Genomic DNA, 72,089 nt, shown 5'->3' with positions numbered 1-72,089 from the left:
TTTACTAACTTCACATACTATGCCATTTCTTGGCATAACTTAACCTACTTGGCTAGTTCTCAACCCATACATATACAATCATATTCATAATACAATCTTAGTTCTTAAATTACTCATTTCATCATAATTTGTCCCTTGGCTTAAGATTCACTAATACAACCAATCATATCAACACAAACATACTTAAATCATAGCCTCTTTAGTCTCAAACAATATATATACACATAATCGGGCTTGATTTCAGAAAATCTCAATTCAATACATGCATGCAACCCTATAGAAACTCATATACACTTATATGTCCAATCTTTCAGTTTAGTTCATTACACAACCTCAGAGTATATGACTTCACATATAAGCCAGTCAAGACTCTCTTCCCTTGCCCTAATCACTTCTCGATCTTGTAAACATGTAACCACGAGGGTGAGATAAAAATCTCAATAACAGAATAACTCACTCCTATTGACTATCACATGCAATAATATGAAAGTAAACATAATATATCATCAAAACCTCATAAAATAGTATTTATATTACATATCTCATTTTATTTCTCAACTTTCCTTCAATCATAAAGGATTCCATATTATCTCAACATATTTCATCATATCACATAACATACTAGCATGATCTCTACCAACCGAACCTCCGAATCAGTCCGACACAAAACCATAAGCTCCTCTTAGGCAATATATACTCTCATTAGTCTTGAGCTCACCTGCAGTGGTAGAATCACCCAGTTAAAGATGTTCTAACGCAAAATATAGACTATGGTTTCCCCTAATATATACAATGGGGCGTCATTGACTCATACACTGTATCACAAGGATACTAAGGAGTCTCTTATCTCCAACACCGTACCTTAATTGGCACTAAAGAGATCTTCTCTAACACCGTACCTTTCAAGGCATTGAAGAGAATTGTTTCCAACACCACACCCTAGCAGGTACTAAGGAAACCTTGCAATATGGTCTTTATCATCTCCTACATTTGGGTGAACTCCCATCCCTATGATCATGCTTTCTAGAACCATTTAAGGTTCTCATTTACCATTTCACACTTTCTTACATTATAGATATACAAATAATACTTTATATTGCAAAACACATAATTCCATACTTATTTCAACCAAAAGTCATTTCACACACAACAATCACTAAATGCTATAAAACATACTTAGTTCGAAACCATTTCATGTACTACATAGCATACTAACATACAGTTACACTAAACAGTCAAACAAAAGAAGTTATTTAGTTACCTCAACCCTTCTGTCACTAGAAAGGTTACTCGTGGATTTCAACTATTACACAAGCTTATCTCAAGCTTCCTTTCTCTATTCACATGTCCAATATGCCAATCTAAACATATTTGGCACATTTTAGTCATTTGGTCCATTTTGACTAAAAACTCATTTTTACTACTTAAGGCTATATTCATCCATATACTCTTTTTCATTTATCCATTCTAAATCCATGACTACCCAATTACTACTTTACATCACCTCAACTGGTCTTATTTCACTCAAATTAGATTTTTGCCCTAACTTTCTCTCTCTAAAGGCTAAAATTGAGCCTACGGGTTCAAAGCTCTACCATTCAGCTATAAACTAGTCGCAAAGCTCTAATTTAACTTTCAAGAACCTTTTTATTACTATTAGGTAAGAATCAAATCCCTTAAATTTCATCGATTCAATTTCTTTATAACTCATTTTTAGAGAAATTTGTGTTGAATGAAAGGTAAGAGTTATACGTAGCTTACCTGGAAAGTTATCGATTCAAATACCTTCCACTGCTCCAAAATAACTTGTTTTAGCTTCTTAGCCCTTCTCCTCTTGCTATCTTGTGTGTTTCTAAATTTCTCTCCTTTGAAATTTATAAAATTTCATAACTTATGAAGGCAATTTTTGGTCCATGTGCCATGACACATGCAGCACAAGCCATGGCATATGGCACAGTAAGATTTATTCTCACCACGTGCACTTACTTCAACTTAAAACACACTCCTATCACCTATATCTATTCATACAACATACAAACAAGTAAAAATATGAATTAGTCATATGAATCTCTAATCCTATACTAACTTCACTTTACCTTCGATTAACCTCTAAATTTAGGATTAAGAAATTCAGGATGTTACACTAGGGCCAATCATTGTATTATGCACATTGTTATTTAATGAATTTCTCTTTTGTTATCATATCAATTGCTTGTTCAAACTATATCCTTGGACAAACTATTGTGATTGTCCTAAATGTCCCTAGTAAGTTATCTTCGAGGGATCATAGATGAAACAAGACTGGTATGACTTTGATTAATTATAGAGATACAATTACAGTCATAAGCACTTGAAAGATGACAAGGTGTTGGACTGACCTAACATGAGAAAGCTGCATAGTACAAGTCATAAGCTTATCTCATATGTAACTATATCACTAAGCGCTTTGACCTAAGATCATCATAGATTCCTAAATGATGACCACTGAAGTTTGACCTAGTCAAAAGTCACCTTTGACCGAGTGATCATAAAGGCTATAATTGAGTTTAGTGATATTCATACAGAGGAATATGAGTGGTCAAGATTGAATTTGTCCCTCATATTAAGTGAGAGATATTACTGGGCTCCTCAATGAGTAAGACTGAGAAAATGTATGGCCATATTACAATTGAAAAGATTTTTTCCATTGCTATAGTTAGTCCACTCAAAGATCGAGAAAGTAACGGCTAGGTAAAAGAGAATGACAATTCCATGTCTCACACTTGATAGAAATATCACATGACAAAAGGGATGTGATATGATTGCATGATAGTTACATCAGATCATCGATCCCCATATAGTAGTTGCAATGTCTTGCTAGAGGCCACTTGTAACTTGGAGGCTAATAGCGTAATTAGCCTACTGTCAATTTCATATGGGCCTATAGGATCGCACACAAGAATAGCCCAACTCAAGCTATAATGTCCAAGTTTATTGAATTTGAAATATGTCTAGATTCAATAAATGTAATATTGGGTGAATGGATTTTTTATATATATTTGAATATTTATTTGAAATATATATATATCTATATGAAATACAAAACTCAAAATATAATTATATATATATTGATATATATATATATATATATATATTTATGTGTGTGTGTGTGTGTGTGTGAGATATATAAAATTAAAGTTTTATGAATAAAGTTGGAAAACTTGTGAAGTCTAAAAAACAAGAAAAATATGCATGTGTAGTATTAGAAAAGAAGCATCCAATGGAATCAATATTAACAAAAGGAGTATTAAGAATACCATTAATAAGTAAAGCTTTAATAGATACTGAAATTAATAAATTATCGTTTAAAGATGAAGTAACAGAAATATATATTGATGGAGTACAATTATTAGTAAAAACTTATTTTCAAGAAGGAAGAAATTCACCTATATAATTATTAATAACTGATGGAAGAATAATTAGTAGTGTTGAAGATAGTATTTTAGGAATATTAACTGGAAACTTGATATATCAAAAATTAAAATTTACAGTAAATACTAATTTTTGTATTTCAAGAGCTGATAAAAATTTGAATAAAACCTTGTTAATATATCATAAACTAGGGGGAATAAAATTATTACTAGGATCAAGAACAATAAGTATAACTGCTATGATAGGATTAGTATTTACAAATGAGCATAAAATTTATAAAAGAAATAAAGGTAAACTAACAATTGACAAACATTTTATGCATGTATTACAAGAAATAGAGTTAGATCTAACTAGAATAACAATACCTGAACAATTAAGATTAGAATTAGATAATACAATAGGATATTATGAAAATGAAAATAATTCAAGAAGATTGATAACCAATGACAATATAGGACAAAGAACATTAAGAATAAGTACACCAACATTAAATATTAATATAAATCAACCTAATATAAGAAGAAGTTTTAGTTTTGAAGAACCAAGACCCAGTACAAGTAGAGGAATATCTAGACAAGAGAGATTATTATTAAGATCTAGAACTGAGACACCTATTAATTCAAATTTAGAATCAATAAAACCTATAACACCAATACAAAACAATAATTTTATAATTATACAAATGAAACAAGATGCTAATTGGATAGATGTAATGGCATTAGTAGACCCAAGAGAGAAAAAAAGTACAATACAATTAGGATTAACAAATAATAATCTTGAAATAACAAATGAAGGAGATAGAACAATATCTATAATAAGAATAAATCAAAGGGATGTGTTAACTGTAAAATTTTGGGTAATAAAAGATAATAATAATCAATGTAAAGTAATCCTAAGAATAGATTTCTTAGAACAAGTAAAACCATGGAGAATACAACAAGATAGGATTATGATAAATATTAATCATCAAATAATAGATATCCAAAAGATAAAATTGATATGACAAAATTATATTACATATTGGTAAAATTTAATTATTAAAAATATAGATCTAGAAAATATCATGCTTTAGTTGATATAGGAGCAAATATTTCAGTAGCAAAAGCAAAAGCATTACCGGATGAATTATGGAAAAAGAAAAATAAAATATTAAGAATGCAAGGAGTAGGACAAGAAATAAATTGTATTGAATTAAAAGTAAGAGAAATTATGATACAAATAGGAGAATATGAATTAAAAATAAAGAAATTAAATCAATATAATGATAATTCATGTGATGTAATATTAAGAATAGATTTTATAGAACAATATTATCCTTTACATATGTTTGAAAAAGCAATATTTTAACAACACCTTGTAAACATCAAGCATGGGGAGTAAGAGTAACTAAACCTTACAGTAGAAGAGATGAAAAATTTCAAAAGAAAACATAAGATTATGAAGTACAATTTCTACCAAATAAAAAACCTTTGTACAATAATGAAGTCATAAATTCAATAAAAATGTTAAATACTGCAAAAGAAATTAAAACAATTGAACAAAGATTATTAGAAAATTATAGTGATAATCCTTTAATTCATTGGGAAAAATCTAAACCTTTAGCAAAAATAGAATTAAGAGATTATAGTAAAGAAATAAACTATAAACCTTATCCATGGATAGAAAATGATAAAAAACAATTTATAATGCATATAAATGAAATGAAACAATATGATTTAATAAGAGAAAGTAGATCTGAATATTCATCACCTGCAATGATTGTAGTAAAACATAGTGAAGAAAAAAGAGAAAGTCTAGATTAGTTATAAATTATAAAAAATTAAATGAATTAGCAATAAGAAATAGATACCCAATTCCAAAAATAGATTTATTATTTAACTTAATAAGAGGGAAAAACATATTTAGTAAATTTGATTGTAAATCTAGATTTTTTCAAATAAAATTAGAAGAAGAAAGTAAGAAATATACTGCTTTTAGTACATTGAAGGATTGTATGAATGGAATGTATTACCTATGGGATTTCATAATAGTCCTAGTATATTTCAAGAATATGTGACAAAATTATTATTGCCAATAAAAGATTTTGCTGTCATATATATAGATGATATTTTAATATTTTCAAGTATATATATATATATAATATACTATATATATGTGATATATAATATAATATATTATATTATGTTATGTTATTTTTAAATTTAATTTTATATGATCGATTAAATTTAATAACTAAGATGATATGAGAGAATATCATGTTAGTTTTATAATTCAAATTTATAAGATAAATTCAAATTAGATATGATATCATGGATTAAATTTATGAGATAAATTTAATTAAATTTTTGTGGGCCTTTAAATTGAAGACGAAAACCCTAATCCATATACTATATATAAATAGAGACGTCTTTTTTGAAGGAGGAGAGAGTTAGAAAAGTTTTAACAGCAAAAATACTTTGAGAACCGTGAAACACCTTGTAAAAAGAAAACTAACGTTCAAAGAAGAATGGACGCTGGAAGCGCTAGCACGCTGTTCGAGTTAGAGAGCTGTTCGTGTGGATACTAGAAGAGGGAGCAAATCTACATTGTCAACTCTTAAGATCCAAACTCTTGAAGAGAACGTGCACTAAGTTCAAAGAATTAAAAGATAACTCTTCTATCTACCTTGACTTAAACATGTTCATTCAGTCCATATCATGATAGGGACTTTAAAATTTTAATTTTCTGTTGCGCGTCCTTATCCAACATGGTACCAGAGCTGGGTTAAATTTTCATTCAAGTTAGGTTTTGGTTGATTACATTCTTAAATCTTCATGTGATGAACTTCTTTAGATGAACATTGCTTTGAAATTTTCAAAATTTATGTGATATTTTCAAAATCCATATATGCTTTTCATGTGATGTTTTTGAAACATATATATATATATATATATTAAAACTTATTTTATATATTTAGATTTATATAAATTTAAATAAATTAATATGATTAATATTTAGCGATATGATATGCGTTCTCAATATGACTAGTGTTCGTCCATATGATGTGCGTTCTCAATGTCATTATTATTTGTTCGCGTTCTCATATAGTTTATACTGAATTGTTAATATAATTGATGAATCCAAAGGGTTTGAGGCAGCAACTCATTTAAAGAGCATAAGTTGTTCGAAAGCTCCAGGGGGCACTGTCCCCTGCACCTCCCGCAAGGGTCACTGCCCCTTGACCCTGCTTAATAACTGGCTTGTGGGACCACCATGGCTAACTCTGCGTAGCGCAACATAATTCATAATTTATAGCCTTTCATTATGTATGAATTATTTATTTGTTGTGTTTTCTTTTCCTTAAAGTTATTTAGGTATGGTGACACATATGGCTCTAGTTTTACAAGGGTTGTAATCTTTAAATACGGCCTGTATGTTATGCATCTCTCTATAAACTTTAAATGTACATTCTCTTTTCATCTCAATCCCCTCACATGTATAAATGAGGTTTCTTGATGTAATTCATTTTCTTAGAGAGATCTTCTTATTAGCTTGGGAAGGATATAGGTTAGGTGAGCCATATTGTGTCACGTTTGATTATACTTTTGATTAGATCATAATATGCATGCTTTTGTATGAGATGTAATTGCTTTCACTTTACACAATTATTAAATTAATAAATCAAACCCTCTAATCAAAATCTTAAGTCATAATGCTGTTAATTAATGAATATTGTCAAAATCTAGATCACTCAAATTAGGATCCACCAAAGTGGATAGATTTGTGTTATCTTAGTGAGACAGGCATGAGTAATGGTGCTATTCATTATTGTTTGACTTAATCGAAATTATCAAAATGGTTTGGATCTTAAGACATTAGATGGGATTGAACATGTTGGATCATATGATGATTGAATCCCCTAAAGATTTAAGAGTTACATATGACATAATTAAGAAATGAGTTGCCTACCTAATTTTAGGTATCCTGCCAAAGTGAACTTAAATTTAAGTGAAATATAGGTCTTAGGCCACTAATTAAATTTGAGGGTTGTTAGTTTTAGTGGGAGATATAAAATTAACTTTGTGTATTTTTTGTAAAATCATGTTGACTAGTAACACTGCTACACTATCATTGTGATCAATCCTTGAGAAGGACAAACTCAATGGGACAAACTTTCTTGACTGGTTCAGGAACTTAAGAATTGTTCTCAAGTAGGAAAGAAAGGCTTATGTCCTGGATGAACCCATTCTTAAGGAGCCTGTAACTAATGCTCCAAGAGCTCAAAGGGATGCCTACATAAAGCACACTAATGACTCAGTGGATGTAGGATGCCTAATGCTAGCTACTATAGTTTTAGAACTTTGAAGAGGATTATGAGATAATTGTATATCTTAAGGAAATGTTCCAACAATAGACAAGGCAAGATAGGTATGAGACCACAAAGGCCTTACACTCCTACAAGATGGCTAAGGGTATATTAGTTAGCATTCATGTTTTAAAGATGAAGAGCTATATTGATCACCTTGAGAGGCTTGAATTTTTCCTAAGCCAAGAGTTAGTTACAAATTTGATCTTGAACTTACTCCCAAAAAGTTATGACCAGTTTGTTATGAACTATAACATGAATGACATGGAGAAATCCTTTTCTAAACTGCATGGGATGCTTAAAACTACTGAGCAATATATTAAGAAAAATCCTAGCATTGTTTTGATAGTTTAAAAAGGAAAGGGTATTAAAAAGAAAGGCAAAGGCAAAGGTAAGGGAAAGAGTAAATACTCAGATGGTAAGACCAAAGAGTCAAACAAGCCTGAAACTAAGCCTCCAGCCAAGAAGGCAAAGCCTCCAAAGGAAGGAGTTTGCTTCTTTTTCAATGAACTGGGTCATTGGAAAAGGAACTGCAAGCTCTACATAGAAGATCTAAAAAAGAAGAAGGATAGCGGGGCTACTCCTTTAGGTATTTATGTTATAGACATTTATCTTTCTACTTCTTCTACATGGGCATTAGATATTGCATGTGGTTCTCACATTGTACAAATATGCAACGTCTCAAAGATAGTAGAAAGTTAGTGAAGGCTGAAGTGGACCTACAAGGTTGAAACAGAGTAAGGGTTGCTGCTTTAGCCGTAGGCACTTGTGAATTACTTTTGCCCAGTGGGCTTTTGTTAGTTTTGAACAATTGCTATTATGTTTCTGCTTTGAATAGCAACATTGTTTCTCTTTCTTATTTGGATAAGGAAGGTTTTACTTCTATTACTGGGAATAGTAAATGTCATATTTATCAAAATGACATTTTTTATGCTAATGATGATTTGCATTTTGGTCATTATATTTTATATGTGGAACATCCTAGTAATGAAAACATCAATAACATAACTACTAAAAGGATCAAATAGAATGATTTGAATCCAACCTACCTATGACATTGTCATCTCAGCCATATAAATGGGAAATGCATTTCTAAACTCCATCAAAATAGACTTCTCAACTCATTTGATTTTGAATTTTATGACACTTGCGAATCTTGTTTATTAGGAAAGATGGTGAAAGAACTTTTACTGCATATAGTGAGAGGGCTAATGACTTACTAGGACTCATAAATACAGATGTATGTGGACCAATAAGTACAGCTACCAGAAAGGGTTATCTGTACTTCATTACCTTTATTGATGACTATAGTAGATATGGATATATCTATCTAATGAAACACAAATTTGAATCTTTTAAAATGTTCAAAATATTTCAAAATAAAGTACAAAACCAACTTGGCAAGACTATTAAAACTCTTCGATCTGATCGAGGAGGTGAATATTTGAGCCAAGAATTCATTGATCATCTCAGGAGTTATGGGATAGTCCCACAATTAACTCCTCCAGCAACACCACAATAGAATGGTGTTTCTAAGCAGAGAAATCGGACACTATTAGATATGGTTTGATTCATGATGAGTTAAGTAGATCTTCCACCATCCTTTTAGGGCCATGCACTAGACACAGTTGCACTCACACCGAACTATGTTCCATCTAAGGTAATTGAGAAGACACCATATGAGATATGGACTGGGAAGAAACCTAGTTTATCTTTTCTTAAGATTTGGGGAAGTGAGGTTTATGTTAAGAAACAGGCCTTAGATAATAAGTTAGCACCCAAATCCACAAAGTGCCTTTTTGTGGGGTATCCTAAAGAAATAAAGGGATACTATGTCTATAATCCCACCAATAACAAAGTATTTGTAATTCGAAATAGTATCTTTCTAGAAAGAGAATTTATCTCCAAAAGAATCAGTGGGAGCAAGATACATTTTGAAGAAATTCGAGAACCACAAAATAACACAGAGTCATAGGTGGAAAACTAAAAAGACTCACAAAAAGTAAATGAGCCCACTCAAATAACACAAGGCCCATGAAGGTTTGATAGGATATGGCATCATCATCAAAGATATAGATTTTTTATTAATGAATGTCATGATGTGTTGCTCATTGAACACAATAAACCAACCACCTACCAAGAAACCATAGTGGGATCAAATTAATGAATGTCGGTGTAGTATGTATTGGTAATAAAACTGTCTTCCTAGCACAGTCCAAGGTGGCATTATTTGTCATCAACCAATCCATATTGATAATCACGTCCAAGTCTTTCATAGGAATCTGAATCAAATCGAGAGTGGTCGAATGATTTTCAAACCTCACTTCTACATTTAAACATGCTTTACTAGTCATATTAGATGACCCAGATGGCGTAGATACTTTAATCACATAAGGTATTTATGTAAAGGAAGTCACAACCTTTCTACACATTCATACGAAATAAAATGAATGTGTAGCACTGGAATCAAACAATACTTCAATTTTTTGTAAAAGAAGTCACAACCTTTCTACACATTCATAGAAATAATACCTTTTATCAAGTTCGGCAACACTCTTGCCTCCTCTTAAGATAGTGTGTAGACTCATCTTGGAATAGTAGTTCTCTGCTCTGCCATCTCCACCCTTCCCTCGGGGCATTGTCTTATAAGATGGCCAGGTTTCCCATATTTAAAACATGCCCAGCACCTCCCAGGCTATGACCTCTCACACTTAGCACACGGTGGTGGTTGAGCTCTACTCAAGGTTAAGGCAGGCATATTAGAAGCCTGTCGGGATGGTTGTGGAACACCAAAACTCCTAAATCCACCCCTCTGAAATGTTCCTTGAGTCTATAATCCTCTAACAAAACTCTTCTTCCCTGGTGTTATAGAACTAGTCAAGCCATAACCCCTCTTCTTAGAGACTCCTTCAGAAGGGCCTAGGGAGGATGAGAACCACCCATGACTATCTCATCTCTTTTCTGCTTCTACTTCCCGACTCCTTCTTGTTGCAATTTGGAGCCGATTACACATGTCAGCATATGTGGTTACTCCTATCAAAGCAATTTGTTGTCTATATTCAAGCCTCATCTTTTCCAAAAGCCTATTGGCCTTCCACTCACTATCATTGGTCTCATTCAAATAAGTAGAAAATTTTAATAGCTGATTAAACTTCTGGATAAATGCTTACTTATCAAGATCTCCCTGCCAAAATGCATGAAACTTGGCCTCTTTCATATCTTAAATGCTGGAGGAAAATGATGATCAAAGAACACTTCCTTGAATTGATCCTATGTAAGCTAGCGTCCATTTACTGGTCTTGCGAAATTTCACTAGTGTTTATCATCTTCAACTAGATACATTATGGCTATGATCACCTTCTATTCCGTAGAGCACAGTACCACCTCAAAGATGGTTTCAACCCTCTCTATCTATTTCTCCGCTTCTCCTTCCTTCATAGTTCCATTAAAGTTGGAGGGTTAAACTGAGAGAAAGTCCTCCATGCTCAATAAATAGCCATCCCTTGAGCATCTTCATCCGCTTTTGTCCCAGGTTTACTACAAAAACCATGAGATGGTTCTAATCTGCTCTCATGAGCTTCCTCTTGCCTCCTTTATTCCTCTTGATGACCTTTATTATGGAGCAGAACATCTTGGTCTTGAACAGTTCTCTAGATGTTCCTCATCATATCCCATAATTCTTCAAGAATTGCATCATTACCCTGGGGCCTTTGTTGTTGTTCCACTTGTATCTCTAGCTATACCTCTAGTATAGGCTCATCATTTTGCGATAAATTACTGGCATTTCGAGTACTTCTTCTAGCCATTTTCTCCCCTTCTAAGGAAGAAACCAAGTAGAAAAGGGGAATTAGTAAGAAATAAAGGAAATGAGACAAAGGGAAAGAGTTGTACATAAAGTTGCCAACTAATGAAAAATGAATGTAATGGAGACATCACCACAACCAGATCTCATAACCTAAGAAACTGATACCAAAATGTAAAACCCACCTTGACATTACCAAAATTCACCACACAATTATAACAAACAATCATAATTAGGAGCAAGTATTTGCTCCTAATCTCACATTATATATATAAGGGTTAAAACTAATAATTTTTAAAAATAATTGTGGAATATTTAGGATCCCATAAAAACCCTTTAAATTGATAGTTTGAGCTCAAACTTAATGATTTATAAAGGTATTGGAAGCATGGAAAAGTTTTGGGAAGCAAAACATTTCAAAATAGGGCAAAAAATGTCATTTTTGAGTGTTTTGGTCCATGCGCCGTGGCATGTGGCACAGAAAGCCAAGTTTGCTTGTTGGACCATGTGCTGTAGCTTGCAAGAAATGCACCGCGGTGCACGTGTCCATGACAGCAATGCTGTCATAATAGCTTTTCTGGACAAACTTCAAACACACACCATTTTCACATCCGATGTCCGATTGGAGTGATTCAAGTGCCACGTGAAGCTTATTCAATAAGCTAACTAATGATACAAGTTTCGTTATGATCAAACACCATATGAGAATTTTAGATACTCAAATGCAAAAGTCAGTTTTTAAAGAAAATTTTCAACCATTTAAGTACCCAAAACTCATAACTTATACCATTAACTCATTGTGAGGCTTGAACCATGTCCAATGGATCAAAATACACTTGAGTGACTAATCAAACACACAAAAACATGCCAAACACAAAATTTGGCCACTCAATGGCCATTTCACTCAATATGGCCAAAACACACAATTAACACTACAAGTACTATTTGGCCTCTATTGCCATATAATACACTATAAATACATTATCACCACATAGATAAAACATTCCTTGCACTTGTATTAGTATTTTAGCCCATCACCATAAAAATTTTCACATATTTACACATATACAATATTAGGCTAAAATACAAAACAACATAGCATGAAATAAGTGCAACCAATCAAAATGACATGCATTCCTAGTTGGCAACATATCATATCATATAACAAGTTTATGTACATGACTCAAATCAAAATCAGGCTTTACAATGAGAATGTAGCAAGTATACTAGCCCTTGCCAGATTCCCTCCCTGGCTCAGTCTCATTGGTAGAACCTGTAAAATGATAATTCACGGGGTGAGATAGAAATCTCAGTAATTAAGATAATCTATATTATTGATTAACAAGCCAAGTTATAAACAAGCATAAAAGAAGTAACATAATCACATCATATAAGATCACCATAAATTGAATGTATGATCCCTAACCATTCGGTCCTCCAATACTCCTGACCAAACCCATAGGCTATTTCACATAACTAAACTACATGTATAGTCCCCAAGCTCACCACCCATGGTAGGACTACCCGGCTAAGGTATCCTAAACCATTTCTAGACTACTAGTTGCCCCTATTACAAGTAATTGGGGTGTCGTTACTCCAACACCACATCCTACAGATGCTAAAGAGTATAGTCTCTAACTCCGTACCCTTTTGGGTACTAAGGAGAGTAAGTCTCCAACATTTCACCCATTTTCGGACACTAAGGAGAGAAAGTACTGCACCTGGTGTCTCGAGCTGCCAGCAATGCCATATGGACTTAATCTTCACTATCTCCACTAGGGTGACCTCCCACCCTCTAATATGCCACATTTCACTATATATCTCCACTTGACCATGCATAAACAACTTTCCAAACAAACATAATAAATCTTACTATTTACTTCAAAAGTATAAAATTTCACAAACCAATACTTCACTCATTTTCTGAAATAGTTAACCTTTAAAGAATTTATACATATATACTCAACAAATCATTGAAAAGCAACTTGAGAATAACTTATACAAGGTAATAAATAATGTAAATTATCTAGTTACCTCAAAACAATTCCACACAAATACACTACCTTGATCGTCTAACCACCGAGCATCCAATGCTGCCTGACATGAAACCATAGGCTCTCTTGGATCAACCACTTGTTTACCCAAGCGTACTTTCGGTGGTATAAACACCTAGAAAAAGGTAATCGAACCCACCTATATACTATGGTTTTCCCTCTTCACATAGTTGTGATAGAGGCGTTGTTGACTCTTAACTACAGCTTATCAGGTATTAAGGAGTTGCTAGACTACTTGAATTTCCTATGGCAATAGTCCTATAATAGGCTGTACTGGATTACCCATTATACCAGTCCATATAATGCTACACCGAATGTCCCATGGTGCCATCCTAACCATATGGACTTTTTACTCACATATTTCCAAACATACACATCCCCACATATCCTGGGTGAACTCCCACCCCCTATGATCATGCTCTTTCAAAATTCCCACTACTTTTTCTTCACATTTCCATATCACAAACTTTTATACATAGTATATACATATCAATCAAAATCAATAGACTTTTATAAATTGATTTTCATGCTAAAATGATTTACAATATCAAATTTTACACAAAACTCTTCAAAACTACAACTTTATCATTTGTATTTACTTCTATGCAGTTATAATAGTTAATAAACACAATAAACTATATGGTTACCTTAACCCTTCTATTCGATAGAAAAGGTTACTCGTGTAACTTCAACCCTATTTAAGCTCCTTTCTCACAATTCATGCATCACACACTAGAATCTACATAGAATTGACATTCAGAGTCAATTCCTCTATTGACCAAAAGTGCCAATTATCATATTTAAATACTTAATTGCTATCAATTCCACATTTCACACTCAATTACACACATTACCACTGATTACCTATCATTTCAAGCTTTAACATTTTCTAGCAATTTTCTCTCAGTACTCTCTCTCTAGATTAGGGCAATTCTTGCCTACAGCTCTAAAGCTTTATCGTTTCAACTCTAACCAGTCACAAAGCACTAGTTTAGTTCCAAAGAACCATTTTATTACTATAGGGTAAGAAATCAACTCCTTAAAACTCCTGAATTCACTTTCTCACTGGTTAAAACTAAGAGAATAGATTCGGAGATTAAGGCAGTATGTGACTTACCAGATAAGTAATAAGTTGAAGACACCGTTTTTGCTCCTGATTTAGCTTGCCCTAGCATAGCCCTTACTCTTCTCCATGTTTGATCTCTCCTTCCACATTTCTCTCTTCTGGTTCATGAGCTAGACACGTCCCTATTAATCTAATTTCTACTCCATGCACTGCAGCACATCTATCACCCGCCGCGGCGTATGGCACAGTGAGGGAAATCCTCACTATGCTCACATCTCTGCTTTAGGACTTCGCTCTTCTACTTATTCTATACATATAACATCCTAATGAATCAAAATAACACTTTACTACTAAGAATCCTATTCCCACATTAAATCACTAATCTATTCTTAATCAGTCATACAAGATTAGAAAATTAGGATGTTATATTTAATGGTAGAATCACCCTACCAAAGGTGTTCTATCTTACTTTCTGACTATGGTTTTTCCCAATACACACAATAGGGTGTTGTTGACTCTAACACCATATCACACAAATACTAAGGAGTCCCAAATCTCTAACATCACATTTCAATAGGCACTAAAGAGATCTTCTCTAATATTGTACCTCGAAAGGTACTAAGGAGGTATAATTCTTCAACACCATACCCCGTCAAGCATTAAGGAGAACATGCCATTTAGTCTTATCATCACACTCTATACTCGGGTGAACTCTCACCCTATGATCATGCTTTTTAAACCATTCACAGGTTCCCAATCACCACTTTACAAGTTTTCTCATAGATAACTTATAGATATTACACACCACTTAAAATCACATATTTGAATGCTTTTATTCAATTAAAAGTTATTTCATGCAACATTCACAAAATTCCATAAATCATGTTTGTTTGAAAACTATTTCATACATCACATAGCAAACTCACACACAGTTACAACAAATAGTCAAATAAAAGAAGTTATTCAGTTATCTCAACCTTTCTATCAATAGAAAGGTTACTCGTGGATTTCAATCACTACTATAGCTTATCACAGCTTCCTTTCTCAACCTAGATGCTCAATATGCCAATCTGAACACATTTGGCACAATTTAATCATTTGGTCTAATTTAATCTAAAACACATATTTACTACTTATGGCTATATTAGCTATATATTCTTTTCCATTTATCCACTCTAGGTTCATCACTACTTAATTACTATTTTACATCACCTCAATAAGTCTTATTTCACTTAAACTATATTCTTACCCCTTTCTATCTCTAACTTAAGGCTAAATTAAGCCTACGAGTTTAAAGTCCTATCATTCAACTTTAAACCAGTCACAAAATTCTAATTTAACTTTTGAGAATCTTTTTATCACTATTGGGCAAGAATCAAACCACTAAAATTTCACCGATTCAATTTTTCTATAACTTATATTCAGAGAAATTTGTGTAGAATGGAAGGTAAGGATTATACGTAGCTTACCTGCTAAGTTATTAATTAGAAGCACCTTCCACCACTCTGAAATAGCTTTCCCTAGCACACCAACCTTTCTTCTCTTCTCCTTTCATGCATTTCTAATTTCTTCTATCTAAAAATGACTTAAAATTCACAACTTAAGGGGTCATTTTCTAGTTCGTGTGCCGTGGTGCATGCAACACAAGTCACTGCGTATGGTACAGTGAGAAAAATTCTCACCATGCGTACTTGGGTAAACCTGAAATGTAATCCTTCCACCTGCACCTATTCATTTAACATCCTAATGAGTCAAATAATTAACTAATAATCCAAATCTCTAATCTCACACCAATTACTACTTTACCCTCGATTAACCACTAATCACGAGATTAAGAAATTCAGGATATGACAAGAATATAGGCCATGCATCGCAATGTGCAATACATGTGCTGTGGCATGTGACATAAAGCCACACACCTGACTTTCTATGCCATGCTCTGTGGCATGATAAACCATGTGCTGCGATGCATCAATCTAAATTTTTTGCTGTCATTTGATAACAAAAATGATGAAATTCAAATGTACGTCGTTTTCACATATAACATCCAATCGAAGTAGTTCAAGTGCCCACACAAAGCTTATCTCATAAGCTAACAAATAAGATAGCTTTTGGCACAATATAATGATTTGATCAAAATTTGAATACTCAAGTGTAAAAAAGTACTTTTTAAAAAAATTTTACACCCCAAGCACTCAAATTGATCCATTTGTCTCATTAGACCACACAAAGCCTTGAACCAAGTCCAAAAGGACTTAATACACTTGATTAACTACAACATGACAATACACAATACTAAAATTTGACCCCTTAATGGCCAATTTTCACATTTATCAACTTTTCACAATTTATTACAATTTGGCTTGTTTAGCCTTTCATACCATATATTCATATATGACTTCATTCATTACATAATCACAACTCAATCTTGGCCTTAAATTACTCATTTCATCATAATTTCACACATAGGCTAAGATTTACCAAAATTCAGTACTTTTACCACAATTTTCTTACTTTCAACTACTCACAATCATTCAAAGTATGCATGCAATCCTACAGCAACTTATCTATGTTGGATAGGGAGGTGTACTGGAAGATTAAAATTTTAAAGTTTCTATCTTGATATGGATTGAACAAACTCATTTAAGTCAAGGTGGATAGAAAAGTTACCTTTTAATTTTTCGAACTTGGCGCGTGTTCTCTTTAAGAGTTTGGATCTTAGGACCTGACAATATAGATCTACTCCTTCTATGGGTATCCACACAAATAGCTCTCTAACTCGAACAGCATGCTAGAGCTCCAGCATTCATTCTTCTTTAAACATTAGTTTTCCTTTTATAGGGTGTTTTGTGACTCTCAAAGTGTTTTTATCATCAAAAATTTTCTCACCCATCCTTCATAAAGTACATCCCTATCTATATCTAATATATAGATTAGGGTTTTCCTCTTCCACTTAAGAGCCCATAAAATGTAATTAAATTTATCTCATAAATTTAATCCATGATATCATATCTAATTCAAATTTATCTTATAAATTTAAATTATAAAACTAATATAGTATTCTCTCATATCATGTTAATTATTAAATTTAATCTATCATATAAAATTAAATTTAAAACTAACACAATAATATAATATAATATAATATAACATATATCACATATATATATTATATTATATATATACATAAATATATATATATATATATTGAATATTTATATGTTAGATGTATTTAATTTCATATATCATATACATATATACATATATATCAGATATATATACACACACACATATGAATATATATTTCAAAAAAATATATAATTATATTTTATATTTTATATTTCATATAAATATAAATATATAAATATTTATCAAATAAATATTCAAATATATATATATATATATAATTCATTCATCCTATATTACATTTATTGAATCTAGACATATTCTAGATGCAATGAACTTGGACATTATAACTCAAGTTAGGCTGTTATTGTGTGCGACCATATAGGCCCATATAAAGTTGGTAGTAGGCTAATTACGCTATTAGCCCACAAGTCATAAGTGGCCTCTAGCAAAACATTGCAACTACCCAATTCACATGGGGATGAATGATCCGATGTAACCTATCATGCAACCATATCACATCATTTTTATCACGCAATATTTCACTCAAGTGTGAGATATAAAATTGTCATTCTCCTTTACCTGACAATTACTTTCTCGATCTCTGAGTGGACTGACTATAGCAATTGAAAAACCCTTTTCATTATAGTATGACCATACATTTTCTTAATCTTACTCATCGAAGGGCCCAGTAATATCACTCACTTAATGTGAGGGATAAATTTCATCTTGACTACTCATATTCCTCTGTATGAATATCCTTAAACTCAATCATAGCCTTTATGATAACCCAGTCTAAGGTAATTTTTGACTAGGTCACAGCCCAAATGTTTTACATATAATTCCCTCACATCACCATGATTGTGCTAATGTCCTTATTTCCCCCATGATGTCATCAGATAGCATAATGAAATCTGACATTTCTATTGAAGTATTAAAAGAATGGCTCATGTGCTCTGCTTGTGTGTAAACCTCCCAGAATTTTGGAATGGTTATATTTGCCAATTGAATCCAACTTTCAGCCTGATCCTTCTATTTTTCTACCTCTTTTACTTTTTCAAAATAAAGTATCCTCTAATCATCTAATACATCAGTTTGTTGGTGTATTTGCTCTATCAAATTTTAAATTATGCTAGATGTATCTCTTCTAACTGTTGCTAAGTCATTCGTCTTTGCCTCCAACTGCTTAGTAACCATCTCCACCTTTTGTGATAAACTCTTTAAAGGATGAAGGGCCTTGGACTTCATCATTGAGAGCGTCCCTCTCTTTAGTGACTTTTATCAACTTAATCTGGTTATCCTTCATCTTCTAATCATGCTCTTTAAGTTGTATATACATGTCACACATTGTGCATTTAAGCTTTAAATTCTCCTTTTTCAATTGATCTATCTTTGTACTCTCTTGCCACGCATCTTGCCTCTCCATCCTTTGTACATGCTCTTGTAAGGAAGCATACTCGTGTTGCAGGCGGGTTAAAGCTTCTTTGTTCTCTTGATTTGCTTTGGTCAATCTTTCTATCTCCTCACCCCTTCTTTCAAATTGCCTTGTTAATTCCTTCTGTACTTCTATTATGTCATTGCTAAGTAAGGGATCAAGGTGAGCAAATACTGGATTAGTTCCTTGAATCCTTTTTGTTAACCAAGTTAGATAATCTTCATCTGCCCTTATCAGATGCACCCCTAACTCCAACTTCCCTTTATATAGAACTTTACCCCATGCACTTGCCACCTTTTAGCTTAGATCCTTAGTTGTGGCATCTTCATGAAGGAATTGAATTCTCTGAACTACACCTCTTAAAGGAATTTTTTATTAGAAACCCAATTGTCTCAATAATAATGCAGGATTGTAGTTTATTCCTCCCCCCGAACCCATGAGTAGAACATTTAAGAAATCCCCACATTGATAAATTATTTTCTCATTTTTCCACCATATCAATTTCCAATAAACTCTTCCTTCTTGAAATTGATTAAAAACTTTGCTCCATCCTTTTCGATCTAATATGGTCTTGCCTTCTTTATTTTTGAATGTAGCAAGTGGATTATAAGAATCATGCCACTTTCCTTCTTGGAATTCTTTTCCGTACAAGTGATTCATGATCCACACATTTAATACGTGAAGGCAACACCTCGATCTTCCCTTTTTCTTGGTATGGCAATGGCTTAAAGTCATGTAGGTTTCTGCCAAAATTGCTAATACGAGGTTAATTTGGTGATATTCTATCATGTAAAATACACTAATTGTGTGTAAATCAATTACCCCTATAGCAAATGGGAACAGAATTATCCTGTAAATTACTATAGCAAAAACTCTATTGAAAACAATCCATCTTTTCTGCTCAGCCAATTTAACCAAGTATTTCTCCATAAATGCCCTTGAAATCCCTTCCTCATTTCCTAGACAAAACAATTTGACCTCCTCAATGTTTAAGTCAAGAAGCTTTGCAATTTGATTTTTTAATGGTAGATATCCTGGGTACTTATAAACTTCATCTCCTTCCTCAAGAGGCATTCCCCAAGAAAGCACCATATTCCTCTATTGTAGGAGTGAGTTGAAAGTCTGGGAATGCAAAACATCTTAATGTATCGTCCCAATACTGTCCCAAAATGACTATGGCATTAGTTTGAACTGGTACGTAAAGCAAGTCTAAAAGATCCCTATATTTCTTCATAAACTTAGTAATGAATTCCTTTTGATGTGTCGAGAAGGTTCTTTCAAATTGTCTAACATCTCAATTATTGCCTCCAACTTTATTTCCTTGCCTCTATACACTACTCCCATTGGAATTGCATCCATGGCATTCATTGTGATTTTCACTTGTATGCTAACCTTTCTTAACAATCCACTTTATTTCCTATTAAAATAAGAGAAAGAAAAGAAATGAAAAAGAAAAGAAATGAAAAGAAACTATGTCACAAATATAATTTTTAGAGGAGTAAACATGTTAAATTTAATCATAGCTTCTATCCCTCCAAATCCTTATTGAATTTGAGGGGAGTAAAAACTAGATTTTATTTTATAAGAGATGGAGTGTTTTCATAAGTATAGTCAAAATATTTTTTTTTGCAAGTCTAATTAATTAATACTAACTCATTAACAATTTTACTCACTCCTCTAATTCCTTATTGCTTCTTAAGGAAAATCCCATCAATTAAATGATATATATATATATATATTACTAATGGCTTTTATAGGATATTTATAATCCAAGTAGTATATTTTAACATTGATGACATTTAATACTCATAAAAGAAAAATTAATAAATTTGCTATATAATCTTTGTTTAAGGAAATGGCGTGGAATAAAGTTTTCTTTTTGTCCTACATCAATTATTATCAACATACTATAGGGATATTAGCACGCTTGACTTATGTGCAAAGTTCTTGGGTTGATCTAACAATCCTAATATGGGCCACCAAGCTGCTTCTACCATGAAGATAGAAATTCCATTTAATAAATTTATTCCTCCGAGAGCTTTTTAACCCTTCAGGGAGTAAACTTAATAAATAAATAACAACTCGGGTGAAGTTTTCATAGCAATCTCCAGAAACATGAACATTCCTCAGGAAAACCATTACCAACTTCTGCTAACTTAAGGCTCTCTTAGACCCGGATATAGGGCCCGTTATGTGTGTGAAGGTAAGTGTATGTGAATCTGATATTCCCCATCCCTCATCTACCAATTAGGTCAAACAAAGAGATAAATATATGTACAAATAAAAGTTATCTATTCTTAAGGTTTATTCCGTATGTTATCTATCCTGAGACATGTTAAAAAAAATGAAAGAGAGAGAAGAGAAAAAGAATGGAAAAACACACACAAAACTAAAAGGGATAAAAAAGAAAGAAAAAAATATTATATTTTGAGCACAACAAACTTATATAGGTTTGACTCTGTAACTATCTCGAATAGAGCCACCAACTATTGCACCTGAAAAATGTGAATCGAACGGCACGAGAGTGGAGGTTCTAGTCTTTGGAAGGAAGACCGGAGAAATGGGAGTTGCCACCAAGATTTTGAGGGAAATCTTGGAAAACCGTTTAATGATAGATAAGAATAGTCTGCGAAAATAGGAAATAGGTTCAAGAGTTGGTTGATTGTGGGGAAAGTGTTAGGCACCTCACAACTCTCGTTTATCAAAATGGTTACCTAAAGTTTGTTGTGCTCTATTAATATGGTTTTATAATTATTTTAATTATCCCTTTTCTATTCATGTATTTGATATAAAAATGATAATAATTAATTGAAAAATATTTATTTATTTATGAGGGAGGACTTGACTCAGAATCTAACTCTAAGGCCTACATACCCTGTGCTGGATATCAAAGTCCACGTAATTCGAGCTTATAAGTTTGTGGGTAAAAATATATATATTTTTTGAAGAGAAATTAATTAGAAATAATTCACCATTTTGCAAATAAAATAATTTTATGAAATTTTGATATGTGTGTTTTAAATTGCAAAAAGTGATTTAATTTTAATTATTTTCTTAATTTTTGAATTTTTGGAAAAGGAAACGGTTAAGGGCTTAAAAATTATTTTTATTTTTATTTTTATATTTTATGATGGAGAATTTAACTGTTATACCTGCAAAGCCTTATTGACTCATACGGTAATACAATTATTCTTTATATCTGTGGAGAATCTAGACTCTTACATGATAAAAGAATTTAGCAACTTAATTTATTTATTTATATTTTTATATATAATAATTTTTTTCAAAAGACTCTTAATCATCATACCTGCAAAGCCTTATTGACTTATACGGTAATATAATTATCCTAAATATTTATGGAGATTCTAAGTCTCTCACAATAAAAGGATTAAATAAGATCCACTTTAAATGTATTTTAATGTGTAATTATATAACGTATATTTTAAAATATAAAAATTTTAATTGTTATACTTGCGAAGTCTTATTAACTCTCACAGTAGTACGATTATCCTAAAGGTTTATAGAATTTCAAGAGTCTCATATGACCAAAAGATCTAATTAGACAACATGATTATAATTTAAATTTATTAATTTAATTAATTAATAGTATACAAAATGGTTATTATTTTTTATAAAATTTGTTTATTTATTTATCATATAAATTGTGAATCACGATATCTATGTGGATTTATTATCTTACATGATAAGGTGATTAATTTAAGTCTCTGTGAAGATTTTTAAAATTTCACACAAGACTTAAATATTTAGTATAAAGAGAGAATTAATTTTAGTAATGGGCTTTAGGAACCCATATAAATACCAAAAAAATTGATCTTCATACTTGCGAAATTTTATTGATTTACGTGGTATGAAATCATTCTAAATGCCTGTGGAGATTCTTAAAATCTCACACGAAAAATAGATAATCAAAATATTTATATTTGCAATCAGTGCATAATATTATGGTTGGCTAAACAATCCATGTAATAAAGGCAATAGAGAAATAAACTATTTTGACTTGAGGATATCAATCACTCCACAAATTATCAATAATATTATCACAGGCTCTCTTTTTATATTTTGTTAAATACCTCTCAGATATGTTCTAAATAAAAACATTCGATTCCTAAATTTTTATTGCCTAAACACATATCCAGATCAGTCCACACACTCTCTTCTTTTTTTATTTTAAAAAATGGCAATTATGTTGATTTTCATTTAAAAATTGAAAAAAGTGTGGGACAGATATTTAAATATGAAATTTATTTAGAAAAAATAAATCTAAATCAAACATGAGCATTTCAAATTCAGAAGCAAGAAAGCAAGGCAAATAATATGCATAATATCCTGTTCATTCAACAATAAAATAGCAATAATCATTAAGAGAAAGAAGAAAAATGACTATACCGAAGGACATCTTCTCATCTTTCAAACTTTGACTCAATCAGTCTTGTATTGCTTCCTCTGCTTCTAACCGGATCACTCTTAACCTTAAGGAGAAACCATTTTCCTCATCTCTTTCTTTCTATCTTCTTCTCCCGTCTATCAGAAAACTCCCTCTGATTAGTCTCCTCTGTCTCTTTTTTTAAAAAAAAAAAAAATTGTCTGTCGTGGTGCTCTCCTTCTCCTCTCTTCTTAGTTTTTTTTTTTAGAAAACACACTCAAGAAAGAAAGACCCCCTCCTCTCGGTTCTTCCTCCTCTCTGCTTCTCTATTTTGTTTTGCTTCTGAATGATAGTCTCTATTTCTTTTTCTCTCTCGGACTCTTGCTCCTGCTCTCCCACTCTTCTTTTTCCAGAAACAAGCCCGTCTCGGTCACTATTTTTTTTGCTGTTACTCTTATGCCTTTATCTACGTTCATTCCCTGTTTTCTTCCCCTCTCAATCTTTGTTTTTCTAGAAAAAGGAAAAGGCTCATCTTTATTACCTCTTCCTCCTCTCCTCTCATATTCTTTGCATTTTATACTCTCAGATTCTCCTCACTCTTTCTCAGCTTTTCTATATCTGTTTTTCTACCTTCTCGTGGTCTCTCTCCTCTTTCGCCTGTCATGTTCTTTTTTGCCCTATTTTCTGTGTTTCTGTCTCCATTTCTTCTCACTTTTTCTCTGATGTTCTGTCTGTTTTCTCTACTGTGCCGTCTGCTGCATGCATGCATGCATGCATCCCTGGTTCTATTTCTTTTCTCCTACTGGTTAAAAGTATATGTGTACGTGTTTCGGTTGCTTGCTGCTCCTTCTGCTCTGTTTTGCTTCTTCTGTGCCTAGCCAAAAGTATATGTGTGTGCCTATTCTCTTTTCCTGTCTTCTAACTCTCTTTCTTTTGCGTGTTAGTGCTGCATTTTGATGGCTGTGTTTGCGTGTGTCTGGCTCTATTTCTTTTATTTTGCATTTACTTTCTGGGTTTTTGTGTATTTGTTTCTGCATGCTTCTGCTCGTGTGTGCCTTCTATTTTTTCTGTGTGACTCTAACTGAATGTCTTTGGCTCTCTCTCTTTTGGGCTGTGGTGAAATGCTGTGCATGTCACCTAGCCTTATACAATATTTTTTTAATTTCTTTTCTTTTTTTTCTTTTTAGATTAACACACACACACACACACACATATGTATATATGTACATTTTTAAATAAGAAATTAGATTTAAGGAGAGAAATTTAACTCTCAAAATTTGACTCTCAATATTTTTGAATGATTGGGATAATTTGGAGAGAGATTTTAAAAGATTTAAATAAGATTTTTTTGATTTTTTTAAAATATAAATCCCAAAAAGGATTAAATTTTATTTTTGTATTTTTATATTTTTTTGGTTATTTATTATTATTTTTATTAAATTTAAAAAATGCCCAAATAAAATACAATGTTCACAGTTTCCATTTACCATTTCACACTTTCTTACAATAATACATACAATTAATACTTTACATTACAAAACACACATTTCCCTGCTTATTTCAACCAAAAGCCATTTCACACAACAATCACTCAATATTATAAAACATGCTCAATTTAAAATTGTTTCATTCACTACATAGCATACTAACAGTTACAATAAACAACCAAACAAAGAAACTTATTCGGTTGCCTTAACCCTTATATCACTAGAAAGGTTACCTATAGATTTCAACTATCATACAAGCTTTTCTCAAGCTTCCTTTCTCTACTCACACATCCAATATGCCAATCTAAAAACATTCGGCACATTTTAGTCATTTGGTCTATTTTGACCAAAAACTCATTTCTACTACTTAAGGCTATTTTTATCTATAAACACTTTTCCATTTATCCATTCTAAGTTCATAACTACCCAATTACTACTTTACATCATCTCAACTAGTCTTATTTCACTCAAATCAAATTTTTACCCTAACTTTCTCTCTCTAAGGGCTAAAATTAAGCCTCCGGGTTTAAACCTCTACTGTTCAGCTTTAAACCAATCACAAAGCTTTAATTTAACTCCCAAGAACTTTTTTATTATTATTTGTCAAGAATCAGACCCCTTAAATTCCATCGATTCAATTTCTCTATAACTCATTTTCAGAGAAATTTGTGTAGAATGGAAGGTAAGACTTATACGTAGCTTACCTGACAAGTCATTAATCCTAATCACCTTCTACTGCTCTAAAATGGCTTGACTTAGCTTCTCGGCCCTTTACCTCTCTCTATCTTGTGTGTTTCTCAATTTTACTTCTCTAAAATTTCTAAAATTTCACGACTTATGAAGGCAATTTCTAGTCTATGTGCCACGGCGCAAGTAGCACAAGCCGTGGCGCATAACACAGTGAGATTTATTCTCAGCACGTGTACTTGCTTTAACCCAAAACACACTCCTCTTGCTTGTATCTGCTCATACAACATACAACATACAACATGTCAACATATCAATTTATCAATTGAATCTCTAATCCCATACTAACTTCCACTTACCCTTGATTAACCTCTAAACTTATGATTAAGAAATTCAGGATATTATAGTTCTCTCCTCTTTTTAAGAATTTTGCCCTCAAAATTCATAAAAGACATAAATATATACCTATAGAAATAGGTAAGGATACTATTGCCTTATTCCATCCTCTATCTCTTAGGTAGCATCACTAGGAGTCATGCCTTGCCAGAAAACTTTAACTAATCATATCGTCTTATTCCTTAGCTGCTTCTCTTTCACATCTATGATTCACTTTGGCTCAGCCTTATAGGTTAAATTCTCCTGGAGTTTAATCTCCTCCACTTCAATCACATGTGAAGGATCATGTTGATATGTCTTAAGCTGTGATATGTGAAACACCTCATGCACACCTGATAACTATGGTAGCAAAGCGATCTTATAGGCAACTGGTCTAATTCTCTCTAGAATCTCAAAAGGACAATTGAATCTAGGAGTCAATTTCTTAGCTCTTATCGATCTCCCAATTCCCATCATTAGTGTAACCCTAAAAAACATATGTCTCCCACCAAGAACTCTAGCGGCCTTCTACACTTATCCACATAACTTTTCTGCCTACTCTGAGGTGTTAACAGCTTTTGCTTGATCAACTTAATCTTTTGAGTTGTCTGATCCATAATATCCGATCCTAACATACTCCTTTTGCTCAACTCCATCCAACAAAGAGGCAATCTGCATTTTCTCCCATACAAGGCCTCATACAGTGCCATTTGTATATTGAAGTAGTAACTATTACTATAAGCAAACTCAGCTAAAGGAAGATGGCTGTCCCAACTATCTTTCAACTCTAATACAAAGGCTCTTAACATATTCTCTAAGCTCTGTATGGTCCGTTCTGTCTACCCATCTGTTTATGGATGATATATCATACTGAATTTCAACTCAATACCCATAGCATGCTGTAAAGCTCCTCAAAACTTGGAAGTAAATCCTGGATCTCTATTAGAAAATTATATTCTTTGGCGCACCATGTAGTCTTACCACTTCTTGGACATAAATCTCTGCCAACTTTTCCAAAGAATTACTAATCTGAATTACTAAGAAATGAGCCAATTTAGTAAGTCTATCAACTATGACCCAATTGGCATCATGTCCAGATTAAGTTCTTGACAACCTAGTTATAAAATCCATGAAAATGCTCTTCCATTTCCATTTAGGAATATCTAATAGTTGCAACATTCCTGTTGGTCTTTGGTGCTCTATCTTAACCTTTTAACAGGTTAAACCCCGAGTCACAAACTTTGTTGTATCTTTCTTCATACCAGACCATCACCAATACCGCTTCACATCTTGGTACATTTTTGTAACTCCCAGATGAACCATGTATTTACTACAGTGAGCCTCATACAAGATAACTCTTCTTAGATCTACATGATCAAGTACACAAATCCTATCCCAGTAAACCATAAAACCATCATCACTGAATCCAAAATCATCAGCTTGATCTACTTCAATCTCTTCTTTAACCGTCAAGAGACTCTCATCTTTTAATTGTACCATTCTCAATTCCTTCTAGAAATCATTGCTAATCTCAATGGAATAGGCACCAACTAATGCCTTCAATAGTGCATCCTGCTATGACTCAACAAACAACTCCATCAACTTGTATTCCTTAACCATAAGACTGCCACATGCAAAGTCTTCCAGCTCAAGGCATCAGCAACTACATTAGCTTTACCTAAATGGTATTTCATTTCAAAGTTATAATCCTTAAAAAGCTCCTTCCACTTTCTTTGCCTTATATTCAGTTCTTTTTAATCCACTAGGTATTTCAAACTCTTATGGTCGCTAAACATAGTGAACACTACACCATACAGGTAATGGTGCCAAATCTTTAGAGCAAACACCATTGCTGCAAGCTCTTAATCATACGTAGGATAGTTTTCTTCATATGGTCTAAATTTTCATGAAGCATAGGCTATATCTCGACTATCTTGCATCAAGACACAACCAAGACCTCTCAAAGATGCATCCGTGTATACTTCATAAGGTAACCTTAGATTAGAGATAATCAACACTAGTGCTATGGTTAATTTCTCCTGAAATGCTACTTCATACCAGTCATCCCATATATAAGGCTGATCTTTTCAAGTTAGTTTAGTTAAAGAAAAATCTATCTGGGAAAATTCTTGGATAAATCATCAATAATACCCAACTAATCCAAGAAAACTATATATCTCTGTGATTGAACTACGACATTCCCATTTTAACACTGTATCAACCTTATGCGGATCCATTGAAATTCCATCTGCAAACACCACATGTCCCAAAAATCTCACTTCTCTTAATCAAAACTTACACTTACTGAGCTTGGCATATAACTTTCTATCTTTTAGAATCTACAGTACCGTTCTCAAATACCTCGCATGTTATTCCTCTTTCTTAGAATGGATCAAGATGTCATCTATAAAGACCACTACAAACTGATCCAAGTATAGCCTAAAGATTCAGTTCATATAGTCCATGAACACTGCTGGCGCATTGGTCAAATCAAATGCCATAACTAAGAATTCATAATGGCCATACTAAGTCCTAAACATTGTCTTGGGTAATCTATTGCACTAACTATCAACTGATGATACCCTGATCTCAAATCAATCTTAGAAAAGACTGAGGCTCTAGCTAATTGATCTAAAAGATCATCTATCCTTGGTAGAGGATACTTGTTCTTCATAGTTACCTTATTCAATTGTCGGTAATTGATGCAAAGTCACAAACTGCCATCTTTCTTTCTTACAAACAATACTGATGATCCCAAGGTGATACACTTGGTTTAATAAATCCTTCTCTAGTAAATCTTCAATTTACTTCTTTAACTCAACTAATTCTAACAGCGACATTCTATAAGAGGCCTTTGATATCGACTAGGAACTAAATTTATTGAGAACTCAACTTTCCTATCAAGAGGTAATCCAATCATCTCTTTTGAAAATACCTCTTAGAACTCACTTACTACCTTAATCTTCTCGATCCCACCATCATACACTGTCTGCCAAGAAAACCATATAGGCATTACAACCTTGCTAGATCAATATCTCAGCACTTACTACTGATAGGAACTTAGGTTGCTTCGAGGATTCCATAGCTGCACAAAACATTGGTAGTGAAACCACCCTTTTGGCACAATCAAACGTAGCATTATTTACTGCTAACCAATTATCACATCTATTCCTCTCATAAAAATACAAATCTAATTGATCTTAGAAACTCTGTCCTTAAATCAAATCTCCACATTTTGACAAGCTTGACTTGTAATACTAGACGATCTAGAAGGTGTCGTCACTTTGATGAGCACATGAAATTCTTGTAAAGACAATTTCAATCTATCCACACATTCCTTAGACACAAAAAAATAGGTGGCACCTAAATCAAATAATGCCTCTACTTTGTGACCATTAATAGAAATCATACCTCTAATCAAGTTTGAAGATGCTCTGGCCTATTCTTGTAGAACTATAAATACTCAGCTAGGACATCGATCTCTGCTCAGTTCCCTCAATTCTACCTTTTAGGTCTTGCCTCGCTGTATGACCCGACTTACCACACTTGTAACAAGCCCAACATCTTTCAGGATGAGATCTGCCGCATATGTTGCATTGGGGCATCCTTCCAGCACTTAGAGTTAGAGTTGGAACATTTGATGCTTGCCTTAAAGACTGTGGAGGTGCAATTCTCCCACCTCTACCCCTCTGTATTGACCCTCCATGCACAGGTCGAGACTGCGAACCTTGACTAAAACCTCTTCTTTTAGAAGAACTAGAACTACTTGCACTAAACCTAGGCCTCTTTAAGATTCCACTAGTTAGACCGACAGGAGATGAAAACCTCCCCATACTATCTTGCCTCCTTTCAACATCTGCCTCTCTGCCAGGCCTAGCTGCTACCCTCAGCTTATGGTACATCTCCTTATATGTTATCACATCAAGCAGTACTATCTATTGCTGGTACTCGAGTCTTATCTTTTTAAGTAATCTTTCAACTTTCCATTTTGAGTCATTACTGTGCTGAGATATATGGAAAAGCTAACAAGTCATTGAATCTTCTTATGAATTCTTCCTCATCTAGGTCTCCTTGCCTGAAAGCATGAAATTCCTCTTCTTTCTCGATTTCGAATGAGACTAGAAAGTGTTGATCAAAGAATATTCTCTTGAACTCATCCTAGCTCGATCGAATACCACCAGTGTTGATCAAAGAATATTCTCTTGAACTCATCCTAGCTCAACTGAATACCACCAGTTGGCCTCACAAATTCCCACTACCTCTTAGCAGCACTAACCAGCTGCACTATGGCTAAGATAACTTTCTACTCTAAAGTACAGATTACCACCTCAAAGATGGTTTCATTCACTCTATCCACAATTCTGCTTCACTTTCCCTCATACTTTTGTTAAATGTTAGTAGGTTGAATCGAACAAATATCTTCTAAGAACGATTAATCAATGGATTAGTGTTAGGAATCTCTGATCTACTACCCGAATTCTGAGACGGTCTAGGTTTACTATGTGCTTCCTGTACCAGGATATTCTGAGCTTCAACTCTCTCTTCTTGCTCTCTACCCCTTAGGATTATGTCATGATCCCTAACGGTTTGTCTTATGTTAACAACTATATCCCTGAGCTCTCTTAGTAGCTCATCACGTCTATCCCTTTATGGCTGAACGGTTGAACTTTTGGCTCCTGCTCTTCCTTAATAACCCGTCTAGATATTGCAGTTCTCGCATGAGTGCCCCTTATACTGTACTATTTTCTCCCTTACTAAGGACGAAGATATGAAACACAAAGGACATCAGGGAAAGAGTTGTGAAATGAACAAGATAAGTTACCATATTTCTAAATCAATGCATCGATAACAATCAGGGCTCAAGACTCGAGAAACTGATGCCAAAATGTAACCTTGTCTTATATCTACTCAATATAGGAGAAGATTACGATGTTACCATTACCTCACATCAATCATAAAAATCAAATTGTATTTCAAAAGCTTCAGATAAAGACTTATTGTGTAAAATCAATCAATTCACAATACAATTAGAGAAATATATAATGAAAGCAAATCATATACTCCTCTTATATGTAGTGGACATAACCCCCCAGTATTCCTATCCCAATGGCATGTATTTTGTCAAAATATAAAGTTGAGAATTGGCCTATGCACTGTTGTGTGTAGTCCATGCTCTATGGCATATAGTTTGTGCACTGCGGCATGTTGCATAGAGCCATATGCTCATCCTTTCTATGCAGTGCACTATAGCATGTGTCACCATGCGCCGTGACTTGCTTATTTGAATTTCTATTGTCATTTTAATAATAAACATGATGAACTTCCGACGTACATCGTTTTTACATACAACATCTGATTAGAGTGATTCCAGACCCCACATATAGCTTAACTCATAAGCTAACTAATAAGATAGGTTTAGATATGAACTAATGGTCCGATTAAAATTTAGACACTCATGTGCAAAAAGTTACTTTTTTAAAAAACATTTCACACCCAAGCGCTCAAATCGATCCCTTTCTCTCATTAAACCATAATAGGCCTTAAACTAAGTCTAAAAGGATCTAATATACCTAATTGACCACAATTAATCGCAATCATACTAATATACCAAAATTTGACCCTTCTACGGCTAATTTCCACAATTTTACTAACTTCACACACTTTGCCATTTCTTAGTATAACTTAGCCCACTTGGCTATTTCTCAACCCATACATATACAATTATATTCATAATAGAATCTCAGCCCTCAAATTACTCATTTCATCATAATTTGTTCCTTGGCTTAAGATTTACCAACACAAAATCATTTCAACACAATATACTCAAATCATAGTCCTTTTGTTTCAAACAACACATATACACATAATCGTGCTTGATTTTATAAAATCTCAATTCAATACCTGCATGTAACCCTATGAAAACTCATTTATACACATATATATAGTCTTAGTTTAGTTCATTATAGAAATTCAGAGTGCACGGCTTCACAACTCAAGCCGGACCAGACTCTCTTCCCTTGCTTTGGTTACTTCTTAGTCTTGAAAACATGTAACCATAAGGTGAGTTAAAAATATCAATAATAGAATAACTCACTCCTATTGACTATCACATGCAACAATATGAAAGTAAACATAGTATATCATTCAAACCTCATAAAATAGTATTTATATCACATATCTCATTTTCTTTCTCAACTTTTCTTCAATCACAAAGGATTCTATGTTATCTCAACATATTTCATCATATCAAATAAATGTTAGCATGATCTCTACCAACTGAACCTCCAAATCACCCCAACACAAAACTATAGGCTCATCTTAGACCAATGTACACTCTCATTAGTCTTAAGCTCACTTGTAATGGTAGAATCACCTAGCTAAAGATGTTCTAACACACAATATGGACTGTGGTTTTCCTTAATACACATAATGGGGCATCATTGACTCCAACACCATATCACAAAGACACTAAGGAGTCTCTCATCTCCAACACTATACCTCAATAGGCACTAAGGAGATCTTTCCAATACCGTACCTTTCAAGGTACTAAGGAGAATTGTTTCTAACATTGCACCCTAACAAGTACTAAGGAAACCTTACCATATGGTCTTTATCATCTCCTATACTTGGGTAAACTTTCACCCCTATGATTATGCTTTCTCGAAATATTTAAGGTTCCCATTTACCATTTCATACTTTCTTACATATAATATATACAATTAATACTTTACATTACAAAACACTCATTTTCATGCTTATTTCAACTAAAAGCCATTTCACACAACTATTACTTAATACTATAAAACATGCTCAATTTAAAATAATTTCATGCACTACATAGCATACTAACAGACAGTTATAATAAATAGCCAAACAAAGGAAGTTATTTGGTTTTCTCAACCCTTCTATCACTAAAAGGTTAACTGTGGATTTCAACTATCACATAAGCTTATCTCAAGCTTCCTTTTTGGTCCATTTTGACCAAAAACTCATTTCTATTACTTAAGGCTATTTTTATCCATAAACTCTTTTCCATTTATCCATTCTAAGTTCATAACTACCTAATTACTACTTTACATCAACTCAACCAGTCTTATTTTACTCACATCAGATTTTTGCCCTAACTTTCTCTCTCTAAGGGCTAAAATTGAGCTTGCGAGTCTAAAGCTCTATCGTTGAGCTTTAAACTAGTTACAAAGCTCTAATTTAACTCTCGAGAACCTTTTTATTACTATTGGGCAAAATCAAACCCCTCAAATTCCACCGATTCCATTTTCCCATAACTCATTTTTAGAGAAATTTGTATAGAATGAAAGGTAAGAGTTATATGTAGCTTACTTAATAAGTTATCGATCCTAATTAGCTTCCACCACTCAAAAATAGCTTGACTTAGCTTCTCAACCCTTCACCTCTCTTTATATTATTAAGAAAGATCAGGAAGGTAGTTAAGAAAGATTGAGAGTATAACAATTAAATTTTAGAACATTAGAACACATATGAAATGGAAGATCTGACATGAGGAATATATATAGGCATGACCCAGTCATAAGCGGTGAAGGGAGTGCTTCACGCATGATTTGTTAGTTCATCAGTTTATGTGGACTTTTTATGCTTGTGAAATAACATGTTTCATGTGTGATTTGTCCATATAGTGCAAGCTCAAAAATTGACATTTTAGCTCTAGTTGATTAACACATTGTTACTTATGAGTCTCACATGTGATCTGTATAGGACAAAAGATAAAGGTGCTCACAAGCACGTTTCACACAAGAAAAGCTTCAACCTTCATGCTTGATTTATCATGTCTTAGAGAGATACCTCTATAAGATGATTCAAGCTTGATACACGAGTGCACTCACGCGTGATTTGTCATGACTTAAGTGAGGAGCTTTTTGTGTGACATTTCACACAAGAAACCCATTGGGTCTCATGCATGATTTATCATGCATCATAAAAGCTATGATACAATAAAGCATTTCACCTGTGATTTAATATGTAATCATGCCTGAAATGTCCTAGAACATAGATAAGCAACTCTCATATAAATATAATACTTGATCTTTAGGCTTTCTTATCCAACAATCATCCCAATATAGTCCAGAAAGCCAAGATTCATTATGTAAATCCTACAAAACAAGTTATAACCACTTCAAAGCTTAAGTTCATAAAAGATTCAAAAATAAACAGATTAAACCTTAAAACTCATCATAACTTATTGGGATGTACCATTCCTAATTCTCTTATAGTAAATGTAAATTGTTCTTCAGCTAAAGGTTTAGTGAATATATTTGCTAATTGCTCGGGGGTTAGAAGAAACTCCAACATTTGGAAGAAACATTTGATTGAAACATTTGGAAGAAACTCCAACATAATGTCCTTCTTTTGCACATGATCTCTTAGAAAAAGATGCCTCATATTTATGTGCTTGGTTCTTGAATATTGGATAGGATTCTTAGCCAAATTGATAGTGCTCGTGTTATAACATTTGATTGAAATTTCTTTAAAATAAACTCCTAAATCTTCTAAATGTTTCTTTAGCCATAATATCTATGTAGAACAACTTCCTGCAGCTAAATATTTAGCTTTACATGAAGAAAGAGATATGATGTTTTGCCTCTTACTAAATCATGAGATGAGTAAGCCTCCAAAGAATTGGTATGTTCCATTTGTTCTCTTTCTATCAATTTTGTAGACAGCATGGTCAGCATCTGAATAGGTGATCAACTCAAGATCTCCTCCTTTAGGAAACTAAAGTCCCAGCCATGGTGTTCCATTTAGATATGTGAAAATACTCCTCACAACCTTTAGATGAGACTTTCTTGGATTTGATTAGAATCTTGCACACATATAGATACTTAACATTATATTAGGTCTATTAGCAGTGAGGTATATCAATGATCCAATCATTTTCCTAAATCTAGCTTGATCCACCTTCTTCCCTTTTTCATCCTTATCCACCTTGATTGAAGCACTCATAAGTGTAAAGTCTCATCTCAATCTAGGCTTTACCATTCCACATCACACAATCAATAATCAATAATCAATAATTAGAGTAATAGCCCTTTATTTATTTTCAAATCACAAGATACTAACTTCTTAAAACATATATTTAAATAAAAAGGCCAATAAAAGTGCAAATGTAGCTAAAATAACTCAACAAAACATAAATTCTTAACCCTAAAAAGGGCCATACGCAGCGGCGTGCAATACGTACGCCGCGGCATATGGCACAAAGCCACATGCTTGAGTTCTTTGTGTCATGTATTGCAGTGTGAGACGCCATGCTACAGCATACCAATCCAAAATTTCAGCTATTATTTATTAGCAAAAATGATGAACCTTCAACGTGAGCCATTTTTATACCCGACGTCTGATTGGAGTAATTCAATTGCCCATATGTAGCTTACTTTACATATTAGCTAATGGAACAAGTTTGAACTTGATTTAACAGTTTGATCTAAAATTGAACACTCAGGGTATAAAAAGTCACTTTTTCTTTTAAAACTTTCACCTTAGGTGCTCAATTCTCATTCCTTATCTCATTAGACCGCTCCGGGCCTTAAACCAAATCTAAAGGGACCACATATACCTAATTAGCATCATATATCACAAATATCATATCAATAGCCCATTTTGGCCTCTCAATGCCATATTACATAATTGTGGTCTTATACAAGGAAAACATATATACAAAGCATATTCACATATATGAATAGATTTGTTCTACTCTCAATCCTCTGACTCTCACGTGTGAGGCTTTGCCGCACCATATGGTCGGGAATTATAAATGTACTCGACTCTTCTAAATAAGGCTCCGCCTCACCATTTATGTTAATTTCTCACCGTTTGTGTTAAATTTGCACACAGCAACATAATTCGCAATCAACACATAATCATCACTATATACCAGTGGAACAAGTTACAACATAACATATACTTGTTTGATTCACATTTATACCTACTAATGTATCCTTGACTAGGGCACCCTCGGTATAATGCAACATCATATACATATATAGAAGCAAGGTTTACAACACAATCTACTTTTTCATATTCGTATATATCTATGCACCTTAGTTGGCAACTTAACTTTATAAACAACTTTATTCATTCATTTCATTCAAATGGTAGGCATACCACTACCAATCAAGGCTACTCTTTCCTCACTTGCTTTCTTGACCTTCTCTTGCTCTCTTTACCTGTGCTCAAAAGTAATAGAGTGAGACATATGCCCCAGTAACTTAGAGGTAACCCCAATTATTGGTTAGTAAGTAAAATCATAAACAAGTAATAAACTAGCATTTGTATCAATAAAATAATAACATATGTATATACAGGAATTCACTCTCATCAATCTCATTATGCTCATGCAATGCATTCTTTGTTCCCCCTGGTAGAGTAATCTCTATGCTTGGACTAGGACTTCCAGTCACAAGGAACAGGGCCTATCATACCACTTCTCAAACTAGGTAATCCTCTTTACGTATAAGCAGTCTCTTAGGTCTATCATAGTGGAGTCAAGCTCTATGCTCTAGATCATTTGGACTTCTTAGCCTTATACAGAGTAGGATCATAACACCTTACTCTAGTCTAGGGTAACCTCATAGATCATTCAATTTCCTAGGCAAGTCATAGTGGAGTTAAGCTCTATGCCTTGGATTATTAAGCTTTCTTTTCCTAAGTCCGTCCTAGTAGAGTCAAGCTCTATGTTCTAGATCATTAGGACTTCCTGGACCTCCTCATGGTAGAATTAAACTCCTTACTCTCTTCAGGTTTCGGTACTAGTGGGTCAAAGGGGAAGGACATTGGCTGAGTTGAGACCCTTCACTAAGCTTTGGTAAGGTTTTGGTATAATGAATTTGTTGTTATTAGCTAAGCATGTGTATAAGTTTCCCTAGGATTCAAATACATTTGCATAAATTGCATTTGAGGGATGTTTAGTGATTTTAGGTTCCCTAGACCTTGTATGCATGTGGTGAAATTACTAGATAGGCTAATGGATGAATGTATATGTGTGTGATTATGAGATATTTGAAAAGTATGTGGAAATCATTAGCCTTATATGAGATTAAAGAAATGAAAATGTGACTTTAGCCCAAAAGTGTGAAATAGGTAGTCTATAGGCAAAATGTATATATATGTATGTTATATTGTGCATGTATATGGTTACAGGTGTGTATTGTCCATTTGGATATGGTCAAAGTTCAAAAAGTAGCTAATAATGTTTGATTTTGAATTGGGATATTTGAATGGTAAAATTTTGAATTAAAATGATCAAAATGCACTTGGGTGTCCAATTTTTGATAGAAATATCAAATTGAAGTAAAACTAGTGTCATTATTTAGATTTTGAAATAAGCTTTGCATGGGTGCTTAAACCACCCCAATCAAACATCGAATGTGAAAATGACACACATCTAAATTTCATCTCAGAAAGCTGCATAATGATAGCAAGATTAAGTGTGTGCGCCGCAGTGCATATACCCATATGCTGCAACAGACGGCACAAAGTAAGCAACTGTGGTCTCTGTGGCATATTCCGTGGCATATGTGGCATGAACTATGGTACATGGTGCCAAATTTGACTTAATTTTACTAAAATGCACATGTTTTCTTGGTATCTGATGCTTGTATACTTATTGCTTTCGCTATGTGCGTGTGTGTTAGGGTTTTATAACCTGAATGAGTTATAAAATGATATCTAAACATTTTACTAGGATCCTAAGTTTTTTAAAGTTTTCAAAGTAAATGATTTTAGATTGATTAAGTTTGATTGTAGTAGAGCATACGGTAATGTTAGAGAAAGGCATTACAGCTTCCTCATACTCTCCTCCATCTCCCACATCGTATTACCAGGAGCCATTCCTCACCAAAACACTTTAACCAATCAAATAGTCTTATTATGCATTTGCTTTTCTTTAACATCCACTATCCATTTTGGTTCAGTTCAACATGTAAGATTCTCTTGAAGCTCTACTTCTTCTGTCTCAATCACACGTGATGAATCTGATTTATACTTCTTCAACTATGACACAAAATACGTCATATATTTTGGATAAAGGTGGAGGTATAGCAATCCTGTATGCTACAGGACCTATTCTACTCAGAATTTGATATGGTCCCATATAATGAGGTGTTAGTTTCTTGTCCCTTATAAACCTACCAATACCAATCAAAGGAGAAATTTAAAAAAATACATGATCTCCCACTTTAAATTCTAAGGGTCGACGTCGCTTATCAGCGTAACTCTTATGATGATTATAGGTAGTAAGAAGTTTTTGCTAAATAACCTTAATCTTCTCGGTGGTTTGATCTACTATATCAAGGCTAATCACACTTCTCTCACTCAATTCAACCCAACACAAGGGTGATCTGCACTTTCTCCTGTACAATGCCTTGTACAGTGTCATCTGAATACTCGAGTGAAAGCTATTATTATAGGCAAATTCAGCAAAAGATAAATGATTGTTCCAGCTACCTTTTTACTTAAGGGCACACAATTACAACATGTCCTCCAGTGTTTGTATTGTGCACTCAGTTTATTTATGGGTCTATAGATAGTAAGAGGTATTGAACCTCAATTTGGTATCCATTACCTTCTGCAGTGCTCCCCAAAACCTCGAAGTAAATCAAGGATCTCTATCTAACACTATGTATTTAAGTATACCACACAATCTTACCACTTCTCTCACATATACTTCTACATATTTTTTTCACATTGTAGGTGGTCTTAACTAGCAAGAAATACACCGACTTCATCAATCAATCCATTATAACCCACACATAGTCATATTATGTCTGAGTCCACAGTAGACCAGACATGAAATCTATTGAAATGCTATCCTACTTTTACTAGGGATCTTTAGAGGTTGTAGCATCCCAGCTGGTCACTAATGCTTAATCTTCACTTTTTAACATGTGAGACACCAGCTCACAAACTCGGTAACATCTCATTTCATACCTCACCACCACCAATGCCTCTTCATGTCTTTGTACATCTTGGTCACACCATGATGCATCATGTATCTACTCTAATAAGCTTCTTCTAACTGCCTCCTTCTAACCTCTCCATCCACAGGTATACAGATTAAATCTTTATACAAAATGAACCTATCATCACTAAACTAAAAAAAAAGTAGTACACCCTTCTTTTATATCCTCTTATATGCTTGACAAAAACTTGTCTTTCAACTGAGCTTCTCGTATTTCTTTCTAGAACTCATTGGAAATTATGGTTGAGTAAATCAGACTTAGAGTATAATCTAATGCCTCAAGCTACACTTCTAGCAAAGACAATAACAACTGGTGTTCTTGAACCATCAATCCAGCCACATGTAATGATTTTTGTCTTAAAGTATCAGCCACAACATTGGCTTTCCTTAGATGGTACTTAAACTTAAAGTCATAATATTTTAGGAATTCCATCCATTGCCTTCGCCTCATGTTAAGCTCTTTCTAATCTACAAGATACTTTAAATGCTTATGATCACTATGCACATTAAACTCTACTCCATAGAGATAATGTTGCTAAATCTTAAGTACAAACACCATAGTTGCTAACTCTAGGTCATGTGTCAGATAACTGTCCTCATGAGGCTATAACTATCTAGATGCATAAGCCACTACTCAATCTTCTTGCATTAACACACATCCCAAACCTTTCAAAAAAGCCTCTGTATAAACCTCATAAGGAAACCGTGGATCAAGAATTACCAACATCGATGCTGAGGTCAACTTTTCCTTAAGCTTCACAAAAGCAACTTCACACACTGATCATCCTAAATAAAAGGTTGATCCTTCCTCATCAAACAAGTTAAATGAATAGAAATCTATGAGAATCCTTGAATGAATCTTCCATAATAGCTTGCCGAGCCCAGAAAACTCCTTACCTCAGTTACCGAATTCAGTCATTCCCATTGTAATATTGCATTCACTTTATGACGATCTATTGAAATACCTACAGCTAACACCACGTGTCTAAGAAATCTTACCTCTTGTAGCTAGAATTGACATTTGCTCAACTAGGCATACAAATGGTTACTCTCAGTATCCTTAACATGGTTCTCAATTGCTTCTATTGGAAATTATGTCCTAGGGCCAATCATTGTACTATGCATATTGTTATTTAATGAATCTTTCTTTTATTATCATATCAATTATATGTTTACTATGATAACTATTATATCCTTGGACAAACTATAGTAATTGTCTTAAATGTCCCTGGTCTGTCATCTATGAGGGATCATAGATGAAACAAGACTAGTATAACTTTGATTAATTATAGATATACAAATCAAAGTCATAGGCACTTGAAAGATTACAAGGTACTAGACCGACCTGCTATGAGAAAGCTGCATGGTACGAGTCATAAGCTTATCTCATATATAATTATATCACTAAGCCTTTTGACCTGAGATCATCATGGATTCCTACATAACGACCACTGAACTTTGACTAGGTGATCATAAAGGTTGTGATTGAGTTTAGTGATATTCATGTAGAGGAATATGAGTGGTCAACATGAAATTTATCCCTCACATTAAGTGAGAGATATTATTGGACCCTTCGATGAGTAAGACTAAGAAAATGTATGGCCATACTACAATGGAAAGGGTTTTTCCATTACTACAGTCAGTCTACTCAAAGCTCAAGAAAATAGTGGTCAGTTAAAGGAGAATGACAATTCTATGTCTCATACTTGACCAAAATGTCGCGTGAAAAAAGGATGTGATACAGTTGCATAATAAGTTATATCGAATCATCAATCCCCATATAACTTAGGTAGTGGCAATGTCTTGCTAAAGGCTACTTGTGACTTGTGGGCTAATAGCGTAATTAGCCTACTATCAATATCATATGGACCTACAGGATTGCACACAAGAATAGCCCAACTCGAGCTATAATGTTCAAGTTCATTGAATCTAAAATATGTCTAGATTTAATGAATATAATATAGGGTAAATGAATTATATATATATTTGAATATTTCTTTGATAAATATTTATACGTATATTTATCTGAAATATAAAATTCAAAATATAATTATATGTATATATATTTGAAATATATATATTCATATGTGTGTGTGCATTTCTGATATATATATATATATATATATGTATATGATATATAAAATTAAATATATCTAATTAATGTTTCTTTTTTAGTTTTTGCATTTATTTGTGGACTTGTTCCTATAAATTCATTATAATTAATGTTTGATAATTTCTAATTATCATTGCACAATATTCTTTTCTATTATTATAACTTCTATCTAGTTGTCTTACTTTTTGTCTATATTCTAGACTTTTATTTGTCCACCAATTTTGTATATTTCCTAAGAATGTTGATTCTACTAATAGATTTGCTGTTTGAGTTTCTACATTTCTACCTATTAATGCTATTAATGTTGATTTAGCCCGTTCTTCTAATACTCTTTCATTATCTATATTACAATCTAAATCTAACCATATTCTTGTATTTGATATTTGTCTTATTTCATATTGTGCTAAAAGTATTGGTATATTTTTTTTAGGTGTGAATTTAAGAAATATTATTATTAAAAAAAATTAGAAGATCCAAAAGAAGAAAAATTTTATTTAAATTTATTTTATAGAAAACTCCCTTCATTAATATCTGATGTAATAATACAAGATTATAAAAGGACTTATAGAATAGCAGAACAAGAATTTAGTGAAGTAGAAAGTAGAATAGGAGATGTAAAAAGTCTATTAGATGAAGTAGATACAATGGGAATAAGAGAAATATTTTTAAAAGAATATTTATCTGAAAAATGTAAACAAGCACAGAGAAATATGAAATATTATAAAACTAATAAATTTGTATTAAATTGCATGTGGAGAATTTCAAACACCTCATAAATAGGGATGTAATTTAGAAAAATATAAAAGAAAAAAGAAAAGAAAATATAAATATAGATTTAAAAGACACCACAAACTAAATTTTATCAAAAATATAGACCAAGAAAATATTTTAAGAAAAGAGGAAAGAGAAAAATAAATTATAATAAAAAACCCAAAAAAAGTAAATGTTATAATTGTAGAAAAATAGGGCATATCTTAAATATTTATTTGATAAATATTTATATATATTTATATAAAATATAAAATTCAAATAAAACTTTATATATATTTTTTCAATATATATATATTCATGTGTGTGTGTGTGTGTGTGTGTTTATATATATATATATATCATATCTGATATATATATATATATATATGTATATGTATATGATGTATAAAATTAAATATATATATATATATAGATATATATAATATATGTATATTTTTGGAATATATATGTATATATATTTTTATATATATAATATAATATGTATATGTGATATATATATATATATATTATATTATATTATGTTATGCTTGTTTTAAATTTAATTTTATATGATAGATTATATTCAATAAATAACATGATATGAAAGGATATTATATCAGTTTTATAATTTAAATTTATAAGATAAATTTAAATTAAACATAATATTATAGATTTTTTTATGAGATAAATTTAATCTAAATTTCGGTTGGCTCTTCAAGTGGAAGGCAAAAATCCTAATCTATATATAATAGATACATAGGGACGTGCAAAGAGAGAGAGTTAGAAAAATTCTAATGGTCAAACACTTTGAGAGCCACGAAACACCCTAAAAAAAGAAAAATCAACTTTCTAAGAAGAATAAACGTTGGGAGCGCTAACACATTATTCGAGTTAGAGAGTTGTTCGTGTGGATACTGATTGTAACACTTGCCCCGATTGTTATCCAAAAATCACATAATTCAAATAAACTAAGTGTGGTTAAGGAGTTAATCTTAAAATCAACTTAGAAAACAAACCATTTAAATCACTAAGCAGATACACGATTGCAAAATAAAATTTAAACCTTTTTTAAATAAATAATTTATAAGTTTTACCTATAGCGCACGGAAGCAAGCTAGGTGAAAGCAGAGAAAAGATGCTGTCATGATAGCCCTCCAAGGCCAACTTTTGGGAGCCGTCGTTCTGTCATCCGATCCCCAATTGAAGTAATTTTAAAGCTCACACATCATATTTAAAGGGTACTATAAGTATATCAAATTTCAAAAAGATCCAACAGTTGGATTAAAAATTAAACATGTTAAAAGTTTGGTCATTTTTACTGTCATAACTGCTAAAACAGCACCTCCGGACTAACTTTTGGAGTGCATCATTTTATGATCCGACATCTAATCGGAGCGATTCTAAAGCCTACATAACTTTTAAATAGTAATATTAGCATATCAAATTTTGGAAAGATCCAATAGATGGATTGAATTTTGTGCATGTTGCAACATCATCACTGTTGCTGTCATGACAGCACCTTCGGACCAAATTCTGGAGTACGCTGTTTATCCGTCTGATATCTGATCGATGTGATTCCAAAGCTCACACAAAGATTATAAAAGGTTTTACTTGTGGCCTAAATTTTAGAGAAATCCAACGGTCGGATTAAGATTTGGATACCCGGATGCAAAAGTATAGTTTTTTGGTAAAAATCATTTTCAAAATTGTCCAAATCTCATTCTAATGGTCACAAACCTGTGAGAATACTTTGGACATGTCAAATAGGACTAAAAACACCTGATAGAACATTTAAATGATAGAAAAATCCTTTATACTAAAATTTGACCACCCAAATGGCATTTTTCAAAATGGATCCTAAACCCCCAAAATGTACAAATCACATAAGAGTGGCCAAAAACCATTCCAAATATCATATATACATATGAATACACACACTAAACATTTTCACTTGGCTCAGAGATCTTTGTGGGGCCCACGTATCCACTCTCTATCTAAGGTGTATATTTACCCATAGCACACCATTTGTAATGCAACCACTTTGCAATTGCGGGTAGAATTACACATATTCATATATGTACACCAAAATAAATATTTGCTTGTAGTGAAAACTTGGTTTAGCAAATGAATCCATTAAAACCACATACCATAACCAAGTTTCCTAAACACAAGTTTATAAGCGGCAAAAATGCATACATAAGCACACAATCAACGCATATTCACATATCTATATAGTCACATCCTACTGACACCCTAATCCTAAATACATTACAATGTACTTGCTCAAAAGAAAGGAGTATTCCAAGCAAACCCCTAGCTTAGCTCTTTTCCCCATCCACCACTAGATCCTTCGCCTGGACCTGTAAATATTGTAAAGAAAGGGGTGAGACAACTACAGTCTCAGTAACAGAAAAATCTACATTGATTATTACAAAGTAAGCTATACTTGCATGACATAGGCCGATATGGCCTTTCATGACTAACAGAATGCCCCCTAGCACTCTTTAACTCGCAGGTAAACCTTATACCCAGTTGTACCTCCACAGGCACAAAACATAATCTAAGGCATGATCTAATCTACCGAACTGCCTATACCCCTTTAATATGAATCCTAAGCAGTCAAAGCTAACTCTCTCCTAGAGCCAGCCCGACTTACTCTCCATGTAAGGGCTACCTTGGCCTAGGCACTCAACCTCACATTTCATATGTCAGATTCCCTCCCCCACTGAGAGGTGTCGAACACTAAATACACTAACCACTTTAGTGCACTAAACCCACAATACATAAGGCAACACTGAGTACTGGCAATGTGCCATAGAATATCAAAAGTCCACACCTTCTCATTAGTGAACTCCCACCAAGATCATGCCTTTTATTCGTGTCTACTTTTCTCGAGTATTGACCACTTCAACACTCTAAGGTAGTATAACATTTATAAATCTCCCTTAAATGGTTCCTTAGCCTATCTAAGGTATCTTACTTAGTTACACTTCCTTAAGTGCAACTTTTATTCTTTATGATTACAATACATGCAAACAAATCTCATTTCTATAAAACCATTGTTGTTAAATAATTAGAAAAACATATTTGCACTATAATTAAAGTAGTACCCATAACCCCTTATAAAGCACCTTTAATCTTTTAAAACATGTAATCCATGATAGCTAGTAATATTTATTCAAAAATAGCTAAAACAAAGTAATAAAAAATATAAATTACCCTGTTACCTCAACCCTTTAGGACCAAAAGGGTTCCTCTTGTACAAAATAGGACTTGGCTTGTTCCTTAACTTCTCAATAAGTTCCATTAACAACTCCCTACAACATCTAAGTGATTCACATCACTTATCATGACATATAGCATTAATGAAGACCATAACTCATACCACACAACTTGAGTTAATGAGTCCTAATCCATCATAATGGTCCATATATTAAACCAACCATTCACATAGTATCACTTAACCACCAAAACCATTTATTAACCATCACTAGGCTAATTTCCAATTTATATATTTTTTAATCAATTAAAAACCTTCACTTAGTGTCACCAACTTTCACCATTAGGCCTTATAATAAAAATCAAACCTTAATTTAAATCTTATTGGGCTCAAATAGCAAAATTATAACTAAATCAATAAGTTTAAACTATTGAGGAGTAAAAACCTAATCTCTCAGGGTTTAATTTGTGCCCAAAACACCTCTTTTCATCCAATTATCAACTCAAAACATTATATCACTATATAGAAACTCAAAACATCCTCCCTAAGATCCAAAGAAACAAAAGCTTACAAGAATAAAGCCTTTGGGATCAAAATTCATAAATTTCCTCTCAAAAAATTGAAGAAAATCAAGAGGTAAGGAAGACAATTGAAGTAGGGAGTTTACCTATTGTGCAGCCGAGCTCGCAACAGTCGTAAAGCCTCCTAGATTCAAGCCTAACTACCTCTCTTTCTCCTCTTTTCTTCCTCTCTCCCGTTCATTTATTTCCTTTTTCTTTGTTCTATTTCATTTCTGCATCCATTTGCTCTTTAAAATGCTGATATATGACTTTGGAGAAAATTACAAGATAAGGCCTAACATTTTTTATTATAGCACAAAAGCTCGGGTCAACTTTGGTAATTTTTTTTATAGTTAAAAATAAAATAAAACCCAACTTTTGTTTAGTAAAATTCAAACTCTGGACCTGTATCAAATTTTTTTAAATTTTAATTTAATTATAAATATTTTATTTTTTTAATAAATTGAATCTTAAAATTTTAGGATGTTACATTCTCCCCTCCTTTAAAAAGGATTTTGTCCCCAAAATCCAAGCTAATTCATAAATCAAACAGAGAAACATACCTAGGGAAACAACTGTGGATACTCCTTCCTCATTTAATCCTCAGTCTCCCAGGTTGCATCTCTCAGAGCTGTCCCTTTCCAATCACTTTTACCAACCGGATTGTTTTATTTCTGAGCCACTTATCCTTAGCATCCATAATATGATCTGGTTCAATCTAAAAGGTTAAATTCTCCTAAATTTCAACCTCCTTAGGTTCTATCACATGCGACGGGTCTGGCTAGCACTTCTTTAGTTGTGACACATGAAACACATTGTGTAGACCCGCTAATTAAGGCGGCAATGCCAACTGATAAGCCACCAGCCCAACTTTCTTCAAAACCTCAAAAGGACTCATATATCGAGGAGACAACTTCTTAGCCTGAATTGAGCGTCCAATGCTCATCAATGGGAAAACCTTGAGGAACACGTGATCCCCAATCTCAAAAGACAGGTCCTTACGACGATTATCTACATAACTTTTCTATCTACTCTATGCCGTAAGAAGCTTTTATTAGATCAATTTGATTTTTTTTCATGGTCTCATCTACCACATCTAGTCCCATCATTATCCTCTCACTCAACTCATACCAATAGAGAGGTAATCTACACCATCTTCCATACAATGATTCATAAGGAGCCATTTGAATACTGGTATGATAACTATTATTATAAGCAAACTCTGCTAGAGGCAAATGCTTATCCTAACTTCCCTAAAGCTTTAGGGCACACGACCTCAACATATACTCTAATGTCTGGATCGTCTGCTCAGTTTGTCCATCCGTTGTGGATGATAGGATATACTAAACTTCAGATCCGTGCCCATAGCCTTTTGCATAGCTTGCCATAAATTCGATGTAAATTGAGGATCACGGTCTGAAACAATATCCCTTGGTACCCCATGTAGTCGCACAATATCCTTAATGTAAATTCCAACATACCTATCAACTGTATAGGTGGTCTTGACCAGTAAGAAATGTGCTGACTTTATCAAATGATTTACAATTACCTAGATAGAGTTAAAACTAGCCTGGGTTCTCGGCAGACCAGATACAAAATCTATTGAAATACTGTCCTATTTCCATTTAGGAATCTCCAAAGGCTGTAACAACCTCGATGGCTTTTGGTGCTCTATCTTAACCTTCTGATAGGTCAAACACTTACTATCTGTGACATCTTTCTTCATGCTTAGCCACCACCAATGACCTTGCATATCATGATACATCTTAGTAGCACCGGGAATACAATAATTTCTTCTGAATAGATCATTGTTAGGAATACACACCCTATTCTTGAAAACCACATACCTATCATCAATAAACCAATAGTCCATTATCTTACCATTCTCGATGTCTTGACTTATTTTTAATAAAATTGGATCTTGAAACTAAGCATCTCGTATCTCTTTCCAAAATTCATTAGAAATAACCATAGTCTTAAGATCATTCAAGGAGAACTCAGTCATACCCAGAGAAGTCTCAACCAAAGACTCCATCAATCTATGCTCCTGAACCATTAAATAGGCTACATGTAAGGTCTTATGACTAAGAGCATCTGCTACTACATTTGCTTTCCCCAGATGATACTTAAATTCAAAATTATAATCTTTAAGAAACTCCATCTAATGTCTCTGTCTCATGTTTAGCTCTTTTTGATCCACCAGGTATTTGAGACTTTTATGGTCACTCATGACCCTGAACTCTGTTTCATAAAGATAATGATGCCAGATCTTCAATGCAAAATTATCAAACCCTATTAGGATTGTTTTCTTATGTTTAAAGTGTGGTCTTGTGAAGTAGGTTAGTCTAGGTACTTGTGAAAAAACACTTAGTGATTAATATGATGGATCAAAGTTACAAGTATTGCTTAATGCATGGTAAGATAAGAGATGATATTGGTTGTAGCCAGAAGTATAGTGAAAGCTGTGCATCATCTTCTGATGATTTCAACACATGCACACTTGAGGAAGATTATCTTGAACAGATGGCCAAAGTAGCTGAAGAGGACCTCAAGGATTGTTTAGAAATGTTTGAAAAGTTGAAAAGTGATGCAGAGACACTGTTGTATGCTAGTTGTAGTGCATCAAAGTTGTCAGGAGTGTTAAAATTATACAAGATGAAGGCAAAACATGGATGGAGTGATGTGAGTTTCACTAAGTTACTTAGGTATTTAAAAGTAGAATTACTTCTAAAGGAAAATGAGCTACCTTGTTGAACATATCATGCAAAACAAGTACTGTGATCAATTAGCATGAGTTATAAAAAGATACATGCATGCCCTAATGATTACCTTTTATTTCAGAATGAATATGTGTTGTTAATCGAGTGTTCGAAGTGTAATGCCTCATGCTACAAGTAGAACTAATCAAGTCCCGTGAAGGAACTATGGTATTTTCCAATTGTACCTAGATTTAAACGCATGTATAGTAGTGCAGAAGTTGCAGAAAGCTTAACATGGCATGTGGATAAAAGGATAAAAGATGGCATAATTTGTCACCCTTCTGATTCTCCACAATGGAGAAAGATTGATTATAAACACTCTAAATTCATGAAAAAGAGTAGGAATCTATGACTTGTATTATCTACCAACGAGATGAATCCTCATGGGCTTTAGAGTAGTAGCCATAACATATGGCTAGTCATTTTGGTGATTTATAACTTTCCTTCATGGCTTTGCATGAAGCGCGAGTATATGATGTTGTCTATACTAGTTGTAGGACCTAAGCAACATAGGAATGACATATACATATATTTGGGTCCTCTAATTGATGACTTGAAGATCATGTGGGAGTTAGGTATAGAGGTATATGATAGGTATAAAGAAGAAAGATTTAATTTAAGAGCTATGCTCTTTAGTATAATCAATAACTTTCCTACTTATGGTAATCTGTCAGGGTATAGTATTAAAGGGCAACTTCAATGCCCTATTTATGAAGAAGGAACACATTCTATGAGGCTTTAACATAGGATGAAGATTGTTTACCTCAAGCACCATAGGTTTTTACACCAAGAACATCATTATCAATGTTTGAGAAAAGTGTTTAATGAAAATCCAGAAGAACGTAAGACACCTTCACCATTAATTAGTGATGAGCTATTTGAGAAGATCAAGGATTTGGATATTAAATTTGGCAAACCATTTGCAAGGCACCTTAGGACAAGTGAATAGAAGAAGAGATCTATTTTCTTTGAACTCCCTTATTGGACCACCTTGGATGTTTGGCATTTTTTTGATGTCATGCATATTGCGAAAAATATCTGTGAGAGTCTTTTTGGGACTTTACTCCAAGTGTTAAAAAAAACAAAAGATGGTATAAAAGCAAGGTTGGACATGGTTCCTTTCAAAATAAGAGAAGAATTGGCACCCCAAGATAAGGGGAACCATACCTTTCTCCCTTCGGTAGCTCATATGCTATTTAAGAAAAAGAAAACTACATTTTATGAGTTCCTTAATGCAGTTAAAGTTCCTGAGGGCTACTCTTCAAACATAAAAAATTGTATCAATGAAAGATCTAAAGTTGAAGGGCTTAAAGTCTCACGATTGCCATGTTTTAATGGAGGATTTCATTCCGATTGCTATATGCACAATTTTACTCCCTAAAGTATGAGGGACGATCACTAAGTTATGTTTGCTTTTCAAGTCTATTTGCAGTAAAGTGATTAACCAACATAAGTTGCCAAGGTTGCAAGCTCGAATTGTATTAACATTGTGTGAACTTGAGATGTATTTTCTATCGATATTCTTTGATATTATGATTCACCTAATTGTTCACTTGGTTAAGGAGGTTCAAATGTGTGGGCCTACGTATTTAAGATGAATGTATCCTATTGATCGTTATATGAAGATTTTAAAATGCTATGTGAAAAATCGGAGTCGACCGGAGGGTTGCATTATTGAATGGTATATTTATGAAGAGACTGTTGACTTTTATACCGAGTACTTGAGTCATATTAGCTATATTAGGCTTTTAAAGTCTCCACATATGGGTAGAATAGGTGAAGAGGGGATCATAGGAAATAAAGTTGTTAATATCTCAAGTGTACAGTAGGAGCAAGCCTACCTAAATGTGTTGCACAACACTTAAGAGGTTGAAGAGTATGTAGACAAGCATATGGCTAAACTTAGGAGGGGTAATCTCAATAGATCAAAAATTTGGTATGCTAGGGAACACAATAAAACTTTTGTGAGTTGGTCTAAGGAGAACAGTTTTCAAATGTTAAATGTTGATTCCAATTTAGTTTCTAAAAACTTGAGATGGTTAGCTAACGATCTAAGCAGACAAGCCATTTCTTACACTGCTTACCTTGTCAATGGATACATATTTTATACAAGGGAGCTAGATGATAGGAGCACAGTGTAAAATAGTGGTGTAACTCTTGTAGCCCATTCTATACATATTTTCAGCATTAAGGATAAAAATCATATCTATGCAACATTGGTATAATTGAGCATATATGAGATTTAGATTACATGTCCTTTTGAATTCCAGTTTTTAGGTACAAGTAGATTGATCGAAAAAATGGCTTGAAATTTAGATTTATAAGGATGAACCTTTCATTTTGGCGCAACAAGCCAAACAAGTGTTTTATGTCCTTGACCCTACTAAAGGGATGGTCTATTCTTATGTTACATAAAAATGTAGCAATTGAGGATGACCCATTTGAAGGGATATCAAATCAAAGTAATGACACTGCTAATAAAGCTCTATACATGAGAAATGATCACAATGAAGACATTTGAATTTCAAAGAAGGGTGAATTATTATAGCATAAGAATAAAATATTTCAAGGAGGGGAAAGTAAAAAACCAGAGTCAAGGAAATGAAAAAGAGCGACTTGAACATATAACCTTTAAATTAATTGTACCATTTTTTTCATGTTTGAATTAATATAGTTGATTAATATTTGAATTAATTATGCCATTTTTGTTTCATGTTGGAATTGATATAGTTGATTAATATTTGAATTAATATGCCATTTTTGTTTCATGTTGGAATTGATATAGTTGATTAATATTTGAATTAATATCCCATTTTTGTTTCATGTTAGAATTAATATAATTTTAATATTTGAATTAATTATGCCATTTTTCTTTCATGTTTGAATTAATATAGTTAATTAATGTTTGAATTAATTATGGTTGATTAATTTTTTGTATTAATCATGGTTGATTAATTTTGGAATTTATTGTGTTACAAATAAATGGCTTTAGATTTCAAGTCCACTGAAATCCTTCCATTAGATCCCACTACAATTTCTAATGATGCTTCTTCGTCACAAAAAAAAAATTAGAGCAAGAATATAACAATATCCAACAGGGCCTGACAATAATGGAAGAAGCCACAAAAACAAGAGCTGCAGGGAAAAAATAGCAGTACAGTGGAACAAGAAAGGGAAAGCCATCAAATCTACAAAGTTTATGAGTTATATTGGGGTTGTGGCAAAGACAACTATACCTATCATGCAGAAATCATGGCGCAAAGTTGATCAAGCCACGAAGGATATTGTTTAAGAGATCGTATCTGTAAGTTACATTTTACTTAGTTATATTCTATTATAGTGTTTTAAATTGATACACCTAACATATTTATTTTATTTTACAGTTAGGATTTGAAATAGACGAGAGCAAGAAGGATTTTGTCCTTTAAAAGACTGGGAGGGCATTACAGTCTTTCAAACATTTTATTACATAAAAAAATTTGAAAGACACTAATGCTGAATTTAGAGCTTGAGTTCCTTCCCTATTACAACCTTTAGTAAAGCAAGAATATTGGGATGCTTTTCTTGCCTCTCGACGTAAGAAGGAATTTAAGGTATTTGTGTTTCTAAAATTTAAATTTTAGTGCCTTTTATTGAATGTATCTATGTGTACTAACAAGATATTTTTCTTATTGATTAAAGGAACTGAGTGCCAAGAATGAATACCCTTACAGAGCAGGGAGGTTAAGGTATGTAGGTGTGCAGTAGAAAGAAGTGAAGGCTAAGGGATCGGATGTTGCCATATCCTGCCAAAGACTTTGGGCATTAGCATAAGCAAACAAAGATGGAGTAATTGGCAACCCTCGTGTGAAAGAGGTTGCTAAAAAAATTATAAGTGTTATTCTTATCTATCAATTAATAAATGATTATGAAAATGCATACTAATCAGCTTTACTTTTCACAGGATTCCCTCTCTCAGGAAGTCTCACAGGGCAAGCTTCCTGAGTATGAGGATATCTTAGCTAGAGTATTGGGGACCCCTGACCACCTTAGTCGTGTTAGGGTTGTCAGCTTCGGTGTCATGAAGAAGTAATACTTTAGTAAGATTAAGAAGCAAACATCGGTTTCTTCATCTGAGGTCCAAGAGTTGAGAGAAGAGCAAGCTGTTATAAAGCAGCAGCTAGAAGCCCAGGTGAAGTTAATTGACATGCTATTAAAGGGGAAGATCCTTAGGAAGCTTTTGGCTAACGTTAGCCCCAGCGGGAAAGATAGCGTATAGTCTTTTCAAACAAAATACCTGATGTAATACATTTTATCTTCTAAATTTTCTCAACTAATTTTTTATCTAAAAAATTGACATTTTTTGTTTATTTAGGGCAAGAATGACTACAACTATTTAGCAGATGATCCTTCACGCAAAGTAGTTACAATAGGACGTGTGTACAACATTGTCGGGGATACAATCCATAACCTTCCCTTCTCGCCCAATTGCATTAGGTTTCTTTACTTGGTGCAATCAACCCCAAGTATCCATTACCTTATCCTACCTATGAGATACAAATGGTAGGAGATACGTTGGGGAGCTTTGTTGCATAGTCTAGCCACCTTGTTACAATGGGTACACCAAAGCCGATAAAAGACCCAAAGCTGCCAAAGGAGCCATTACCAACAAAGAAAAAGGCGTATATGATTTAAATAATTATTTAGAATCTTAATATATATATATATATATGTATATATATATGTCTAACTTTTTCATTGTATAGCCAAAGGGGAAAAGCAAATTGAAGGGCAAGGTGTCGGGCCATACCAAGGAGTTAGCCATAGTTTCATAACATCCAGTGCCTATGCCTGTTGTAGAAAATACATTTCGTGACTCTCTTGAGACTTATACTTTGGCTACAAGGATGATTTATCAAGTGCTAATTGGGGATATTATTAATTTTGATGATGGGCTATTTGGTAAAGCATCATTTGAAGTCATTCAAGATGAAATTTTGAATGAAATCCTCAAGCACAATATGGCGAGCACTAGTTTGATAACTTTCTACATGAGGTAATTCTTCAATATTTATCGGTTAATTTCTTGAATTATTTATGTGTGTGAGTATGCAATCATATTAACTTATATATTTTTTCACCCAAGTCACCTTTATACCTCATTCGTGGTTCTTGGTGGCCTCAAGTTGAAGATCATGATGGTTAATCCTCATAATGTCTCTCCCTGTAACATCCTGAATTTCTAATCCTGCATTAATGACTAATTAGGGATGAATTAGTGATTTAATGTGGGATTAGGATTCTAAGTAGTAAAGTGTTGTATTGAATCATTAGGATATTATATGAACAGATATGAGTAGAAGAGCCTAGTCCCGAAGCAGAGCGTGTGAGCATAGTGAGGATTTCCCTTAATGTGCCATACGCCATGGCGAGTAATAGATGTGCCACGTTGCATGGAGCAGAAATTAGATTAATAGGTACGTGTCCAGCTCAAAAAATAAAAGGGAGAAATGTGGGAGGAGAGGTCTGGTGTGGAGAAGAGAAAAGACTGTGCTAGGGCAAGCTAAATTAGGAGCAAGGATGGTGTCCCCGACTCAGTACTTATCGGGTAAGTCACGTACTGCCTTAACCTCCGTATCTACCCTTTTTCTCTTAGTTTTAACCAATGAGAAAATGAATTCAGGAGTTTTAAATAGTTAATTTCTTACCCAATAGTAATAAAAAGATTTCTAGGAACTAAACTAATGCTTTGTGACTGGTTTAAGTCAAAACGATAAAGTTTTGAAGCTATAGACAAGAATTACCCTAATCTAGAGAGAGAGTAGTGAGAAAAATTGCTAGAAAATGTTAAAGCTTAAAATGAGGGGTGATCAATGGTAATATGCATAATCGAGTTTGAAATGTGGATTTAATAGCGATTAAGTATTTAAATGTGATAATTAACACTTTTGTCAATAAAGAAATTGACTTTGGGCTGCCAATTTTATGTAGATAGTATGTGACACGCGAATTTTGAGAGAGGAGTTGAATAGGGTTGAAGTTACATGGGTAACCCTTTCTATCGAATAGAAGGGTTAAGGTAACCATATAGTTTATTATGTTTATTAACTATTATAACTATGTAAAAGTGAATATCAAATGATAAATTGTGAATTTATGAGTTTTATGCATGATTGTTATTAAAATGGTTTTAGCATAAATTTTGCATTATGGAATGAATTTGAAAAGTTATTAATTTCAATGGATATATATATATATATATATTTATGTTGTAGAAAGGTGTATAAGTAGAAAAAATTGTGAAAGAGCATGATCATAGGGGGTGGGGTTGTGTGTGTGGAGATATATGAGTGTAAAATCCATAGGTATTTCTTTAATATATGTCACACCCTTACTTGACAGTTAAAAACTATCAAATATTGTGAAAAATAAGTATCAAATATGGGTAGTTTTTTGTGGTAGTATTGGAACAACATAGGCTACTTGGCCCTTTTCCCAATATAATCATATACATTCACATTACAATACCTCTATTACTCAATCTTAGCCTCAAATTACTCATTTCATCATAATTTATCACTTTAGCTTAAGATTCACTAATAATCAACAACTTTAATACAAACATAACCAAATTATAGCCCCTAAATTCAAATCACCACATAAGCATACAATCGGGTTAAGATTTCACAAAATCATTACTCAAGTCATGCATGTAACCCTATAGTAACTCATTTACACATGTATGCATAAGTTGCTTGGTTCATTACACAAACTCTAGAGTCATATGGCTTCAACAACTCAAGCCGATCCATACTCTCTTCTCTTGCCTTGATCACTACTCGGACCTATAAACATGTAACCATGTGGGTGAGATAAAAATCTCAGTAATAGAATAACTCACTCCTATTGACTATTACATGCAACAATATGGAAGTAGAGCATATTATATCATTTAAATCTCATTAAAATAACATTTACAATACATATCTCATTTCCATTCACAATCATATAAAACATATCCATTTCCCACTTTTCGCTATTCATATAAAATTCCACAGCATCTCATAGCATGATCATTACCGATCAAACCTCCAAATCATCTTGACACGAAACTATAGGCTCGTCTTAGACTAATGTACACTCTTATTGGTCTTGAGCTCACTTACAGTGATAGATCACCTGACCAAAGATGTTCTATCACACATACAGACTATAGTTTCCCCAGATACACACTAGTGTACTGTTGACTCCAACACCGTATCATATAGACATTGAGGAGTCTTACATCTCTAACACTACACCTCAATAAGTACTAAGGAGATCTTCTCCAATACTACACCTTATAAGATACTAAAGAGAATTGTCTCCAACACCGTACCCTATTGGGCACTAAGGAGATCTTGCCATGTAGTCTTTATCACCACCTCCACTCAGGTGAACTCTAACCCTTAAGATCATGCTTTTCGAACCATTTAAGGTTCCTTATTACTACTTTACACATTTCCTCATACATGACATATATATTAACATACTATTTAAAAATACCCATTTCAATGCTTTTATTTAGTCAAAAGCTATTTCATACAACATTCACCCAATGCTATAAAACATGCTCAATCCTAAATAAGTTCATGCGTTACATAACATACTCACACACAATTATAATAAACAGTCAAACAAAGGAAGTTATTCAGTTACCTTAACCCTTTTATCACTAGAAAGGTTACTTGTAGATTTCAATTACCATAATGGCATATCTTAAGCTTCCTTTCTCAACTCACACATCTAATATGCCAATCTAAACACATTTGGCACATTTTAATCATTTGGTCCATTCTAATCAAAAACACATATTTACTACCTAGGGCTATATTCATTCAGAAATTCTTTTCCATTTATCCATTTTAGGTCCACTACTATTTGACTATTACTTTACATTACCTCAACTAGTCTTTTTTTACGTAAACACAACTTATGCCCTAACTTTTCTCTCTCTAAGGGCCAAATTGAGCCTACGGATTCAAAGTTCTATCGTTTAGCTTTAAACCAGTTGTAAAGTTCTAATTTAACTTTCAAGGACCTTTATATTACTATTGGGTAAGAATCAAACCCATCAAATTTTACCGATTCAATTTTCCTATAACTCATTTTCAAAGAAATTTGTGTATAATGGAAGGTAAGAGTTATACATAGCTGGCCTGATAAGTTATCAATCATAAGCACCTTCCAATGCCTGAAATAGCTTGCCTTAGCTCCTCAGACTTTCTTCTCTCCTTCTCTCATGTGTTTCCAAATTTCACTCCTTTGAAATTTCATGATTTATAAAGGCAATTTTTGGTCCATATACCATGATGCTTGCAGTATATGCCACAGCGCGTGGTACAGTGAGATTTATTCTCACTACATATACTTGCTTTAACTCGAAACACAATCCTCTCACTTGTATTTGTTCATACAACACACTAATGAGTCAATATATCAAGTAATCATCTCTAATCCCATACTAATTACCACTTTACTCTCGATTAACAACTAATCCTGAGATTAAGAAATTCAGGATGTTACACATGCCACATGGCACAATGAGTTTAATCTCATTTGTAGTTGCACGTTTTACCCAAAATTGTCGTTCTACCCTTTAATCCTATTAATACAACTTTCAATCCACATAAAATATCAACTTGATATCTAAACCACAATCAATCTACTAATTACTAATTTACCCCTAATAAGTAACTAGTTTCTTGGATTGAAATTTAGGATGTTACATGTTTCATTTGAGCAAGACTATATTTCACCACTGATCACCACTTTAAAAACCTTTTTCTCATCAATTCATCACTAATATGATATAGCATGATCACTACCATCCAAACCTCTAAATTATCATAACTCGAAACCATAAGCCCTCTTTAGACCAACATACACACTCATTAGCCTTGAGCTTACCTTCAATGGTAGAATCACCCTGGCAAAGGTGTTCTATCTCACTTTCAAACTATGGTTTCCATTATCACACATAATGGGGTGTCATTGAGTCTAACACCATATCAAATTGATACTAAGGAATCCAAATCTCCAACACCCCACCTTAATAGGTACTAAGGAGTCAATCTTCAACATCACACCTTGATATATACTAAGGAGATACAGTTCTCTAACACCACACCCATTCAGGCACTAAGAAGAATATGCCATAGGGTCTTTTACTACTCCTCTCTATAGGTGAACTCCTACCTCTAAAATTGTGCTTTTGTACAAATCATATTCTCATTTACTTTTAAAATCACATGTATAATTATGTATATATATTCTCAAAACATGCAATTCATAAACTCAATCCTTTAGAAATTATTTTCATGCATTAATACTCATTTGGCACACATACTTATTCTAAAACATTTCCATATATTAATATTCACACTTTCAAATAGTTATAATAGATAATCAAATAAAGAAAGTTATTTAGTTACCTCAACCCTTTTGTCAGAAGAAAGGTTACCTGGACTTTCACAACCACCAACTTGTCTTTACAATCTCCCTTTCTCAACTTACATGTGTGATATGCCAATCTACACACAATTGGCACAATTAGTTAATTGATTCAATTGACTAAAATACTTAATTATTAATTAAGGCTCTATCTAGCCATTTATTCTTTCTCACTTAGCCACTCTAGGTTTATTACCCCTCAATTGCCACTTCCTATCATTTCTAGTGATCTCATTTCACTTCTACTCTATTTCCACCCTATTCCTTCATATTCCTCTCCTCTTATTCTTTTCTTTCTTTCCTCTTTGCCTTCACCAACTGGCTCACAACTTATTATCTAATTCTTTGTGCCTACTGTAGCACATGGCACAGTAAAGGAAATCCTCACCGAACGCACATGCTTCACTTTGAGTCACTATTCTTACACCTATATCTGTTCATCCAAAACTTTATTGAGTCAAATTACTAAATAATCATCTAAATTTCTAATCATTTACTACTTACTAATTCACCCCTGATTATCAACTAATTACAAGATTAGAAAATCAGGATGTTATATACATCTTCTCCAATAACCTATCGGCCTTCCACTTCATTTCATTATTATGATGGCCATATGTGGAATAGGTAGATAAATCATTTAATCTTCCAATAAACTTCTACTCATCTAGATCTTCCTTCCTGAACGTGTGAAATTCTTTTTCTTTCTCAATCTTAAAAGAGACTGGGAAATACTGATCAAAGAACACTTATCAGCCTACTCTGATGCTCAACTCTCTTTCCTTGTTCTCTACCTCTTAATACTACATCATGGTCTCGAATAGTTTTCCTTATATCCACCATCATATTTCTTAACTCTTCTAGCAACTTATCATGCCTATCTCATAATGATGACTCAACTTGTTAAACTTCTAGTTCTTACTCCTCTTAATTTACTGGCATATATCTAGTGCAAGCCACCTCTAGCACAAGTACCTCTCCTCACCATATTATACTCTTTCTCCCCTCCTAACTAAGATTGTCACTACCCTAGCTAAATAATTCTAAGTTATACTAATGTAGTACTAGTGTGAACCTAGGTCGATCTCTATAAGGAGGCTTGGTTGGACATGCTTGATTGAAGTGTGTTACAAGTTTAAAGGTAATTGGGATAGCTTTGGGTTCAAAAATAATTAAACAATTAAACCTAATTCTAGAGTGAGTGAAATGGATGAGTGTAAACCTATTAAAAACTAAGAACTTCTATGTGAATTTGGCCACCTATCCTTATTAGATTACAACCTAGCTAGTTTGGTCTCCTTTCTCTTCTCTTTAATTTTAGTCACTTAATTTATTAACTAAGACTTAGCTACCACCTTGACCAACCCTGACCAACCCTAATCTAAGATTATGGTCTTTGAGTATGCTACAGCTTAGTTAGCAAGTAGCCCAACCAAAAGTGTTACAAATATGAGTCAATTAGGTCAAGCACATTTAATGGAATCAATATGTTCAAGATTATGATTCATGAAGATATTCACATGCATTCAAGTTGGCAAGATTATGTCAAGCAAGAAAACATGTTAAACTTATCAAGCTACACCAAGATTATGATCAAACTTAAGAAGGCTAAAATCATGAGCAAGACATAACATCATTATATTGTAACAATCATCTCTAAATCACATGTATCATCACTTGAAATTACAAATTAAAGAGTCCTACAAATTGTAATTCTAGATAGAGAAAAATAAAGAGAGAAATTTAAATCTAACTAGAAAGAAATGCAAACTCAAGGTTTCTTCCTCTACATAATAGCTCTTTCAAGAACCTAGCCTTGCATCTCTAAGAGAAACTCAAGCTGAAGCTCTAAAATCATGGCCGAATCTCCTTGAAAATCACCTAAAGAAGATAAGGTTTTATCCTTATGAAAGCTCTAGGTTATGGAGAGGAAGATGAGAGGAAGAGAATAATGTGATTTTTATGGAATATTAGATTGAGAGATATAGAGGAGAGAGAGTGAAAGTATAGAGAGAAGTGAGAGAATTTGATGAACTTGAAGATGAAAATTGAAACAAATGAATGAATGACTTATGTACCTAAAAATACAACGCGAATGGTGCAAGAGCAGAGGTTTCGGCCTTTAGAAGGAAGACCAGAGAATGGGAGTTGCCACTAAAATTTTGACAAAAATCTTGGGAAATCGTTTAAAAGAGGATAAGGGTGGTCTGCGAAAACAAAAAATAGGTTCGAGAGTCGATTGAGTGTGGGGAAGGTATTAAGCACCCCCCAACACCCGTTCGTGAGAACGGTTACCTGAAGTTTGTTGTGCTAAACTAATATAGTTTTAAAGTTATTTTAATTATCCCTTTCTTATTCATGTATTTGATATAAAAATGATAATAATTAAGTAAAAAATATTTATTTATTTACGAGGGAGGACTTAACTCAGAATCCAACTCTGAGGCCTATGTACCCTATGATGGGGATCAAAGTCCATGTAATTTGGGCTTGAAATTGTTGGTGAAAATATTTTTTTGAAGAGAAATTAATCAGAAATAATTCACCATTTTGCAAATAAAACCATTTTCTAAAATTTTGATATGTATGTTTTAAATTGCAAAAAATGATTTAATTTCAATTATTTCCTCTATTTTAAAATTTTTGAAATAAAGAAAAGAAAAGAGTTTAAGAATTATTTCCTCTATTTTCAAATTTTTGCAAAATTCATTTATTTATTTATTGTATATAAAGTGATGATCACATCATCTATAAGGATTTATTATCCCACACAATAGTGCACTTAATTGAATTTTCTATGAAGATTTTTGAAATCTCTTATGAGACTTAAATATTTTATCAATTATAAAAATAGAATTAATTTTAATGATGAGTCTTTGGAATCCATATTATTGTATACAAAATTAATCCTCATATCTACACAATCTTATTAATCTTCACAATACAGAATCATTTTGTGGGGATTTAACTTTTCTCTTATGATACGGGTTATTCAAGAACACATTTGTTATGTAATCAAGATTTTTAGCTTAACAAAATTTAATTTGCAAAAGTATGTCTAAGTTTTAATTATAGGCGGCAAAATCAAACCTGTAGTGATACACCCATCACCTTCAACTACAATATCTCGTAACAAGCCATGCATACATTGAGCTTATGAAATGATATAATGTAAGGCTATATGAAGTTATGAAAAACCTATATTAGAACCTGTACTGAATGAAATCGGTGGATCTTTCTGCAAGTCCTTAAGCTTCTTCAAGATGTGCTTCAAAGCCATATCACTTCCTCCAACTGATGGACCGAATCAGAACCTGTACATTGCTAGCAGCTGAACCTGCGTAATCCTTTTCATCCAGAACTCCTTTTCATCCAGTCGTTCATGCTCTATTTTCTTTTGTGCTACTATTTTGTTTTCTTTATCTTTCATCCAGCTGGGTTCTGCACCTTCTCTCTCAGTCTCATGCTCTCTCCTTCTCTTGGTTCGTTCCTTTGTACTCTTTTTGTTTTCAGTTTATTCATGCTCTCTCAGTCTCCTTCTCGATTTTCTCCTCTATTTCTCGTGCTTTTTTTCTTCTTCTTTTCTGTAGTTTTTTCTCTCTCCCTTTCTCTCTTCTCTTCTACTCCTTTTCTAGTCTGTCTTTCAGTCTTTTTTTTTTGCTCCCTCTTTATGCTTTGGTTTTCCTTCCCCTTTCTTCCTCTCGGTCTATCCCTTCTTTTTCTCTTCTGTCGTCCTCTTTTCTGTTATGACCCCTCTATTTTTGATACTCTCTCTCACTCTCCAATCCTTCCGTCCATTTCCTCTACCTGCATGAGTCTGTGACTTTGGATCCTCCTCGTGGCTTACTTTGCCCCTGCTCTTTTTTTTTTCTCGAGTGATTAGCGTAGAGAAGAGTATATTTTTTCTCGTCTGCTGTGTTCGTCTCTTTTCCTCTTCTCTCTCTATTTTTTGTGTGTGGGCAGAAAGTCTACTCTCCTCTTCCTCTTCGTGCATGCATGCTGTGTTTTTAGGCTCTATTTTTCCTTCCCTCTTTCTCCCTCTCAATCTCTCTCTTCCTCTTATGTTCTCTTGTTGTTTGTCTTGTTCTATTCTTTTTCTTCTCCTCCTTCCGTGCCCCTCTCTTCTAGTTTTTATTATCCTTTGTGCATGCTGCATTTCTGCTCTTTATCACTGAAGCTCGGGATCTTCCTCTTGCGTGCATGTTGCTTTCCTTCCTTTCACTCGCGTGCATGCTACTTTTCTACTCTACTTTTCTTTTTCTGCAGTGAGCATCTCTGTCTTTTCTTCCTCCTTGCATGGCTTTGTTTCTGTTTTCTTTCTGTACATCTTTCTCTGTGTGTATCAGCTGGCATGTCGGGTTCTGTTTCATTTGTGCTTCTTCAGTATACATGACTGCATTTTCTACTCTGTCTTTTCCTACTACACTTGTTCGTTTGCTAGTGTTTCGTGTTTTTGTTTCTGCTATTTTCTTCTTTAAGCGGGAATGTGCATGACACATGAAGGACCAACTGAGTTTACATACTTTAATATTAATAGCTCTTTTTTTTAAGTTATGTTTATTAATTTAAAAAAATTACAAAAGAAATTTGATTTTGAATTAAGCAAGCATATATTTTTAAATGGAAAACAAGAGATTTAAAGAGAGAAATTTAAAAGTAGTTGAGTCTTAAAAAAAATTGATTCCCAATATTTTTGAATGGTTGGGATAACTTGGGAGAGATTTTTTGAAAAAAAAAAAATTAAGCAAGATTTTTTTGATTTTGTTAAAATATAATCATAAAAAGGATTAAATTTTATGTTTATATTTTTATATTATCTTTGGTTGTTTTTAATGAACTAAAAGAAATAAGATCCTAAGTAACAAAAGATTATCTAGGCTAAAATAAAATTAAATCCTGTTAATTATTTATTTTTTTTGAAAATATAATCCTAAAAAGGATAAAATTTCATTTTTGTACTTTTATATTTTTTGGTTATTAAAAGCAATGCCCGAACAAAGTACGGTGTTCACAACTTGAAAAATTAGTGACCCTCTAAATGTGTTTGGACAAAATTCCTAGATGGTGACTTGGTAAACAAGTTGCCATAAAACTAAACACAAGTGATTAGGCAATGTGAGGTTAAGGGTAGTCTAGGTTGCAAGTTAATTTGGGTGATAATTCTAATGTTGCTTTTGTAAATCCTCTAAATCTCACATGTTCATGACCATTGCAAGATCTTGTGTTTCCTAATCAGCATAGGAATTCATGCCATCCATGTCTTCTTAAGCCTTCAAGTCATATTACAACATCTTGAATAAGTTGATGCCAACTTTAATCCCTTGTGTGCAAATGCATGGTAAACCTCATGTTCTCTTCTCCAAGCCTTGTAATTCATGCCATTTAGGTCCATTTCCAAGTCTGATCCATGTGCCCAAAGATTCTTATCTGCTCGACCAAGTATTGAACCACAAGTCTCTTCTATGCAAAGTGTCACCTAAGATAACAACATGAAATTTGACTAAGTTATTTGCATATGTGATAAAATATGAAAATAATCAACCCCAAATATCTTTTTACATGTCTCTTCAAAATCCATTTAAAACTTTACAAACAAACACACATGAGAAATATAAAGTGGCCATGCATATACACAAATTAGGTCAAACTTGACACATTGACAAGTCAAACCAAAATGTTGACTTTTTAACCTTGCTCAAATGCAATTTTTAAGACCAAATATTTCAACCCAAATAGACCTATTATCAATGCATACATAAAATTTTAGATTTGCCCTTAAATTCCTAACAAGTGTAAAATAACCAAAATATCACTAATATGCATAAATTCTTTCAAGGGCCCAAAACCCTAATTTACCATAAAAAATGCAAATTTTAGGGTTCCTTACTATAAAATGTGGTTCTAAATGCCTAAGAAAAGTCTGCAACAAATATGACCTATCACGTCCTAAGGACAAAAATGATAAAAGAAAGTAAGCACATGGTAAAGAGTTGTGTAATGAATAATGATAAGCTGCCATATCTAAGGATGAATACACTATGACCAGATCTCGAAACTTAAGAAGCTAACACCAAACTATAACCTCTCCTCATACTAAACTGTTATCCCAATATTGAGCTAGTATTAGGAGGGGTTAACAAAATCATCATATCATATCAAACACCAATTATAGAAAACATTTAGTTTAAAATGCTTGGGAACCCAGGACTTCTTTTTAAAAACCATTCAAAACAATCTCACATCAAATAATGCATAGCAAAAGATAGTTTATTGCATTTATCACTCTCAACACATAAATTATAATTAAAGGAACATTACCAGAATAAAGGCCATGTAACATTGCATTTACCACATGCGCCACAACATATGGTACAGAGTTGCAAGCTCCTCCTTTATGCCATGCGTCTCAGTGCACATGATATATTTTACTATCATTTGACAGTTCACTAAGGTGAACTTTTGGCATGCATCATTTTCATATGCGACATCCAATCAGAGTAACTCAAGTTCCCACATGAAGCTTAGTTGACATGTTAACCAATGAGATAAGTTTAGACATGATCCAGTAGTCTGATCTAAATTTAGACTCCTAAGTGAAAAATGTTACTTTTCTTAAAAATTTCAATAACCCAATCACTCAAATCTTACACTTTGTCTTATTAGGTTATTTTGGGTCTATAACCATGACCAAAAGGACCATTGACACCTTATTGACTAACAACATTATCATAAAGATACATACATCAAGATTTGGCCGTTCAATTGCCTATTTCCACAATAAAGGGCTTTTTCACAAGTTAACATAACAATACTTTCTTGGCCAATCTATTTACAATTTCACCATAAAGTCAACACTACAAACACATATAAAGTCACCACATGCATATGAGTCCTATGGTAACTTAATCATCTATAACCATGCAACAATATTAAATTCATTACACAAGTTCTTGATTTACATAGCAATAGCACTACTGCACCAATCCTGACTCTTTCCCTTTGCTCAACTTACTACTTTGACCTGTAAAAATGTAACCATGGTGTGAGATAATAATGTCAGTAATAGAATAACTCGCTACTACTAACTTTCACAAGCAACTATAAACAAGTATTGCATATACATAATCAAATAAATATATATAATACAATTTTACAAAACCATTTTTCACAATGAATTATCATCATTAGCATGATCAACTACCATCTGAGCCTCTAGGTCACCCTAATTGAAACTATAGCCTCTCTTAGACCAATATATGTTAGGATATGCTGGCACCCAGGGGGTGAATTGGGTGACACTTAAAAATTTTTAAAAATATGAAAAGAGTGAATGATCTAAAGAGTAAAGGAAGAAGATAACACACTCGAGATTTATACTGGCTAGAATGATAGATACGACTAATATAGAATAAAGATTTCTATCTTTCTTTTATTCCTTCTTCTCTTAGTGTCAACTTTCGAAGCATACAACATCCTAATCAATATATAGTGACACATATTTATCTTTTGCTTCTTGATCAATTTGGTTAGGAACTCAGTCTCGAACTTAATGCAAGTATTGAAGGTAATTCTCTTGTTAGGCAAGAATCTTGCTATTACATTGTTGGAAATTGTGGCCTAGGGCCAATCATTATACTATGCACATTGTTATTTAATGAATTTCTATTTTGTTATCATGACAATTGCATGTTCAATATGATAATTGTACCCCTAAGCAAACAATAATGATTGTCCAAAATGTCCTTGGTCGGTTATCTTTGAGGGATCATAGATAAAATAAGACTGGTATGACTTTGATTAATTATAGAGATATTAATTAAAGTCATAGGCATTTGAAAGAGTACAAGGTGCTAGACCGACCTGCTATGAAAAAGCTGCATGGTATAAGTCATAAGCTTATCTCATATGTAACTATATCACTAAGCCCTTTGACCTGAGATCATTGTGGATTCCTATATGATGACCACTGAACTTTAGCTTAGTCAAAAGTCACCTTTGATCGGGTGATCATAAAGGCTATGATTGAGTTTAGTGATATTCATGCAGAGGAATTTGAGTGGTCAAGATGGAATTGATCCCCACAAGAATTGGGTAGTTGCAATGTCTAGCTAGAGACCACTTATAACTTATGGGCTAATAGCGTAATTAGCCCACTGCCAATTTCATATGGGCCTATAGGGTCATACACAAGAACAGCCCAACTCGAGCTATAATGTCTAAGTTCGTTAAATCTAGAATATGTCTGGATTCAATGAATGTAATATGGGGTGAATGAATTATACATATATATATATTTTTTTGAATATTTATTTGATAAATATTTATATATATATTTTTGAAATATATATATAGATATATCAGATATATATATATATATGATATATGTATATAATATATAAAATTAAATATAGATAATATAATATATATATATATATATATATTTTCAAAACATATATGTATATATATTCGTATATATATATATAATATAATATGTATATATAATATATTATATTATATTATATTATATTATCTTATCTTATCTTATGTTAGTTTTAAATTTTATTTTTTATGATAGATTAAATTTAATAACTAACATAATATAATAGAATATCATGTTATTTTTATAATTTGAATTTATAAGATAAACTCAAATTAGATATGATATTATGGATTAAATTTATGTGATAAATTTAATTAAATTTTCATGAGCTTTTAAATGGAAGACAAAAACCCTTATATATATACTATATATAGATAGGGACATCCTTATTAAGGTAGAGAGAGAGTTAGAAAAGTTCTGACTAGCTCTTTAAGCTCCAATTCCATATACATCTTTACTTTTCCCTTTTCCTTCTCAAGTTCCTTGTCTTGGCCGAGATGCACCTCAAACAATGAAGTTGGAACTTTTATTTTAGATTTGAGTAATTTGCTTCATCCATCATTTCATCCATATTCTTAGCCTCTTCTTGCTTTTAGTTAATTTCCTCACTTGGCTTGATATTTTCTAAGGCCTCTATCATTGTTTTGAATAGGCTTCCATCCATATACTTGGGAATCTGAAGAACATCAAGGGAAGAATGGTTTCCCACGCCCTTGGCACCTATAAGATAAGGAGAAATACCTTCCTTATAATCAAGCATAGAAATCAAAGAAGATAAATCACAATTATCTACAAGAGATAAGTCTAAAAGAGAATCCTTAAGTAATCTAGAAGCAATTTCCTTACAAATCTCACATGAAATTCCATCAACACAATAGAAAACAAAACTAGGCATAAAATTGGATGACAAAGTATCACATGAAAGAAGCAAGGACAAAGCATGCTCATCTACTAAGCCATCAATAACACTATCACTAGCATTAACACCTAGTAAAGAATAGTCATTATAAAGATGTTTCTTCACTTCATAAATGCTAAAACAAATATTCTCATCACTACACTTAAGCACCAAAGTCCTTTTGTCAATATTAATGAGGGTCCTTATAGTCCTTGTGAATGGCCTTCCTAAAATGAATATATCCTCCACATTACCCTTGCTAGCCATATCTAAAACATAAAAGTCAATTGAAAATTAAAGGTTTTTTACACTGAAAATAAAATCCTCAATAATTCCTTAAGGTCTCCTAACACTTCTATTGGCTAATTAACAAATCATGTTAATAGCATGTAAAAAATCAATGTTCGATAAAGCATAAATGAAAGAAGGCATCACATTTATTGCTATACATAAATCAATTAAAGCATGTGAAAACTTTAAAGGACCAATTTGATATGGGTTTGTGAAGGATTTGGCATGCTCACACTTAATGGGAAGTTAGGCATGATAGCACTAATAGAGGATGGCAATTGAATACTAGCATTTGGTTTGAATTTCCTCTTATTTTTGCAATACTCCTTGAGAAATTTAGCATATTTGAAAATGTTCTTAATCAAATCAAGAAGAGGTATATTAACTTGAATCTTGGAAAAGAAATTCATTACCTCTTAATCTTATAGTACATGAGCTAGTGATCGAGATGCTTGTGCTTGAGGAAAGGGTGGCTTCTTCACAATATCATGACTTTGGACAACCCTTTTCTCCTTCTTTTCCCAATGTTGAAGCTAGACTTTTTCAGCCTCTTGTTGGACAATGGTATTTAAGACTTGATCTCCTCATTTTTCTTGCTTATTTGGCTCTTTTTGAGGTAGAGGATAAACATAAACTTGCTCTATCTTTCCTCTTCATCACTACAAGAAACGACACCATTAGAGCATGAATTAACATTAAACTCACAAGAAATAGGCACTAGAACAAAAATTCCAGAATTAACATTTTCATACACAAGCTCATTTTTAACACTTTTTGACCAATTATTTTTCCACTTTTAAGCTCAATAGCATTAATGAGAGCCTTTTAATTAACAACCACATTACTAGGCAAAGTAGGTTGTTAAGCATTATAAGAAGAAATATGTTCAATCAATGTGCTCATTTGTTTGCACAAAACAACTATAGCATTTTTCATACTAGCCATATCCTCATTTGTGTCTTTATTTTGAGCTTGTTGAGCTTCCCTATCACTCTTTACCTCATTAAATAACAACTCAAAATTTTTGGACAGCATTGAAGTGGCATTAGAAGATGAAGAAGATGGCCACTCAATAGATACAATTTGCCTTGAAGAACTTAAAGGTTGGGTGTAGGAACGATTGCGTTTACTTCCATTACTAGGAATGGTAAATGTTCTATTTATCAAAATGACCTTTTTTATGCTAATGGTGATTTACATTTTGGTCATTATCTTTTAGATCTAAAACATCCTAGTAATGAAGACATCTATAATGTAACTACCAAAAGGATCAAATTGAACGATTTGAATCTAACCTACCTATGGCATTGTCATCTCAGCCATATAAATGAGAAATGCATTTCTAAACTCTATCAAGATGGACTTCTCAATTCGTTTGATTTTCAATCTTATGACACCTGTGAATCTTGTTTATTAAGAAAGATGACAAAAGCACTTTTTACTGGGCATAGTGAGAGATCTAATGACTTATTGGGACTTATACATATAGATGTATATGGACCAATGAGTACAACTGCCAGAGGGGGTTATCCATACTTCATTACCTTTATTGATGACTATAGTAGATATGGATACATCTACCTAATGAAACACAAATTTGAATCTTTTAAAATGTTCAAAGTATTCCAAAATGAAGTACAAAATCAACTTGGCAAGACTATTAAAACTCTTCAATTTGATCGAGGAGATGAATATTTAAGCCAAGAATTCATTGATCATCTAAGAAGTTGTGGGATAGTCTCACAAATAACTCCTCCAGCAACATCATAATGGAAAGGTGTTTCTGAGCAGAGAAATCAAACACTATTAGATATGGTTTAATCCATGATGAGTCAAGTAGATCTTTCACCATCCTTTTGGGGCCATGCACTAGAAACAGCTGCATTCACACTGAACCGTGTTTCATCTAAGGCAATTAAGAAGACACCATATGAGATATGGACTGAGAAGAAACCTAGTTTATCTTTTCTCAAGATTTAGGGAAGTGAGGTTTATATTAAGAAATAAGCCTCAGACAAGTTAGCACCCAAATCCACAAAGTGCCTTTTTGTAGGGTATCCTAAAGAAACAAAGGGATACTATGTCTACAATCCCACTGATAACAAAGTGTTTGTAATTCAAAATAGTATCTTTCTAGAAAGAGAATTTATCTCTAAAAGAACTAGTGGGAGCAAGATACATCTTGAAGAAATTCAAGAAACACAAAATAGTATAAAGACATAGATGGAAAACCGAGAAAACTCACAAGAAGTAAATGAGCCTACTCAAATAACACAAGGCCTATAAAGTTCTGATAGGACATGGCATCATCCTCAGAGATATGGATTTCTAATTAATGAATGTCATGATGTGATGTTCATTAAACACAATAAACCAACCACCTACCAAGAAGCCATAGTGGGACCAAATTTTAAAAAATGGCTAAATGCCATGAAGTCTGAAATACAATCCATGTACGATAATAAGGTATGGACCTTAATCAATCCACCTAAGGAATAAAAACCATTAGGTACAAGTGAGTTTTTAAGGAGAAACCTGACATGGATGGCAAAGTAAATGTCTTCATGGCACAACTGGTTACAAAAGGATTCACCTAAACTTATGGTGTAGACTATGATGAAACCTTTTCACCCATCGCAATGGCCAAATCAATTAGAATTCTCCTTGCTATTGTAGCATATTATGACTATGAAATATGACATATGGATATTAAAATAGCATTCCTTAATGGACATCTACTTGAGGAAGTGTACATGACACAACATGAAGGTTTTGTGCATCCAAAAGACTCTAGAAAGGTGTGCAAGCTTTAAAGATCCATTTATGGATTCAAGCAAGCATCTCAGAGCTAGAATCAACGTTTTGATGAAGTAATCAAATATTTTAGATTCATTCAAAATATTGATTAACCTTCTATTTATAAAAGGGTTAATGGTAGTACAGTTATATTTTTAGTGCTATATGTAGATGATATCCTACTCATTAGGAATGACATTCCTACCTTGTAGAATGTTAAGTCTTGGTTAGGAAAATCTTTATCTATGAAGGACTTAGGTAAAGCCACTTACATCCTTGGAATTAAGATCTATAGAGATAGATCTAAAAGGCTGATAGGCCTAAGTCAAAGCACATACATAGGCAAGATACTGTATAGGCTCAATATGCAGGATTCAAAGAGGGGTTTTATCCCCATGTCTCATGGCATTCATCTCAGCAAAGGCTAGTGTCCTAGTAAATAAAATCAGTGAGATCGCATAAGTAAAGTTCCATATGCCTCGACAATTAGATCTATCATGTATGCCATACTGTACACTTAACCGGATGTTTCATTTACCTTAAGTATGACCAGTAGATACCAAGCAGATCCAGGAGAGGATCATTGGACTACTGTCAAGAATATTCTAAAGTACTTAAAAAGGACTAAGGATTTTATTCTTGGTATATGGCGGATTAGATGACAAGCGAGTTGTAACAGGTTACATAGATGCAAGCTTCCAAACTGACCAAGATGACCTTAAATTGCAATCCAGATATGTGTTCACCTTAAATGGTGGGGTAGTGAGCTGGAAGAGCTTAAAGCAGAGCACAACAGTTGAGTATATAGTAGTATTAGATGCAGCTAAGGAAGCCATTTGGATCAAGAAGTTCATTGCTAAACTAGGAGTTGTGCCTAGCATCTCAGATCCAATAAACTTGTTCTATGACAATAGCGGTGCAATTGCACATGGCAAGGAGCCAAGGTCACACCAAAATGCCTGAGCATTTCCACCTTATCAGAGAGATCAATGATAGAGGTGATATAAAAATATACAAAGTAGCATGAGAAGACAATGTTGCTGATCCTCTTACAAAGCCTCTTGCATAGGAAAAGCATGAACGTCATGTCAAGACAATGGGAATTAGACAAATTAATGATTGTACCTAGTGCAAGTAGGAGGATGTTGGAAATTATGCCCTAGGGCCAACCATTGTATTATGCATATTGTTATTTAATGAATTTATCTTTTATTATCATAATAATTGCATGTTCAATATGATAACTGGATCCTTAGACAAACTATTGTGATTGTCCTAAATGTCCCTGGTCAGTTATCTTTGAGGGATCATAGATGAAACAAGACTGGTATGACTTTGATTAATTATAGAGATACAATTAAAGTCATAAGCACTTGAAAGAGGATAAGGTGTTGGACCGACCTAACATGAGAAAGTTGTATGGTATAAGTCATAAGCTTATCTTATATGTAACTATATTACTAAGCCCTTTGACTTGAGATCATCATGGATTCTACATGATGACCATTGAAGTTTGACCTAATCAAAAGCCACCTATGACTGGGTGATCATAAAGGCTATGATTGAGTTTAGTGATATTCATGCAGAGGAATATGAGTGCTCAAGATGGAATTTATCCCTTACATTAAGTGAGAGATATTACTGGGCTCCTCGATAAGTAAGACTAAGAAAATGTATGGCTATACTAC

The sequence above is a fragment of the Prosopis cineraria genome, unplaced genomic scaffold (assembly GCF_029017545.1).
Source record: "Prosopis cineraria cultivar Desert tree isolate PC_DT_omini unplaced genomic scaffold, ASM2901754v1 PC9, whole genome shotgun sequence".
Taxonomy (NCBI): Eukaryota; Viridiplantae; Streptophyta; class Magnoliopsida; order Fabales; family Fabaceae; genus Prosopis; species Prosopis cineraria.
The sequence above is the reverse complement of the archived record's forward strand: the minus strand, read 5'-3'. Positions refer to the sequence as shown.